Source organism: Eleutherodactylus coqui, chromosome 3, assembly GCF_035609145.1.
Source record: "Eleutherodactylus coqui strain aEleCoq1 chromosome 3, aEleCoq1.hap1, whole genome shotgun sequence".
NCBI lineage: Eukaryota > Metazoa > Chordata > Amphibia > Anura > Eleutherodactylidae > Eleutherodactylus > Eleutherodactylus coqui.
In genome coordinates, this window is record NC_089839.1 from 52,371,500 (window position 1) to 52,443,345 (window position 71,846).

The 71,846-nt window shown below is 46.5% G+C and overlaps 3 protein-coding genes across 4 annotated transcripts in view; 1 reads left to right on the forward strand and 2 right to left on the reverse strand.

The window, feature by feature from the left end:
* Nucleotides 1-37,595: 37,595 nt before the first annotated feature.
* On the forward strand, nt 37,596-49,329 carry LOC136620663 (splicing factor 3B subunit 4-like). Its single transcript, XM_066595581.1, has 6 exons — nt 37,596-37,658; nt 40,483-40,543; nt 42,569-42,682; nt 44,667-44,819; nt 44,905-45,030; nt 48,779-49,329. The coding sequence occupies exons 2-6, from the start codon at nt 40,497-40,499 to the stop codon at nt 48,783-48,785; spliced, it is 447 nt and encodes a 148-aa protein (XP_066451678.1). The 5' UTR covers nt 37,596-37,658; nt 40,483-40,496; the 3' UTR covers nt 48,786-49,329.
* Nucleotides 49,330-56,906: 7,577 nt separating this feature from the next.
* On the reverse strand, nt 56,907-60,986 carry MRPS10 (mitochondrial ribosomal protein S10). The gene is made up of 7 exons (XM_066595582.1): nt 60,849-60,986; nt 60,064-60,128; nt 59,166-59,241; nt 57,959-58,095; nt 57,364-57,472; nt 57,138-57,227; nt 56,907-57,054 (listed from the first exon to the last, which is right to left on the reverse strand). Exons 1-7 carry the CDS (start codon nt 60,909-60,911, stop codon nt 56,971-56,973), a joined length of 624 nt encoding a protein of 207 aa, XP_066451679.1. The 5' UTR covers nt 60,912-60,986; the 3' UTR covers nt 56,907-56,970.
* Nucleotides 60,987-70,052: 9,066 nt separating this feature from the next.
* Nucleotides 70,053-71,846, reverse strand: part of TRERF1 (transcriptional regulating factor 1) — a 138,672-nt gene continuing 136,878 nt past the window's right edge. For both annotated transcript variants that reach the window (XM_066595584.1, XM_066595583.1), the window contains exon 17: nt 70,053-71,846. This exon is cut by the window's right edge and continues 2,506 nt beyond it. The gene's annotated coding sequence lies outside the window, so the exon portion shown is untranslated.

The window sequence follows — 71,846 nt, forward strand, 5'->3', positions numbered from 1 at the left end:
ACGGATATTTATTTTTTACAGTTGCCATCTTGAGAGCTCTGTAATCAATATGGGAGCAAAGAGTCATCTTTGTTTTTAACAAAGAAGAACCATTTACTAGCCAGTGAAGTTTTTCGGATTAAAACCTTATTCAAGTTTTTGCTTGAGATACTCTGACATGGCTTGGGTCTCAGGCAAAGACAATGGGTAAACCTGGCCCCTGGAGGGTGATGGACCTGGAAGGAGGTCAATTGGACAATCATATGGTTTGTGTAGCTGTAGTGTTTCAGCTACTTTCTTACTGAATACATCAGCAAATTCTGCATATTCAGGAGTCAGATATGGAAGCTCAGTTTCATTACAGGAGCAACGGAGTGTAATCCATGAATATAGCAATTAGCACCCCAACGAGAGATCAGCCCAGTGTGCCAGTTGATGATTGGGAAATGCAGGTAAATCCTAGAAAGTCCCAACAATACTGAATTTTTAGACTTTGGTAGAACTACCCTGTTTCCCCCAAAATAATACCTACCCTGAAAATAAGCCCTGCCATTATTTTTCTGTATTTCTGTGGGTAAAAATGTGAAACTTTTTTCCACCCCCAAAAAATGTGAGCATTACTTTGGCCACATGAAAAACTACGCAACATGTCCTATATTTTTGCATACTGAAAGTATTCATTGAGGCAATGGAAATGCGCAAATACACAAGTAGTAAGAAATGTTCATGCATATACGCTGCATATAACAAAGCAGTGAGAAAACAAAAATAGGAAGCAGCTTACTGAAGTAGATATTTTGTGCAGATATAAAGACATCATGCCAAGAGAGGTGGACATGGCTGTGCTCATAAGTCTTGTGAAGCAGAAGCCCACATTGTGGGATACTAGCTGCGAAGATTACGAAGACAGGAATTTAAAGACACCTACTGGGAAGAGGTTGCCATAGGTATGTATGAAAATTGCTGGGACAATGGGAATCCACAGCAGAAGAGGAATTTTTGTATTTTTCGATGTTTCCATTACTTTCTTTTGGATGATATATCACAAAATGATCTTGAGCAAGTTATTATTCCGAGCAAGTACATTGTTTTACATGTATAGCATGGCTATGTGTTTTACACTTTTATGTTGGAGAGTGCTTTTATAATGACTTTAATGAACATTTAGAAGTTGTGTGGCTTTCTAATGTTATGGAATGCATCCACAAAGTACATGTATAGCAGAGTCAGGTATAGCAGAGTCCCTCACTTGCCACTGCATCACTGAACAACTCACAACCAAAATGATCAACCCTTAGCATTCTGGGAAGAGTGAAGATTGCTGGGTTTTGCCGCGTCGAGCTATAACGTCTTACCGGCGCTGGATAGGAGCCATGGGTGTAGTAGCCGTGTGGAACCAGAGAGTAATCAGGAGGAAGCTGGAGTTCGTCAGCAGATAGTCACATTTGCAGTACCAATAGATGAGACAGGAAGTGTAGTCGGATGGAAGCCAGGAGACATTATCGGGTAGTCACATTTGCAGTACAAATGTATGAGGTAGGGAGAGTAGTCAAATGGAAGCCAGGAGTCATTATCAGGTAGTCAAGTTTGCAGGAGGAGAGCAGGTTTAGAAGGTGATGCTTGATCAAGGCAAAGAGCACAATAATCACGCAATGCAGGAGTGTCAGGCCCAGGCTTTTATAGGAAGTTCTAATCAGGAACAGGCGGAGGTAGAACAAGGGCTGGATAGTGTGATCGGGAAAACAAGGTTAAAGTATGCAGAGGGATTTGTCCAAAGGCAAAGTCAATAAGAAAGGCTACTGCTTGGAATGCAGGATGTCCTGGGTTCGAGTTCCGAAACTAACTGCTTGGAGGACATCGCCAGACGGCGCACCTAACAACTAATGAAGTTGTACACTTAGTAGCATCATGTAGGTTATATATCTTCACTACAATTCTTGACTTTTAGAAGCTTGGAAGTGGACATCAACTGACGACATGGAAGAGGAGAGGGGCCATATGGTGAGCTGCAACATATGCTATATGTTTACAGATCACCAGAGGAAAAGCCAAATTTCACCTGCCAGAAATGCAAGCCTGTGTCTCACCTGGGGCAAAAGGTGCAAAGTCTTCAGGAGAGAATAGCTACATTGAAACTCATTAGGGAAGATGAGGATTTCCTGACAGAGCAGAAGAAAGTCTTCAAAATGTTGAAGGAGAAGAAATGTCCAGTGACATTACACAGAAATTACACTGCAAAAAAGGACCTTACAACTATCTTCAGAGACTTTGAAAATCTTGGAAAGAAGGTGAAGGAACTAGCAGCACAGGTAGTTTTCTCATCCATCCTCCCAGTGGATGGCCATGGAATAAGAAGATAGAACTGGATTCTAGAAATGAACAGCTGGCTATGTCGATTGTGCCGTCAGCAAAGATTTGGATTTCTAGACCATGGAGTGAATTACTTTTATGATGGACTGCTTGCTAGAGATGGGTTGCACCTTACAAAAACAGGTAAACATATATTTGGCAGGCGCCTTGCTTCACTCATCAGAAGAGCTTTAAACTTAAACAATATGGGAAAGGAAGGGAAATTCCAGGTGAAAATATACAGCTAATTACTACATTTGAGAACCTTGCTATTAAAAGTAGAAATAAATAACAAAGACGGAAAGTAGAGGAGCAAGACACACCGATCACAAACTAAAATGTTTTTACACAAATGCACAGAGCATGGGAAACAAACAAGGAGAATTGGAGCTCCTAACACAAGAAGAGAAATATGATGTCATAGGCATCACGGAAACTTGGGGAAATGATACACATGATTGGAATAGAAGGCTTGAAAGATACAACCTTTTTTTATAAGAAATAGACCTAATAAAAGGGGAGGAGGTATTGTGTCCTTTGTTAGGAAAGCATACATCTCCATAGAGATTTAAGTTTCAGGGCATGGAAGCTCTGTAGAAATTTTTTGGGTAAGAATACAGGGACAAAATAACAGAAAGGACGCCATTGTAGGCATTTACTATAAGCCACCTGGACAAGCAGAAGATATGAACTCTTTCTACATCACATGGTGAAGCTCTCAAAAAACATGACAAAGTGATCGTGGGAGATTTTAACCATCCAGACATTTATGGGATTCTCTCTCAGGCAAAAGTAATGGATCCAACAAATTTTCACCTGCTTTTGGTGACAACTTTATCTTCCAAAAGGTAGAAGAGAAAACAAGGAGATCTGCTATCTTGGACCTAATTCTTACCTATAGGGAGGAAATGGTTGAGGAAGTGAGGGTGACTGGGACCTTAAGAGGCAGGAATCATGCTATCATTGAATTTTGGATAACAAGGGGAGAAAGAGCTGAGAAGACCCAAACCTTAAGGTTGGATTTCAGAAAGGCTGGTTTTAATGCACACAGAAAGAGGGTAGGAAGGATTCAATGGCTGGATGTTCTTAAGGACAGAAATGTACAAGGAGGTTGGGAAATATTGCAAAATGAGATTCTCAAAGCACAATCGTTAACAATCCTTTAAAGAAGCATTTAAAGAGACCAGGATGGATGAACGCAGAATTTAAATACATGCTAAAAAAAGAAGAAAAATATGTTTATCAAATGGAAAGAGAAGGGAATATCTAAAAAAGAATATAATGTGATTTGCAGAAACTGTAGGGCAGGTGTCAGAAAAGCGAAAGCTAATAATGAATTGAGGCTTGCAAGAGAGGCTAAAAGCAATAAAAAAAGGTTTTAGGGGGTATGTCAAAAGCAAAAGAAAAGGCAAAGATGGATGCTATTTAGAGATGAGCGAACACCAAAATGTTCGGGTGTTCGTTATTCGGAACGAACTTCCCGCGATGTTCGAGGGTTCGTTTCGAACAACGAACCCCATTGAAGTCAATGGGCGACCAGAACATTTTTGTATTTCGCCGATGCTCGCTAAGGTTTTCATGTGTGAAAATCTGGGCAATTCAAGAAAGTGATGGGAACGACACAGCAACGGATAGGGCAGGCGAGGGGCTACATGTTGGGCTGCATCTCAAGTTCACAGGTCCCACTATTAAGCCACAATAGCGGCAAGAGTGGCCCCCCCCCTCCTAACAACTTTTACTTCTGAAAAGCCCTCATTAGCAATGCATACCTTAGCTAAGCACCACACTACCTCCAACAAAGCACAATCACTGCCTGCATGACACTCCACTGCCACTTCTCCTGGGTTACATGCTACCCAACCCCCCCACCACCACCACAGCGCACACCAAAGTGTCCCTGCGCAGCCTTCAGCTGCCCTCATGCCACACCACCCTCATGTCTATTTATAAGTGCGTCTGCCATGAGGAGGAACCGCAGGCACACACTGCAGAGGGTTGGCACGGCTAGGCAGCGACCCTCTTTAAAAGGGGCAGGGCGATAGCCCACAATGCTGTACAGAAGCAATGAGAAATAGAATCCTGTGCCACCGCCATCAGGAGCTGCACACGTGGGCATAGCAATGGGGAACCTATGTGCCACACACTATTCATTCTGTCAAGGTGTCTGCATGCCCCAGTTAGACCGGGCTTTTTAATTCATAGACACAGGCAGGTACAACTCCCTATTGTGAAGTCCCTGTCGACCGACAGCATGGGTGGCTCCCTGGAACCCACCGGCGGTACACAAAAATATCCCATTGCATTGCCCAACACAGCTGAGGTAGTAATGTCGTGCGTAATAGAGGTGGGCTTCGGCCCACACTGCATGCCCCAGTCTGACTGGGGTTCTTTAGAAGTGGACACATGTAGGTTACACTCCCTGTGGACCCACTGCCTGGGTGGGTGCCAGGAAGCCACCGGCGGTACATAGAAATATCCCATTGCATTGCCCAACACAGCTGAGGTAGTAATGTCGTGCGTAATACAGGTGGGCTTCGGCCCACACTGCATGCCCCAGTCAGACTGGGGTTCTTTACAAGTGGACACATGTAGGTTACACTCCGTGTGCACCTACAGCATGGGTGGCTCCCTGGAACCCACCGGCGGTACACAAAAATATCCCATTGCATTGCCCAACACAGCTGAGGTAGTAATGTCGTGCGTAATACAGGTGGGCTTCGGCCCACACTGCATGCCCCAGTCTGACTGGCGTTCTTTAGAAGTGGACACATGTAGGTTACACTCCCTGTGGACCCACTGCCTGGGTGGGTGCCAGGAAGCCACCGGCGGTACATAGAAATATCCCATTGCATTGCCCAACACAGCTGAGGTAGTAATGTCGTGCGTAATACAGGTGGGCTTCGGCCCACACTGCATGCCCCAGTCTGACTGGGGTTCTTTAGAAGTGGACACATGTAGGTTACACTCCGTGTGCACCTACAGCATGGGTGGCTCCCTGGAACCCACCGGCGGTACATAGAAATATCCCATTGCATTGCCCAACACAGCTGAGGTAGTAATGTCGTGCTTAATGCAGGTGGGCTAAAAATTTATTTGATTACACTGTAGGCGAGGGCCCACAAAAATTGCTGTATCAACAGTACTAATGTACATCCCAAAAATTGGCCATGGCCAGCCAAGAGGGCAGGTGAAACCCATTAATTGCTTTGGTTAATGTGGCTTAAGTGGTAACTAGGCCTGGAGGCAGCCCAGTGTAACGAAAAATTGGTTCAAGTTACAGTTCCAACGCTTTTAAGAGCATTGAAACTTTTAAAAATTGTTTAGAAAAATTATTTGAGTGAGCCTTGTGGCCCTAAGAAAAATTGCCCGTTCAGCGTGATTACGTGAGGTTTCAGGAGGAGTAGCAGGAGGAGGAGGAGGAGGAATATTAGACACAGATTGATGAAGCAGAAATGTCCCCGTTTTGGATGGTGAGAGAGAACGTAGCTTCCATCCGCGGGTGCAGCCTACGTATTGCTTACGTATCGCTGCTGTCCGCTGGTGGAGAACAGAAGTCTGGGGAAATCCAGCCTTTGTTCATCTTGATGAGTGTTAGCCTGTCGGCACTGTCGGTTGACAAGCGGCTACGCTTATCTGTGATGATTCCCCCAGCCGCACTAAACACCCTCTCCGACAAGACGCTAGCCGCAGGACAAGCAAGCACCTCCAGGGCATACAGCGCTAGTTCAGGCCACGTGTCCAGCTTCGACACCCAGTAGTTGTAGGGGGCAGAGGCGTCACCGAGGATGGTCGTGCGATCGGCTACGTACTCCCTCACCATCCTTTTACAGTGCTCCCGCCGACTCAGCCTTGACTGGGGAGCGGTGACACAGTCTTGGTGGGGAGCCATAAAGCTGGCCAGGCCCTTAAAGACTGTTGCACTGCCTGGGATGTACATGCTGCTCGATCTCCGCACCTCCCCTGCTACCTTGCCCTCGGTACTGCGCCTTCTGCCACTAGCGCTGTCGGATGGGAATTTTACCATCAGCTTGTCCGCAAGGGTCCTGTGGTATAGCAACACTCTCGAACCCCTTTCCTCTTCGGGAATGAGAGTGGGCAGGTTCTCCTTATAGCGTGGGTCGAGCAGTGTGTACACCCAGTAATCCGTTGTGGCCAGAATGCGTGCAACGCGAGGGTCACGAGAAAGGCATCCTAACATGAAGTCAGCCATGTGTGCCAGGGTACCAGTACGCAACACATGGCTGTCTTCACTAGGAAGATCACTTTCAGGATCCTCCTCCTCCTCCTCCTCCTCAGGCCATACACGCTGAAAGGATAACAGGCAATCACCCGGTGTACCGTCAGCAGCGGGCCAAGCTGTCTCTTCCCCCTCCTCCTCATCCTCCTCATGCTCCTCCTCCTCCTCCTGTACGCGCTGAGAAATAGACAGGAGGGTGCCCTGACTATCCAGCGGCATACTGTGTTCCCCCGCCCCCGTTTCCGAGCGCAAAGCAGCTGCCTTTATGGTTTGCAGGGAATTTCTCAAGATGCATAGCAGAGGAATGGTGACGCTAATGATTGTAGCATCGCCGCTCACCACCTGGGTAGACTCCTCAAAATTACCAAGGACATGGCAGATGTCTGCCAACCAGGCCCACTCTTCTGAAAGGAATTGAGGAGGCTGACTCCCACTGCGCCGCCCATGTTGGAGTTGGTATTCGACTATAGCTCTACGTTGTTCATAGAGCCTGGCCAACATGTGGAGCGTAGAGTTCCACCGTGTGGGCACGTCGCACAGCAGTCGGTGCACTGGCAGCTTAAAGTGATGTTGCAGGGTGCGCAGGGTGGCAGCGTCCGTGTGGGACTTGCGGAAATGTGCGCAGAGCCGGCGCGCCTTTACGAGCAGGTCTGACAAGCGTGGGTAGCTTTTCAGAAAGCGCTGAACCACCAAATTAAAGACGTGGGCCAGGCATGGCACGTGCGTGAGGCTGCCGAGCTGCAGAGCCGCCACCAGGTTACGGCCGTTGTCACACACGACCATGCCCGGTTGGAGGCTCAGCGGCGCAAGCCAGTGGTCGGTCTGCTGTGTCAGACCCTGCAGCAGTTCGTGGGCTGTGTGCCTCTTATCGCCTAAGCTGAGTAGTTTCAGCACGGCCTGCTGACGCTTGCCCACCGCTGTGCTGCCACACCGCGCGACACCGACTGCTGGCGACATGCTGCTGCTAACACATCTTGATTGCGAGACAGAGGAGGAGGAGGAGGAGGAGGAGGGTGCTTTAGTGGAGGAAGCATACACCTCCGCAGATACCAGCACCGAGCTGGGGCCCGCAATTCTGGGGGTGGGTAGGACGTGAGCGGTCCCAGGCTCTGACTCTGTCCCAGCCTCCACTAAATTCACCCAATGTGCCGTCAGGGAGATGTAGTGGCCCTGCCCGCCTGTGCTTGTCCACGTGTCCGTAGTTAAGTGGACCGTGGCAGTAACCGCGTTGGTGAGGGCGCGTACAATGTTGCGGGAGACGTGGTCGTGCAGGGCTGGGACGGCACATCGGGAAAAGTAGTGGCGACTGGGAACTGAGTAGCGCGGGGCCGCCGCCTCCATGATACTTTTGAAGGACTCAGTTTCCACAACCCTATACGGCAGCATCTCAAGGCTGATGAATTTTGCTATGCGGACGGTTAACGTTTGAGCGTGCGGGTGCGTGGCGGCGTACTTGCGCTTGCGCTCGAACACTTGCGCAAGCGACGGCTGGACGGTGCGCTGAACTACACTGCTGGATGGGGCCGAGGACAGCGGAGATGAGGGTGTGGGTGCAGGCCATGAGGCGGTAGTGCCTGTGTCCTGAGAGGGGGGTTGCATCTCAGTGGCAGGTTGGGGCACAGGGGGAGAGGCAGGGGTGCAAACCGGAGGCGCTGAACGGCCTTCGTCCCACCTTGTGGGGTGCTTGGCCATCATATGTCTGCGCATGGTGGTGGTGGTGAGGCTGTTGGTGTTGGCTCCCCGGCTGAGCTTTGCGCAACAAAGGTTGCACACCACTGTTCGTCGGTCGTCAGGCGTCTCTGTGAAAAACTGCCAGACCTTAGAGCACCTCGGCCTCTGCAGGGTGGCATGGCGCGAGGGGGCGCTTTGGGAAACACTTGGTGGATTATTCGGTCTGGCCCTGCCTCTACCCTTGGCCACCGCACTGCCTCTTGCAACCTGCCCTGCTGATGCCCTTGACTCCCCCTCTGAAGACCTGTCCTCCTGAGTAAGCGTTGCACACCAGGTGGGGTCAGTCACCTCATCGTCCTGCTGCTCTTCCTCCGAATCCTCTGTGCGCTGCTCCCTCGGACTTACTGCCCTTACTACTACCTCACTGCAAGACAACTGTGTCTGATCGTCATCGTCCTCCTCACCCACAGAAAGTTGTTGAGACAGTTGGCGGAAGTCCCCAGCCTCTTCCCCCGGACCCCGGGAACTTTCGAATGGTTGGGCATCAGTGACGATAAACTCCTCTGGTGGGAGAGGAACCGCTGCTGCCCAATCTAAGCAGGGGCCCGAGAACAGTTCCTGGGAGTGTTCCCGCTCCTGAGCAGGTGTCATTGTAGTGGAGTGAGGAGGCTGGGAGGAAGGAGGAGCAGCATACAGAGGATTCGGATTTGCAGCAGTGGACGGCGCAGAACTGCGTGTTGACGATAGGTTGCTCGAAGCACTTTCTGCCATCCAGGACAGGACCTGCTCACACTGCTCATTTTCTAATAACCGTCTCCCGCGTGGACCCATTAATTGGGCGATGAATGTGGGGACGCCAGAAACGTGCCTCTCTCCTAATCGCGCAGCAGACGGCTGCGACACACCGGGATCAGGAGCTCGGCCTGTGCCCACACCCTGACTTGGCCCTCCGCGTCCTCGGCCGCGTCCACGTCCTCTAGGCCTACCCCTACCCCTCAGCATGCTGTATTACCAGTGATTTGATTTCACAGGCAGGAAATAAATTGGCGCAAGACTGCAGGCCAAATATAATTTTTTCCCTTTTTGGAAAACGAAAGGCCCCACTGCCTCTAGTGAATGAATAATCTAAGTTTAATAACTGTGCTGTGTCCCTGCTAATGTGTCACAGAACGTGAGGGTAGCAGAGTTATTATAACTCTGGCAGAGCAGGTATTTTTTTCCCAATTAAGGAAAGCAAATGGCGAAGCCAGCAGTAAAGCGTAGCTGGGTGCGTCTGATTTTTCAACGTTGTTCACGCAGCTCACACGTGTCCACAGCCCTTAGGACGGACAGAGGCTGGACAAATAGATTTGTTTTCAGTTTTTTTCCACCAAAAGGCAGCACTGCGTATATTCAATGAACATGAGAAGTTTAATAACTGTGCTGTGTCCCTGCTAATGTGTCACAGAACGTGAGGGTAGCAGAGTTATTATAACTCTGGCAGAGCAGGTATTTTTTTCCCAATTAAGGAAAGCAAATGGCGAAGCCAGCAGTAAAGCGTAGCTGGGTGCGTCTGATTTTTTAACGTTGTACACGCAGCTCACACGTGTCCACAGCCCTTAGGACGGACAGAGGCTGGACAAATAGATTTGTTTTCAGTTTTTTTCCACCAAAAGGCAGCACTGCGTATATTCAATGAACATGAGAAGTTTAATAACTGTGCTGTGTCCCTGCTAATGTGTCACAGAACGTGAGGGTAGCAGAGTTATTATAACTCTGGCAGAGCAGGTATTTTTTTCCCAATTAAGGAAAGCAAATGGCGAAGCCAGCAGTAAAGCGTAGCTGGGTGCGTCTGATTTTTCAACGTTGTTCACGCAGCTCACACGTGTCCACAGCCCTTAGGACGGACAGAGGCTGGACAAATACAATTTTTTTCAGTTGTTTTACAAGCAAAAGGCCGCACTGCGTATATTCAATGAATAATAACTGTGTTGTGGCCCTGCCTATACAATTCTTTCCCTGCAGTATCAATGGAGGGTGCAATGCTCTGCAGAGGCGATTTTGAGAAGAAAAAAAATATGCAGCACAGCTAACAGCAGCCAGCACAGTACTGCACACGGTTAAATATGGCCCTAGAAAGGACCGTTGAGGTTCTTGAAGGCTACACTCACTCCTAACACTCTCCCTGCCTATCCAACACTTCTGTCCCTAATGCCGGGTGCAACGCTCTGCAGAGGCGATTTTGAGAAAAAAAAATAATTGCCACTGCTAACAGCAGCCAACACACAGCTATCAGTGGCCCTAATAAGGACCTGTGGGGGTCTTGAAGCCTACACTAACTACCAATTCTTTCCCTACAGCAGCTCAGGTACAAACAGCACTGTCCCTCATCTAACTCACCAGGCATCTGAGGCGAGCCGCGGGAGGGGCCGACTTTTATATTAGGCGGACACCTGATCTCCCCAGCCACTCACAGCAGGGGGGTGGTATAGGGCTTGAACGACGCAGGGGGAAGTTGTAATGCCTTCCCTGTCTTTCAATTGGCCAGAAAAGCGCGCAAACGTCTCAGGGAAGGAAGTGAAAGTAACCAGAACACCGCATGGTGTTCGTTACGAATAACGAACATCCCGAACACCCTAATATTCGCACGAATATCAAGCTCGGACGAACACGTTCGCTCATCTCTAATGCTATTGGATATTTACAGGATGAAAATGGTGAAATTCTTAAAAATGATGTTGAGAATGCCAAATGTCACGTCCATGTGGCTCACAAGAACCCCGCTTAGCACGGACACAGGGTGATGTTCACGACTATTAGCAGATAGACTTATGCCTTGAAGAGCAGTGTGCACCACAACTGAAAGACGTAGCCCAGATGTAGAGCCCGTGCGACACAAAAGTACTAGACTCAGCACGGCAACAGGGAATATACACACAGTTGGAAAAAGGCGCACACCATGCTATGTGGAACTGTACCACCACTCCAAGGAGAGGAAGGAGGCTTAGCCCTAGCCTAGCAGGGAGGTGACGAGTCCCTGCCTAAAGCAGGGTCATCGCCTTGATAAAAATTGACCCCACTGTCTTCTTTCTGGGCCCTGATTGTCCCAATAGGAACCCCTGGAGAGATGAACCCACGCTTAAAACAAAAACAGAAATGAAAAGCAACAATACAACCTAAAAAAGAACCTGCAGCAACTTATCTGCAAGCAGAAAAAACACCCAGCACAGCAGAGCTCCAAACTCCAACTTCTCCACTATGGAACGGAATAAGCAGCACTGATAACCAGGAGGGGTGAGAATATATAGCCACTCTGCACCTGAAAACTGGCAGAGTGAAAAGAAAATCCAGCATGCATCGTTGCAGCAAAAGCAGACAGCACCAGCAGACTCTGCACATGGTGCATTAACCTTTGACCTGCTTAATCAAGGCAACAGTTCTTTGCCTGTTTTGAATGCCATGATGTTGTCGCGACCGACAAGCCGCGACAGTACCTTCCCTCTGAGGAGGGGCCACTGGACCCTTAGGTCCTGGTTTACCAGGATTCCATTTGTGAAAATTCCTGACTAAATGGTCTGCATTGACCTCAGCCGTTGGAACCCATGTCCTCTCCTCAGGACCATACCCCCACCAATGCACCAGAAACGGCAGTGAGTTCCTGACTCAACGAGAGTCAATGATGCGGCTGACCTGAAACTGCAGATTCCCGTCAACCAACACTGACGGAGGAGGTGACAACCCAAGTCCGGGATTCACTACCTTCTTAAGTAACGACTTATGGAACACATCAGTGAGTTTTAGTGATCTGGGAATCTCCAATCTGAAGGACACTGGGTTAAGGCTCTCGGTAATCTTAACGGGACCAATAAACCGTGGACCTAGCTTAAAAAATGGTTGTTTAAGCTTGATGTTCTTTGTGGATAACCAGACCAAGTCACCCACCTGAAAGCTAACCCCCCTGGACCTATTGTTATCTGCCACCCTCTTATAGCTTCTGACCAATCTCTTCATATTTCGCTGTACCTCCTTCCAAACTGCTTCAAGGCTGGATGAAAATTCACTTTCTTGTGGTACCTCCGACGTGAATTTAGTAAAAGAACTAAAACACGGATGGAACCCATAATTGCAAAAGAACAGAGATGTGCCTGTAGACTCTAAAGATGTGTTGTTTAAGACAAATTCTGCCAGAGGTGAGTAACCAGACCAGCGATCCTGTTTCTCCAAAACAAAATATCACAGATACTGCCTGAGACTCTGGTAACTCCTCTCTGTCTGGCCATTTGTCTCAGGATGGTAAGCGGCCAAAAAGGACAGTTGTATGCCTAACTTGCAACACACAAAACGCCAAAACCCGGATACAAAGTGCGACCCCTGGGCCAGAGACAATGTTAGATGGTACCCTGTGTAACCTAATTACATGACCTACGAAGAGCTTAGCCAATTTCTTAGCATTGGGTAGGCTGGGCAGAGCTACAAAATAGCACATCTTACTGAAATGATCAACCACCACCCAAATTACTGTGTTTCCCTTGGAGGAAGGTAAGTCCATGAAAAAATCCATGGACAGATCAGTCCAGGGTCTCTCTGGCACCGGTAGGGGCCCCAACATCCCAGCAGGGAGATGCCGAGGTGATTTGGCTCTGCACAGACCTTGCATGCCGACACAAAACATCACGTCTTAAAGATGGCCACCAAAAAGCTCGACTTATTAATTATGCGAATTATTGATGCCAGGATGACCTGCCAGAGAGATATGCATGTCCTAAAGTACTTGAAACCTCAAATGTAGCGGAATAAATAGTTTGTCTTGAGGGCGGAGCTTGCCGGGCTCCCGCAGCACCTGCCGACAACCTCAGCTTACCGTGTTCCAGACGGCGCGGGGAGACTCCCGACAGCAATATGGGGAAGAGGAGAACCACGGGGAAGGCACAGGAGGCGGCGGAGGCCGAGCCGCAGAGAATCGAGCGCTTCTTCAGCGGCCGCGGGCCGCCGGTTCCTAACTCCAAAATGGCGCCGGACCACGTGCGCCCCAAGCCCCTGCAGCCCAGCGGAGGCAGCGGAGAGACAAGCGGAACAGAGGAGACAGGAGCGCTGGCACCACTAGCACCACCAGGGACAGCTAAGTACCGGGAAATACCGGAAGCGGGCTCTGGGACTGACAGGGGTGACGATAGAGCTCCCCTGGGGACTGCTCCTACAACTGAGGGGGACCCTGAGCACCCATCCCAGCATAACAAGGCACCGCAGGAGGCAGACAATGAGCCTCTAGAGGGACACACATGCTCCCAAGATAAGGGAATGCATGCAGCCCACACACCTAATGAGAGTCCTGAGTACACCAGGGGCCCTGCTCAGACACAGTTTCAAGCAGAGTGTTATAGCCAGCCACAAAGACGCAGGGGGGGCACAGGTGTAAAGCAGCCACTACAGCACCTAAGCACTCCAGTGGACACCCATACTTTGCCAGGTGGGAGTGGTAGTCGCCCACAACAAACACGCAGGAGCAGTGCCACGACAATTAAAAATACACCAGCCCGCCCGACGTCCCCATACGATTCCTCTACTGATGATGACTGGAACTGGAAGGAGCATTTGAGATCTCTCCCGACAAAAAGGGACTTCCAGAGGCTGGAGGCCTCACACAAAGAGGCGCTTTCCCTTTTACACCAAGAGCTTAAGCACGTGGGGAACCGCGTAAACGCAGTGGAAGAGACCCAGGAAAAAGTCCTCTCTACTCTAGAAACTCACAGCCAAGTAATTAATGCGCAGGCCCTGCAAATGGCAGACATATTGGCACATATCGATGATCTCGAGAACCGCCATAGGCGTAACAACCTACGGCTGAGGGGCTTATCCGAAGAGGTGACACCCTCCCAACTGGAGGACTGGGCCCGCAATTTCTTCAGCTCATTACTAAATCGTAGCCCTGATCAGCCAGTTGCAATTGACCGCATACACAGGACTCTAGGCCCTAAACCAGACGACCCCAATAGGCCGCGAGACGTTGTATGCCGCATTCACTATTTCAAAGAAAAAGAAGCCATCATGCAATGCGCCCGCGATAGAAAGGAAGCCCTAACTCACAACGGTGCTCCTATTGCAATCTACTCAGACCTAGCGAGACGCACCCTGCAACTTCGCAGAGCGGTGCGTCCCTTGCTAGATGCCCTAAAAGCTAACAAAATCCTGTACCGGTGGGGATACCCCTTTCAGCTCACGGTCTCCAGGAATGGCAAAACAGGAACTTTTAGATCCCCGGCTGACCTCCCCAAATTTCTAGGTACCCTGGAACTCCCAATGGTGGCATTGCCGGATTGGCCCCACCTACCATCACTGCCCATTTCTGGACCCAGGGACACCTGGCACGAGGTGGGCTCCCGAGGCCCTGGAGCCAGAAACCGCACCAGCAGACCACAACGCTGAGTATATTATATCCAAGGAAGCTGGACTTTTGCGACCTGCTGCGAACTGTCGGGTCCTGCTTTGCAGCGCCGTCTGGACACGCCTACAGCGCAGAATATGCACGATCATCGACCAGTAGATTGTAGCATTTACTGAATGCCTGATAACCGGTTACACACATTACTATGTTACTACTGTTATTATATTCTATTGTTATCAAAGTTGCTTAAGAATGCGAACCTTATGCCTGAACGAAAGGTTGGTTGGCGGGGGTGGCGGGAGGCCTGGACCATTTGGATATTGGTAACTTCCCCTCCCTACTGGGTTAACGTCACAACAGTGACGTCTATAGCTGACCGAAGGTTGGCTTCCCGCTAATTAGATTGGGAATGTCTGTCCCAGTCGACAGAATGTTTTTTTTCTGTCACCTCACTCTGTATTTCCCTGACCCTTCCCCTCTGATACTCTCTTCTCTGTTCTTTCCCTGCCCTTCACTCTGGTCCCGTTTTCCATGGACAACATTGGCGCCACTCTTAACAGACAATACACCACCATGACGAACCTATCCTTTTGCACATATAACGTCAGAAGTATGAACGCCCCGGCCAAGAGAGGCCAAATCCTGGCCCACATGAATAAAAAAAAGATCATGATAGCTATGCTACAGGAGACCCATTATAGAAAAGATCACACCCCTAAGAGTAACAATAAACACTACACGAGCTGGTACCACAGCACACATCCAGATAAGAAAATCTGCGGAACATCCATTGCAATCCATAAGAACCTACCCCATAGAGTCCTTACTTCCCGAGTGGATGCTGAAGGCAGATACATCTTTCTGAGACTTGACCTAGGAAGCCGTACAATAACGGTGGCTAACGTCTATTTTCCCAACACAGGTCAGATCGCCTACGGATGTCGGGTGCTGGGGGAACTGGACCAATTCGCAGCAGGTTCATACATAGTACTGGGCGCCGACTTCAATCTCGTCTGGGACCCGGCTCTGGATACATCTACGGGTAAGTCCGGTCTCTCCCTGGTAGCCCTGCGTAGGTTGCGGAGACGATTATCCGAGCTTAAGCTCGTTGATCTTTGGAGAACGCTCCACCCAGAGATCAGGGACTTTAGCCATCACTCCATCGCCCATAATAGTTATGGACGTTTGGATTACCTATTTGTTTCCCACGGTCTTCTGGACTGGAATCCCAGGTGCTCTATAGGCAATTTCATCTGGTCGGACCACGCGCCTGTCTATGGGGCCCTATTGGGGGGGTGAGACGATAAGGGGACTAAACACTTGGAGGCTAAATGATAACCTCCTGGCGGACCCTTGCTGCCTACAGGAGGTCAGGCAAACAATTGAATTTTTTATAGAAACCCATAAAACGGATACAACTTCCCCAACCATCCAATGGGAAGCCTTGAAATGTGTCCTGAGGGGAGTTTTTATCTCCCACGGGGCAAGGCTTAAGAAAGATAGGGTAGCCAAACTGGCGAACTTGATATCCCAGCTGGAAAAAGCAGAACAGGCCAACAAGTCTAGCGCCTCACCATCTTTAAAAGTGGAGATATCAACGCTACGCCAACAAATTCTGGGAATTATGGACCAGACCTATCTACATCTGAGAGAGAGTGAAAGGGGGATACTATGAGTTTAGCAACAAATGCAGTTCTTGGCTGGCTAAAGCGCTAAACCCACAGGAGAGTCAGGCACACATTTTCGCAATGAACTCGGCAAACAAGGGAAAGGTCCACGCAACAAGCGACATCCTGGAATGCTTCAGGGAATATTATGGCGAGTTATATAACATAGAGGGGACAACTGAAACAACCACGATAGACCACTACTTGCAAAAACACGCGCCAACAACGATCCCAGTAGAAAGTCAAGAACTACTAGAGGAAGACATGCTGGATCAAGAAATACTCGCAGAAATCCAAAATCTGAAAATAGGGAAGAGCCCGGGGCCGGATGGCTTCACGCCTAGGTTTTACAAGGCATGTGGGGATTTGGTAGTCCCACTCCTGGGCAGGGCCTTTAACGCAGTTTCTGAAAGGTGCCCCTTCCCGAACCAGGCCTTGCAAGCGATCATTACAGTTTTACCAAAACCGGGTAAAGATCCCATGTCCTGCGGGAACTACCGCCCAATTTCTTTATTAAACGTTGACACCAAAATATTCGCTAAAACGATAGCCGCGCGTCTGCGTCCTATTGTCCCCGGGCTAGTTCATAGAGATCAGGTGGGATTCGTGGCAGAACGAGAAGCTAGGGACAACACGATACGGACCCTGTCACTGTTGGGGAGAGCACAAGAGGAAAATATCCCTCTCTGCCTCCTCTCGGTAGACGCCGAAAAAGCTTTCGACCGCGTAAATTGGAGGTTCCTGGAAGCCACGTTAAGGAAGGTCGGGCTTGGCAATAGGATGATTAGATGGGTAATGGCCCTCTACAACAACCCCACAGCACAAATACGCGTCAATGGGAAGCTCTCCAACCCAATTAATATAAATAATGGAACGCGACAGGGATGTCCGCTGTCCCCGACATTATACGCCCTGGTTATGGAATCGCTGGCGAACGCCCTGAGGGAGAATAAGGAAATACAAGGCTACAAAACAGCCAAGCAAGAGCACAAAGTCGCCTTGTTTGCTGATGATCTATTAGTATACATCACCAATCCTAACCGGGCATTACCCGCCATCCTCCAGGAGTTTGATAGATACAGCCAGGTCAGCAATTTTAAGATTAATCTAAAAAAATCAGACATACTAAACATTACAATCCCGACGTCGGAAACCACGCGTCTTAAATGCTTGTTCCCCCTGAGTTGGCGAGAAGACAGTATTAAATACTTGGGAGTGACACTCCCTACGGACCCCGGAAAAATCTACGACCTAAATTATGAACCCATATACTCTGCCATGACAAAAGACTTCGAGAGATGGAGACCGAAGACGCTCTCATGGTCTAGCAGGATTAGCGCCATTAAAATGAACTCCCTCCCTAAACTCTTGTACTTATACCAAACATTACCCATTCAAGTTCCGCGGAACTTCTTTGTAAAACTACAAAAGGCTGTTACGCACTTCGTATGGGGGGGAACTAAACCACGCCTAAGCCGCAGACTACTGACCCAACCAAAGAAGAGAGGAGGAGCAGGATTACCGGACTTGCTCCTCTATTATAGAGCCGCCATCTGCAAGACTGTTCTGGACTTGGTGCGGGAGGGGACCACTAAAAGATGGGTTGAACTGGAACAAGAGGTATCGGGGGGTAGGACCCGAGGACTCTTCTGGCTACGGGACGGGTTAGGTAGGAGGGGTATCAGAGTCTCTCCTTTTATAAGCTCCCTACTGAAAACGTGGGATGGCTTTGCGCTGCGGCATGGCCTGGTGAGGGTCCCTGGACCATGGACACCGCTGAGGGGGAACCCGGACTTTCCCCAGGGGGATACAGGACTGCCTCTACTAAACGGGCTGGGCACAGAGTTTCCCAGGGTTAAAGACGTGGTGAGCGGAGAGGGTCTCCTGTCATTGGACGCTCTACTGGGGGGTACGGGACAGGTGACAGGCGCGTGGTTCCAACACTACCAGATTGGCCATTATGTACGAGCCCTGGGCCCGATCACAGAACTGACAGCACCTGACACACCCTTTGAAAGGATGTGCGGGGGGCCTCAGATGACAGGGGGTGGGATCTCCGCGGCCTATGGCTTGTTGGTGGCCCGGGAGGGACCGGACCCTGGGGTAGCTTTAAAAGGGCATGGGAAAAAGAGTTGGGAAGGGAAATGGCCGAGGAGGAATGGACCAAGGCTATTTGTCTGACCCACAAGATGACAATCTCGAGCAGCCACCAGGAACTCAATTACAAGCTATTAACGAGATGGTATCGTACCCCTGTGCGTCTTGCCAGATACTATCCTGGGGTGTCTGACCTGTGTTGGAGGTGCCAGAGAGAGGTTGGCACTCTCTCACATATATGGTGGTCCTGCCCGCCGGTCAGGGCAGTCTGGAAGGAAATTGAAACCCTATATAACGTCCTGAACAGGGACTCGCTGGTGCTGTCACCTGAGATAGCCCTCCTGTCGATCCTTCCGGGATCACTAAGAGTAAGCAGGAATAGCTCCCTAAGATTTTACCTTTTGGCTATGAGAACAGTGATACCGAGGTTATGGAGATCCCAAGAACCTCCCACAAGGGTGAACTGGGTGACCGCCTTGGACGAAATAGGCCGTATGGAAGAGTTGAGAGCGCAAGACGCCGAGAAATATTCTGCATACCACGTCACATGGGAGCCCTGGTTAACATTCCGCAGCACCCCAAGGTTTGGACAATGGCTGGTGAGTGGAGTTGTGCCTAACTAATCCCATGCTTTAAGGGCTGAGCCATGGAAGGGGGACCAAAAATCATTCCCCCCCCCCCCCTCTCTCCCCTCCCCTCTATTTTCTCCTTACTTCTCCTCTATCCAGCTAAGCCCTCCTGCCCCCCCCTATTTTCTTTTTTCTTCTCCCCCTTTTTTTTTTTTTTTCTCTTATGTTTTCCTTCTCTCATCTTCTTTTTTCTCTTATACTTAAACCTTACAATGTTACAAGAGCTACAAGTTATAGCACCATTCATAGTTTATATTAAACGTTTATCTATAGTAAGTGATGGAAATGGGTGGGCGGGAGGGTTTTACGGGTTAAATGTTTTACTTTAAGCAAAGGTTACTGGCAAGGGGTATGTCGCGATACAGCAAACAGCCATAAGGGATAGGCCTGGCGATTCCCCCAGGCCTAAGTAAGGAGTTAACTGCGACTTTGTTAAAAATGAAAAAGTTTTGCTTAACGTTTGTACTGCAAAAAACCACAATAAAATATATTTTGAAATAAATAGTTTGTCTTTAGGCAAGCCAGCAGGCGCCAAATCTTGTGCCTTATGGATGTGCTCCTCAAGATCCAGGGATACCGCGGACACCACCACCCCCTCCGACAGAATGGGTGCAGGGAGTTCATCAGAGACCACTGGAACAAAACTCCTAGAGAGAGCATCCGCCCTGATATTACGACTCCCAAGTTGGTATGTGACGACAAAATCAAACCGAGTGAAAAACAATGACCACTGGGCTTGTCTAGGGTTAAGTCTTTTCGCTGATTCTAAATAAATCAAATTCTTGTGATTGGTGATGACTGTCACCTTATGTTGAGCTCCTTCCAAAAGATGTTGCCATTTTTCAAACGCCCACTTAATGGCTAACAACTCTCTGTCCCCAATGTCATAGTTCTGTTTTGTAGAGGTAAACTTTCGTGAGAAAAATGCACAAGGACGAAGATTCTTTAACTCACCAGTGCTTTGAGACAGAACAGCCCCCACCCCCACCTCTGAAGCATGCACCTCAACAACAAACAGCCTAGACAAGTCTGACTGTACAAGAATGGGGTCAGATGCAAAACACTTCTTCAAAGTCTCAAATGCATGAATTGCTTTTGGCGACCATTCAAAAGTAAAATACCCTTTTTTCATCATAACGGTCAAAGGTTTGACCCTCTCCGAAAACCCGCAAATGAACTTACGATAGCAATTCGTAAACCCCAAGAATCTTTGCAGGGCCTTCAAATTCTTATGTTGAACCCAGTCCAGAACAGCTCGGACCTTCCCCGGGTCCATCTTAAATCCCTCTGGGGTTATAATATGCCCTAGAAAAAAAATCTCCTGTACTGCAAAAGTACACTTTTCTCTCTTGGCAAATGGGTCATTTTCACGGAGAGAAACACCTGTTTCTGCAACACCTGTTGAACGTGCAGAATATGACAATCATAATCAGGGGAGAAAATAAGGATGTCATCCACATAAATCAGCACAAAATGTCCAATGAACTTCAGAAGAACCTCATTTATGAAAGCCTGAAATACTGCGAGGACATTGGTCAAACCGAAGGGCATCACAAGATTTTTATGTTTAATATGTTTTATTGGGATTTTGCATATAAACACATGTACAGAACATAGTACAAATAGAGAAGATAAGGCAATAAGGCAATTATTTGTATCACGCCGCTCAGGGCTAAGGCAATGAGATTGGCAGACAGAGATTAGTGTAACAGAATTCAACAAACCAAATCAATATCAGCTTTTCTCTGTTGTGGCACTCTAGGTGTGGTCCACTTTTGACAACGTGTCATTGTGTCTAATATGATCACATGCCTTGTTTGAATAACTCAATTCCAAGCTAATTGTGCTTATCATTGCGATAATGCCCAATTTTGAATATTCGAAAAGAAACAGAGTATAACTAAGGGGGTTATACTAGGAGACATAGGGAAAAGAAGAGAGGTAGGGGGAGGAAAGATTTTAGGAAGGTAGGGTTGTGTGAGGACAGGAAGGGGGGGTGCACCCGCCAAGACTCACCTCGAGTAACCCCAGCTGGCTCCAGACGTATCCCTCAGGACCTTACGTCTCGCTTCCCGGGTCGTGCCCTATCACTATCCTACCGCTAATTGAAACTGTGGTGAGTCACGGTACGCATTCCATACTGCCCAAGCTTGGATGCCATGTGTCAGTCCAGGATGGGGGGGGTAACGTACTACGCCAATGGCGTGGGATAACCGCTCTTGCTGCAGTGAGGAAGTGACGCAACAGACCTTTTTTGATAGGAGAGAATGGACCGGGGATGATTGACAGTAGCGCCATCTGCGGGGTGGCCTCCACAGTGGAGTGCGATGCATCTTCGTAGAGTTCAAACACTTTGTTCCAAAAGGGTTTAACAAGTGAGCAGCCCCACCAGATGTGTAGCATAGTATCACGCCCGGACCCACATCTCCAGCATTTCTCGGGGACCGAGGGAAAGATGCGATGAACCGTGTCTGGGCATCTGTACCACCTTGAGAGGAGCTTGAAATTTTTCTCCTGCGCTGCGCAGGCTAGGGGTAATTTATGTGCGAATGTAAAGGCCTTTTCCCAATCGGAGTCCCGCAAGCTTTCGGACAGCTTCCTCTCCCAACTTCCCGTATAGTTCGGCAGACCTGGTGTGAGCCTATCCAGGATGATTTTGTAAAGTCGGGAAAGGACCCGAGCCGGAGGCTCGGATCTCAGAAATAGCTCTTCAATAGGCTCAGGGGGGCTCCCGTATGTGCGCGAGTCTAGTTGTGTTCTCCAAAACGAGGCCAACTGTAAATATTCCATCCAAAGTAGTTTCTGGTCGGGATGGGATGTCTGAAGGTCATTGAAGGACGGGAGGCCTCCAGTCCCCATGATCTGACAGCACCTGGTGTCCTCCTCTGCTCTCCACCACTGGAAGCTCCGTCTCTCGCACCCCGGTGGGAATGCGGGGTTGTGGAATATTGGGGTCAAAGCTCCTTTGCGGAGTGTCACGTCCCCTTTAACCGTTCGTCTATCCCATGTTTCTCTACAGTTCAAAGTCATAGGGGTGTATGGCAGGGTCGTGGGCCTGACTTCCTTTTTTATCCAGGGTAGCAACCACAGGTGGGGCCAGATCAGTGCCGCTTCCATATCAACCCACAATTTTGAGGCTGTGTGGTGATGCCAGTCTATCAGCCTGGTAAGGACCGCTGCTGAATGGTATACTTTGAGGTCTGGAAGACCCACTCCTCCCCTGGATTTAGGGCGCGACATAGTTCTGTAACTAATACGGTTACATCTCGTTCCCCACACGAATCTGCGGAATGTTTGATGTATCTGTTTGAAGTACTGGGACGGTAGATTAATTGGCAGCGTCTGGAATAAGTATAGGAATTTGGGGGTCACGTCCATTTTCAAAACGTTTATTTGCCCGAACCAGCTTAGTTGTTTAGTGGCATATCCCTTTAGGTCTTTTGTCACTTTTTCCAGTAGGGGGACGTAGTTAAGATTATATAGCGCCGAGGTATCTGCTGTTAGTTGGACCCCTAGGTATCGGATAGAGGTTGAGCGCCATTTAAAGTTAAACTGGTCCGCTAAATGATCTACTTCGCTGTGGGGGGGGCGATATGTTCATGGCTTTGGACTTATGTAGATTGACCTTAAAATTGTTTAAATGGCCGAATTGGGCAAATTCTTGTAGGATTGCTGGAAATGTGATGCGTTGCTGCGATACGAATAGGAGGAGGTCGTCTGCATAAAGGGCCGTCTTACAGACCTGATTCCCGACCTGCAGTCCGCGCACGTCTGGGTTATTCCGCAGTGTCACCGCCTACTGTTCCATTACAATGGCGTACAAGAGGGGGGACAGGGGGCATCCCTGTCTCGTCCCATTTCTGATATGAACTGGGTCAGACAGTAGGCCGTTTACTCGGACCTGCGCTGATGGATTACCATATAGTGCCAGGATCCAGTTTAAGAATTTCGATCCCAAGCCCAAGTGTGACAGCGAGGCACTTAAGAATTTCCAATCGACGTGATCGAAGGCCTTCTCCGCATCTATTGAAAGAAGGCAGAATGGTTGTGGTATGCGATGGACCTGACTTATCAGGAGGAGGGTCTTATTGGTGTTATCCCTCGCCTCCCGCCCTTTTATGAATCCCACTTGGTCATTGTGTATTTGAGCAGGGGAGTAAGGGGGCCAATCTACCCGCTAGCACTTTGGAAAATAATTTAATGTCAATATTGAGTGAAATTGGGCGATAGCTGGAGCACGCTCCAATGTCTTTACCTGGTTTGGGAAGCACTGTGATGTGTGCCATGAGTGATTGGGAGGGGAAAGGGGCTGAAGGGGAAACCTGGTTGAACGCCTCGAGTAGTATTGGGGTGAGGGTCTCCTGAATTGCTTAAAGAATCGGGGAGTAAACTCGTCAGGGCCTGGGGCATTCCCGGACGGAGAGGCCTTAATGGCGTCACTAATTTCTTCTGCCGTAGTTTCGGCATCCAGGGCTTCCTCTGCTTCCACTAAAAATGCCCGGCAGGGCCGTTTTTTGTATATAGGCTTCTATTTTCAATTTTCGACCGGCAGGGGTCATGTCAGCCAGCTGTCCCTGTATATTATAAAGGTCTTGATAATAGGATCTGAAGGCTTTTGTGATTTCCCTGGGATCGTGTTTCTTTTGGCCTGTGCCAACTATTATATAGGGAACATGTGTGGAGTTCGTTTGATTACGGAGGAAGTGCGCCAACGATCGACCGCATTTATTGGCGTGTTCGTAAGAGTAGCGTTTCAGTCTATCTCTAAATCGCAGGTATTTCTGGTCCAGAAGGAACCTCAACTCTTCTCTTGTGTTCATTAATTCTTTTTGAGTAGATGGGTTTCTAAAGCGACGGAACTCACTCTCCAAGTTCGCTATTTTATCTAGTAGAGAAATGACTTTCGCTGATTTTTCCCGTTTTAAACGCGTCCCATGCTTGATAATGACCCCCCTCAGCACGCACTTAAGCACTTCCCATTGTACAGGTTTAGAGGTTGCGTCGGCAGCATGGTCGGTGAGAAAATTCTCAGTAGATTTGCGTATGTCATCGCAGCACAGCGGGTCTTTTAAGAGGTTGTCATTTAGCCTCCAAGACCATGGTCTTTCCATGGTGCCTGGGACCGTTAGAAAGAGGAGGACTGGGGCATGGTCCGACCTAATTGCCGATCCAATGGAGGCCTCAGGGTTCCATGTCAACGTGTGCTGGCTTACAACTATGAGGTCGATATGGCTATGGGATTGGTGAGCTGGGGAGAAATATGAGTAGTCTTGGTCCGTGGGGTGTGTCACCTGCCAAACGCCTACTAATTGGAGTTGTCTAAGTGTCATGTGGAATCTGCAGAGCTGAGAAGTCGAGACCGAGGCACAGTTAGAAGAGCAGTCGCGTTTAGGTTCCAGGGGGAAATTAAAGTCACCCCTAGTATTATCATCCCCTCTGCAAAGTCTGCTAGTCTATTTAGTATGGTTCTCCCCGCCTGGGTGGGACTCCGATTGGGAAGGTACCATGTCACTAGGGTGAAAAGCTTACCCCACATACGGACCTTTAAGAAGGCGAAAAGTCCCTCTGGGTCTAGGTCAGAGTCCAGGATTTCATGGGGAACCGCTCTGTGTATTGCTATTGATACTCCCCTCGATTTTAGTAGTGGGGTTCGTGCAGTGGTACCATGCTACGAAGCGTCTGTCTTTCAAAGGTGGAACATGCCCGGCGCGGAAATGCGTCTCCTGCAAAAATAGAACATGTGATTTTAGTTTGTACATTTTGTATAGGATTTGACTTCTTTTTTGTGCAGCATTAAGCCCTCTGACGTTTAGAGAGCAAAAGTTTAATTTGGTCATGGTTGTAGGTACCGTATGGCGCGCCCGGTACGGAGGCGACACGGTCCAGTAGTATACTCAAGGGTCGTGTCTGATTAAATGTTAATCAGCCCTGGGAGATCTCAAAGCTTAGGAAGTGGAGGGTTGGTGGGCGGGTGGGAGCGGGGAAGAGGAGTAGGAGTAAAAGAGGGAAGAAAGGAGGAGAGAAAGGAGGGGGGGGGTGGAGATGAGAGATAAAGGTAGGTAACAAAAAAATTACGGCGTTGGGAGATGAATCTCCCTAGAATTTAGGGTCGGTAGTTCCTTCTGAGGTGTTTAACCTACCGAACTGTTAGAGCGCACCTGTCTCGCCCCACGAGTGGAGGAGACACCTGCGTCCTCAAGGTATTAACAAATGCTGAAAAAATGAAGAAAACAATGTGGTGCAAAAACAATGGGGGAGGAAAAATCAGAAACTGCCCTTATGACTACCGAAGGTCAGTCTAGGACCGTTCCGGAAAGCACCTCCAGCCTGCTACGCGGCAACATTAATCAGTATGCATCTTTTTAAAACCATTAGATAAATTTGCAATGTAATCAAACTTGTTCGCAGCTTATCAGTTCTGTAGGATATGTATATGGGCAGGTTCTCTGAAGGCAAGATCAGCCACGTGGAGAGTCAGGTGGTGAATGCGCTCTGTCTCATCTTTCTCGGCGCCTTCTCCTCCTCCTGGGGCCCCTGTATGGTTGTTGGTATTGTTCGTTTCTAGGCAACGAAGGAAGGGTTGGCCACCCCATGATGTCAGGTATCGGAATGTTAAGTGTCTCACAGAAGGCTGGTATCTCTTCCGGGTGTCTTAGCTCTCTTAAACCCCCTCTATATCTGACCTGGAGACAAAAGGGGAATCCCCAGCTATAGGCAAGGTCCTGGTTACGTAGTTCCTCCAGTAGAGGGCGTAGGGCCCGTCATTTAGCCAGCGTGAATCTGGATAGGTCCGGTAATATCTGGAGCCGAGTCCCTTCGAACTGTATGTCTCATTTTTCGCGTGCCCCTTTCATTATGGCTTCTTTTAGTTGGAACTTGTGTTCCCTACAGACCATGTCGCGCGGTCTGTCAGGATCTGTAGGTTGGGGACCTAGGGCTCTATGACATCTGTCCATTTCCAGTATGGCGTCGGGAAGGGCTTCCCATAAGTTGTTAAAGATGAGACACACAGTCCTTTCTAGATTAGCTGGCTCGATCTCCTCGGGGAGACCTCTGACGCGTATATTATTTCTGCGGCCTCTATTCTCGATGTCATCAAGAGAGTCCATAAGGAAATGTAGTTGATGGGAGAACGTAGCTAGGGCGTCATCATGATTTTCCACTCTATCGGTAAAGGTAGCTATGTCACCTTCGATTGCTGAGACCCTCTCTCCCAGGTGGTGAACGTCGGTGGACGGCGCAGATTTCGGTTGTTGGGAGCCATCCTCTAAGGCCCACACTAAATTGTGCCTCTAGCTGAGGTTGCTGGACAACTTTTCCGCTGCTACCCTCAGTATTTATGGTCCCCTGTTCGGGCCCTGGGCCTCTCACGCTGTTGGGAGATCTATTACTGTCTGCCGACTCACTGCCTGACAAATTGCAGTCAGACCCTTGTGAGAGGGGCCGCTGCGAGGTGAAGCTGCCATTTTGCGTGTCCACATGTGCCCGTAAGGGCTGCTGCATCATGCTGATGATAGAATGCGGGGGGGACTGCAGCGGGGTATGATTGCCATCCTGTGTGGTCACATGTGCCAGCGGGGGCTGTTGCATTGTGGAGGTGATGGTTTGTGAGGGGGGCCGCTGCGGGGTATGGCCGCCATTTTGTAAAGCTACATGTGTCTGTGGGGACTGCTGCATTGTGGGGGTGGTAGTCGGTGCCCCAGCCTGGTGTTCGGATGTACCCTCTGTGTCCAGGGATAGCAGTCACCCCCCCCCCTGTCTCCTTTACCATACCTCCATTGCCGCGTTGATCCTCGGAGCCTGCTGTGTCCCCTTTTAAAATGGCCACCGCTTGCCACGTGTGCTTGCTGGCGCCGAGACTGGGAGAGCTGTCACTGGTCCCTTGGTCCATTTTTGTGTCCCGGTTGCTGCTGTGAGGGTGCATAGACTCTGTGGAGGAGAGGGGGGAAGCCCCTTTTTCCGTCGGCTGCTGTGTGGGTTCGCGCCGCTCCTGCGGCTCCTCCTCTGCTCTGCTGCCGGCGCCATCTTGAGGCTCCCTCCGCTGCCCTCCGCGCATGAAAGCTTTCAAACCCCCGCTCGTGGGAGTCCGGGAGTGGGAGATCGGGCACCGCTGGGGTTTGCCTTTCTTGCTGCTGCCCATTCTGGCTTCTTTTGTGAGGTATGTAGCCACGCTGCAGGCTACCGGCGCCCCCGGTGTCAGGAGCACTCAGTGTCTGCTGCTGCTCTCCGCCATGGCCAGGCCACGCCCCTCATCACAAGATTTTTAAAATGACCTTCAGGAGTATTGAAAGCTGTCTTCCATTCATATTAAGTTGTATGCCCCCCGCAAGTCCAGCTTGGAACCAGAGGGCACCCACTAAGTGGCTAAACAATTCAGGAATGAGCAGTAACGGGTAAGGGTTGGGCTTAGTGATCTTGTTGAGTTCCCTAAAATCCAGACATGGTCGCAGACCCCCATCTTTCTTCTTAAAAGAAAGAAGCTGGCAGCTACTAGCGAATTAGATGGGCATATGTGTCTTTTTTTAAACTGTCTGTGATATACTCCTTGAGAGCCTGCCTTTCTGGACCTGACACATTACACATGCGACTCTTGGATAGCTTGCAACCTGGAATGAGGTCAATAGTGCAATCCCCCCCCCCCCCCCCGCCCCCCGCCTATGAGGCAGTAACTTATCCGCTCCTTCTTCAGAAAAAACGTCAGGAAAGTCCTTGTAAATCATTAGACCAACGGCAAAACTTACAAAAATCTTCAACAGGTGATTTTTCCTGACGTAGACCTCTGATCTTACCCTCCGCCAGGAACACCCTATCGGGGTCATCGTAGATCAGACCCCAAGCTGAAAAAAATGAGTCCACCGACGAAAAAGCCTCAGAGGTGGGAGGCAATGAAAATGCCCAGGCCTGGGGATCTTCCTGCAACCTGGAGATTACCAGCTCTACCCTCTGAGACTCATCACCAGAAGAAGCAGGGCGCAGTTTAAAGTACAATTTACAGGATTCTTTGAAAACAATAAAACTCCTGCCTCTTAGACAAAAAAAAAACCAAAACACAAAAAGTGGCCACATACTTACTGGTTTACTGATACAAGAGGAAAGGTATATACACCATTACTCCCTCAACATGCAGACAGGCAGAGTATATACCTGCCGCCTTGTGTCAGTATATCAGTATATAGCCACTTTCTGTTTTTTTTTGGGGGGGGGGGGGGTTGTCTGTTTATATTTCCCTTTCTGTGATTTTAATTTTTTTTCTTCAAAACCCTTACATCTATCTATATATATAAAAATGAATGTATGTCTGTGTGCGTGTCTGTCTGCGTGTCTGTTTGTCCTTTATGCGCTACTACACCATTCATCCGATCGCCGTGAAACTTTGGGAAGTTGTTGAGTACACTCCTGGGAAGATTATAGGCATAGTACAACTATCCTACGATAAATGGCGCGCGCGCGAGCGTCGTCGGAAGTTACGACCCCCCCCCCACGTAGATCGAATAAGTAAGCCACCTGCTATTGTGATGTCATCACTGATGTCATCAACATCGGACGCCCTTGAACATGCCCCAACATGTTCTATAAAGCTGCATTGTGAGACCTCCTGCTCATATCTATATATATAAAATTGAATGTATGTCTGTCTGCGTGCGTGTCTGCGTGTCTGCGTGTCTGCGTGTCTGCGTGTCTGCGTGTCTGTTTGTCCTTTATGCGCTACTACACCATTCATCCGATCGCCATGAAACTTTGGGAAGTTGTTAAGTACACTCCTGGGAAGATTATAGGCATAGTACAAATATCCTACGATAAATGGCGCGCGAGCGTCGTCGAAAGTTACGCCCCCCCCCCCCACGTAGATCGAATAAGTAAGCCACCTGCTATTGTGATGTCATCACTGATGTCATCAACATCGGACGCCCTTGAACATGCCCCAACATGTTCTATAAAGCTGCACTGTGATGTCATTAAGGCTCTATTATGACACGTACAGCTTGGAACCACTAGAGCACGCCAGCCAATTACCATTGGAGTTGGAAGTGGGTAAACAAGTACTAGGATATCTTCCTAAGAAGCCACAGCAGCCGGATAAATTGTATGTTCCACCCAACGGCTATTTTATTCAGCCCGCAAGGGGGAAGCAGCGGCCTACAAAATCTAATTCTCTCATTTCCTGATGTCATAGATAGATAGATAAATAGATAGACTGTATGCAATAACCCTGATAGATAGATAGATAGATAGACTGTATGCAATAACCCTGATAGATAGATAGATAGATAGATAGATAGATAGATAGATAGATAGATAGATAGATAGACTGTATGCAATGACACGTACAGCTTGAAACCATAAATACTAGAGCACGCCAGCCATTTACAGTCAGTCTCCATTGGAGTTGGAAGTGGGCAAACATGTACTAGGCCAGTGATGGCGAACCTTTTAGGGACCGAGTGCCCAAACTACAACCCAAAACCCACTTATGTATCGCACCAACACGTCAGGGGGCGGGGCTTATCACAACGTATGATTTTACCCCCGTCGTTCTAAAAAGGACAAGGCTGTTTCAGAATAGACCGGGTGCAGATTCTGACTGCTTTTTGGACGCGGAAATACTGCAGAATGTCCTCAGCGGAGATTTCTTTGGAAAATTCTGCAGCATTTCCGCATCTAAAAAGCAGTCAAAATCTGCACCCGGTCTATTCTGAAAGAGCCCTGCCCATTTCTGCCACATGTACACATACCCCAGCGGTAATAGTGACACCTTCACCCCAGCGATAATAGTGACATCCCACAGCAGTAATAATAGTGACACTCCCCCCATTAGTAATAAGAGTGACATACCCCAGCGGTCCCCCAGCAGTAAAAATGCCCGCCCCCCCCCCCCCCAGCGGTTCCCCCAGCAGTCATAATACCCCCCCCCCCAGTGGTCCACCAGCAGTCACAATGCCACCCCCAGCTGTCCGCCAGCAATAATAATGCCCCCCTCCCCCCAAGTGGTTCCCCCAGCAGTCATAATGGCTCCCCCCCAGCGGTTCTCCTGGCAGTCATCATGCCCCTCTTCCCCCACAGAGATTTTCTTGGCAGTCACCATGCCCCCCCTCCCCCCAACGATTCTCCCAGCAGTCATGCCTCCGCTCCCCCGCCAGCGATTCTCCCAGCAGTCAGAATGTCTCCCACCCCCCCCCCAGCGATTCTCCCAGCAGTCAGAATGTCTCCCATCCCCCCCCAGTGATTCTCCCAGCAGTCAGAATGTCTCCGATCCCCCCCCAGCGATTCTCCCAGCAGTCAGAATGTCTCCCATCCCCCCCCAGCAATTCTCCCAGCAGTAAGAATGTCTCCCCCTCCCCCCCCAGCAATTCTCCCAGCAGTAAGAATGTCTCCCCCTCCCCCCCCAGCAATTCTCCCAGCAGTAAGAATGTCTCCCCCCCTCCCCCAGCGATTCTCACACAACGGCTATTTTATTCAGCCTGCAAGGGGGAAGCAGCGGCCTACAAAACCTCAGTGGTCACTGCTGCCGTCATCTAGATATATAAAAACGAAGTATGTATGTATGTCTGTCTTCGCAGCAACGCGCGACGGGTACGCTAGTTAGTAATAAGAGTGACATACCCCAGCGGTCCCCCAGCAGTAAAAATGCCCGCCCCCCCCCCCCCAGCGGTTCCCCCAGCAGTCATAATACCCCCCCCCCAGTGGTCCACCAGCAGTCACAATGCCACCCCCAGCTGTCCGCCAGCAATAATAATGCCCCCCTCCCCCCAAGTGGTTCCCCCAGCAGTCATAATGGCTCCCCCCCAGCGGTTCTCCTGGCAGTCATCATGCCCCTCTTCCCCCACAGAGATTTTCTTGGCAGTCACCATGCCCCCCCTCCCCCCAACGATTCTCCCAGCAGTCATGCCTCCGCTCCCCCGCCAGCGATTCTCCCAGCAGTCAGAATGTCTCCCACCCCCCCCCCCCAGCGATTCTCCCAGCAGTCAGAATGTCTCCCATCCCCCCCAGTGATTCTCCCAGCAGTCAGAATGTCTCCCATCCCCCCCCAGCGATTCTCCCAGCAGTCAGAATGTCTCCCATCCCCCCCCAGCAATTCTCCCAGCAGTAAGAATGTCTCCCCCTCCCCCCCCAGCAATTCTCCCAGCAGTAAGAATGTCTCCCCCTCCCCCCCCAGCAATTCTCCCAGCAGTAAGAATGTCTCCCCCCCTCCCCCAGCGATTCTCACACAACGGCTATTTTATTCAGCCTGCAAGGGGGAAGCAGCGGCCTACAAAACCTCAGTGGTCACTGCTGCCGTCATCTAGATATATAAAAACGAAGTATGTATGTATGTCTGTCTTCGCAGCAACGCGCGACGGGTACGCTAGTACTAATATATTAAACAGACGACCTCCTCCTCATATACTAATATATTACACAGACGACCGCCTCCTCATATACTAATATATTACACAAGACGACCTCCTCCTCATATACTAATTCTATGCGCAAAAGAATTAGCGTCCAAATTTTACGTACGGAATCTAATTTTCTCACATAGAAACTTGAAATTTGGCACGGGCATTGAATATGTCATAAATAGGCAAAGGTAATAGGTCCCAACTCGATTATTCAATTCTATGCGCCAAAGAATTAGCGTCCAAATTTTACGTACGGAATCGAATTCTCTCGCTTCTTAATGTAATAGAAATGTGAAATTTGGCACGAGCATTGATTATGTCATAAATAGGAAAAGTTAATGGGTCCCAACTCGATTATTCAATTTTATGCGCAAAAGAATTAGCGTCCAAATTTTACGTACGGAATCTAATTTTCTCACTTTCCGGTGTCATAGAAACTTGAAATTTGGCACGAGCATTGATTATGTCATAAATAGGAAAAGCTAATGGGTCCCAACTCGATTATTCAATACTATGCGCAAAAGAGTTAGCGTCCAAATTTTGCGTACGGAATGTAATTTTCTCACATAGAAACTTGAAATTTGGCACGGGCATTGAATATGTCACAAATAGGAAGCTCTTATGGGTCCCAACTCGATTATTCAATTCTATGCGCAAAAGAATTAGCGTCCAAATTTTACGTACGGAATCTAATTTTCTCGCTTCCCAATGTCATAGAAACTTGAAATTTGGCACGAGCATTGATTATGTCATATATAGGAAAAGTTAATGGGAAGTTGTTGAGTACACTCCTGGGAAGATTTCTGGCATAGTACATCTATCCTAGGATAGGTGGCGTGCGTGCGAGCGTCATCGACATGAAAGCTGCTGTGCTGTGATTGTTTGTTATATATTATACGGCTGAGGTAACTTGAAAGCTGCGCTGTGATTGGTTGTTATCTAGATATATAAAAACTATTGTATGTATGTATGTCTGTCTTCGCAGCAACGCGCGACGGGTACGCTAGTATATATATAAAGACGAAGGCCCTCACTGACTCACTAACTGACTGACTCACTGACTGACTGACTGACTCGCCAAAAGTTCTCCAACGTCCCGATGTCGTAGAAACATGAATTTTGGCGCAAGCATAGATTATCTCTAAGATAGGAAAAGTAATTGGGTCCCAACTCGATTATTCAATTCTAGCGCAAAAGAATTGGCGTCGAAATTTAACGTACATAATCTAAATCTCTCAGTTCCCAATGTCATAAAACTTCAAATTTGGCACGAGCATTGATTATGTCATAAATAGTAAAAGCTAATGGGTCCCAACATGATTATTCAATTCTATGCGCAAAAGAATTAGCGTCGAAATTTTACGTGCGGAATCTAATTTTCTCACTTTCCGGTGTCATAGAAACGGGAAATTTGGCACGAGCATTGATTATGTCATAAATAGGAAAAGCTAATGGATCCCAACTCGATTATTCAATTCTAGCGCAAAAGAATTGGCGTCGAAATTTTACGTGCGGAATGAAATTTGTTCACTTTCTGGTGTCATAGAAACGGGAAATTTGGCACGAGCATTGATTATGTCATAAATAGGAAAAGCTAATGGGTCCCAACTCCATTATTCAATTCTATGCGCAAAAGAATTAGCGTCCAAATTTTACGTGCGGAATGTAATTTTCTCACTTTCCAGTGTCATAGAAACGGGAAATTTGGCACGAGCATTGATTATGTCATAAATAGGAAAAGCTAATGGGTCCCAACTCCATTATTCAATTCTATGCGCAAAAGAATTAGCGTCCAAATTTTACGTGCGGAATGTAATTTTCTCACTTTCCAGTGTCATAGAAACGTGAAATTTGGCACGAGCATTGATTATGTCAGAAATAGGAAAAGTTCATAGGTCCCAACTCCATTATTCAATTCTAGCACAAAAGAATTGGCGTCGAAATTATACGTGCGGAATGTAATTTCTTCACTTTCCGGTGTCATAGAAACAGGAAATTTGGCACGAGCATTGATTATGTCATAAATAGGAAAAGCTAATAGGTCCCAACTCAATTATTCAATTCTATGCGCAAAAGAATTAGCGTCCAAATTTTACGTGCGGAATGTAATTTCTTCACTTTCCGGTGTCATAGAAACAGGAAATTTGGCACGAGCATTGATTATGTCATAAATAGGAAAAGTTCATAGGTCCCAACTCGATTATTCAATTCTAGCGCAAAAGCATTGGCATCGAAATTTTACGTGCGGAATGTAATTTTTTCACTTTCCGGTGTCATAGAAACGTGAAATTTGGCACGAGCATTGATTATGTCATAAATAGGAAAAGCTAATGGGTCCCAACTCCTTTATTCAATTCTATGCGCAAAAGAATCAGCGTCCAAATTTTACGTGCGGAATGTAATTTCTTCACTTTCCGGTGTCATAGAAACGGGAAATTTGGCACGACCATTGATTATGTCATAAATAGGAAAAGCTAATGGGTCCCAACTCCATTATTCAATTCTATGTGCAAAAGAATTAGCGTCAAAATTTTACGTGCGGAATATAATTTTCTCACTTTCCGGTGTCATAGAAACGGAAAATTTGGCATGAGCATTGATTATGTCATAAATAGGAAAAGCTAATGGGTCCCAACTCCATTATTCAATTCTATGCGCAAAAGAATTAGCGTCCAAATTTTACGTACGGAATGTAATTTTCTCACTTTCCGGTGTCATAGAAACGGGAAATTTGGCACGAGCATTGATTATGTCATAAATAGGAAAAGCTAATGGGTCCCAACTCCATTATTCAATTCTATGCGCAAAAGAATTAGCGTCCAAATTTTACATACATAATCTAAATCTCTCACTTCCCAATGTCATAGAAACATGAAATTTGGCACAAGCATTGATTGTGTCATAAATATGAAAAGTTAATGGGTCCCAACTCGATTATTCAATTCTAAGCGCAAAAAAATTAGTGTCCAAATTTTATGTATGTAATCTAATTCTCTCACTTCCTGATGTCATTTTATATAAAGGAAGCGTCGCATGGTTACCTCCACATGGTGTTTTCTGTGTAACGCAGAGAACTATGCAAAATGGTGAACATATCTTTTTCCTCAGTATCTCTAAAGTAACCACGACTTCATAAGATTTTCCATGTGAACACCACATAAACACCAGTACCAAATTAACTCGGGCGAAGCCGGGTATATCAGCTAGTATATATATATAAAGACGAAGGCCCTCACTGACTCACTAACTGACTCGCCACTAATTCCTTAACTTCCCGATGTCGTAGAAACATGACATTTGGCACGAGCATAGCTTATGTCCAAAATAGGAAAAGTAAAGGGGTTCTAACTCGATTATTCAATTCTAGCACAAAAGAACTAGTGTCCAAATTTTACGTACAGAATCTAATTCTCTAACTTCCCAATGTCGTAGAAACATAAAATTTGGCACAAGCACTGATTATGTCATAAATAGGAAAAGTTAATGGGTCCCAACTCAATTATTCAATTCTAAGCGCAAAAGAATTAGCGTCCAAATTTAACACACGTAATCTAATTCTCTAATTCAGCTACAAAGAACAGGCCCCCATGACGGATCTCAGTGCTGGAGAGCTAGCCGCCCACTTCAAAGAAAAAATTGAAAACATCCACAAAGAAATCTCAGAACATTACACGGCTAGCCCTGATCCAGGTCTCTTCAGCACTGCATCCATTGCTCATTCGCTATCTATACTAGAACCAATGACAGAGGAAGGAGTCTCCAGACTGTCCCTCAGCACTGTAGTTAAGCAGGGAGTGCGCAGCATACTCCGCCAACTCCTACTCTGAGAACTGATGCTCACTTCAAGTCCCCTGGGGGGATGCATCTCAAAGCTGAATGAGACGCGTCTGGCCCTAACCCAGATGGAAGCATCAGAGCCTCAGCCTCCTACTCATACGTCCTTCTTCTGTGACTACATCTCTCCTTCCCTCTTCTCACCAACTGAACTCAGCCCCAACCGCTCTACCAAACACATCACACACAGCGGGTTTGGGAGAAAGTCATGTGGACACCACCAAGATTGGTGACACCAACACAAGACATTAACCCCGAAAGGGCACCTCCAATGACACAAAAACCAACAACCACATAGACACAAACACACACGAATGCACAAGGACAAATTCATATGGGGTAGACAAACACAGAACTAGAGGGTCCCTAACTCTAGGCCACTACAATTCCCCCCTACTTAAAAGAAGGCCGATCTCAATACCCTCCGAAAATAGAGGTTAAGCCCGAGACAGGAATTCCTCAGAGTACTAACCCATTACCTAGACTCCTAACTATCCAGTAAAGAGAGCATTTTCACCATCTACAATAAAAGGCATGTTGAAGACTATAAAAATCACCAACCCAGACTAGTGAAGGCATGGCAGAACCATGACACTTCGTCCCCTTTGGTTTTATGTTATAACATATAACCCATCCCAGCATGACTTTCCGGAATCTCACTTCTAGTGTCAGACTTGAATTAATGACAGTGTGCATTAATATGAGGACTGGCGAGTACCGATTTCCTAAACACTGCTAAGTCGAGCAGAAAACCCAGGATACATCAGGATATGCTATGGGGCCCTTACATAATTCATCTTCCCAAAGCCTGAGACACAGTATCACGCTGTTACTAGCACTTAGATAGAAAAGGGTGTCTGATTAGACAACTGATATGTGGGTGGAAGTAGAATGACCTTTAATTTCCCTACTCAGCTGGGCGGTAAGACTAGCAGTTACTGTCGCTCCTAGTCGAGACTGTAATTACTAGACTGTAGACAGAAATCTCCAAATCAGCGAGATGGCAATCAGATGAAAAGCACATCATCTTCATCAGAAGTCATGTCTGGCCGCTCATGTGACCTTTTTATGGGTGTTTCTTGTGGGCAGCAAAAGTTTTGACATCATTTGGACATGTTTGCGTTCTTTTTTTATGCGTGCAAATGCGCAGTGCATGCGTGCAGCAAAAGACCGTGCATGAAGCAGATATGCAGCAAAAAACGCAACACCGAGCACCTTAATAATTGCGTAAATACGCATACGCCCGTGTGGACAAGGCCTGAGTCGCTAGTCAAATCTTCTCAAAGAAAGAATTTCTGCAAACGCAAAAATGTACTTGTGTCATACTGCTTAAGCCGGGCTCATACAGGTGAATCTGTATTGCGGATTCTGCAATTGCATCTGCATGGGAGATCCGCAGTAAAATATGGGCATTGAAAGTCATGCTTTTTCGTTCACACTCGCGGGTACAAATTGTATATTCTGTGAGAGGAAGAAAGATCGCGGGATGCTTTATTTTGCTGTGGAATCCACGCTGACGACCTCCATTAATGTGAATGGAGGCCGTCCGACCCCCAACCCATACGCAATTAAAATCGCTAGGCAAGGGTGTAGAAAATACAAATAAACAAAAAAAAACTAGTACTGCGCATGATCAGCTGAGAGCCTCCGCCGTCATCCGCAGTACAGTTAGGCCGGCGGCACACGGATGGGTCGGATTCCACATGCAGGAGCCCGCAGCAGAATCAGAGTCCGTCCTGGTTGGCGACCGTGCATACCTGGACCATACAAGACTGTCAACGCACACCGTTGGTCATGCGCAGTACAGATTTCTTTTTTTTAATCTTTAGATGGCAATGACATGGGTACCTGTGACCAATCTGCAATGTCGAGCCGCGGGTTGGACGGCTTTCATTGACTTCAATGGAAGCCGTCCTTGCGGAGCCCTACAAAAATAAAACACGCTGCGATTTTATTTCCGCTTGTGGAAATCGCAATCGTTGTCCGCTCATGTGACGATTGCGGATCCTGTAATTCAAATCCGGTCGTGTGCCGCCGGCCTTATGGAAGGGTAAGCAGGCGATCCGCTTGTTTGAGCCTAGCTAACTGAGTCCCATAAATAGTTGATGATAAATAATTTCAATGTCATAAATATCTACATTTTTATCAATTGTCAAAAGTACAAAAAATAAAATGATGTACTTTATAAAAAAAAAAGCACTTTCTCTTTAATTAGTGTACGGAATATTTCAAACATGGCGCCCCGCTAACTCCAGGCTCCTCCCCCTCATCAAACAGACGTTTCCCGCCCTCCTGCTGGGCCTCGAGCAGGTCAGCCAATCAGCGCTTCGGATTCATTCGACAACTTAGCCAATGTGCGCCGCCGTTCTTCCCCGCCTGTAGTGACGTCACCGGCGCCCTGTCAGTCAGGAATTCTGCGCCATTTTGGTTTCGTTCTCTGTGAGGCGGCAGCCGGTAAGTGACGCTCCGGTGGTCGTTATTGTCTGGTGGCAGCCCGCGTAGAGCTACCTGAGGGGAAGGGGCGGCTGGTTATATCCCACCCGGAGGCTGACGGGGCTTCTGGTCAGCCGTGAACGGTAATGAATGGAGCTGTGAGGGGAGTAGCGGTGCTGGTCTTGTGAGGGGGAGACATGGCTACCGTGTATGCCGTCTAGTAACGGACGGCGGGGTGTATCGTGTGCGACTACAAGTCCCAGCATCTTCGCTCCCTCTGTTCCAAGTATTTTGCGCCATTCTTGGTAGCTCTATGTTTGTGTGAGGGAGGCGGCTGCTCACATCTGTTGGTGGAGACTTGCACAAGAATTTGCGCTATTTCCACCTCTAGGCCGGCTCACAGCTGCGGATTGGAATTGCGTATTACGTGGGTGTAAATCACGGCCATTCACACGCTCTGATATCCGCTGTTCCATCACACGTTGGATATAAAAAGTGTTCTGTAGTATTTGTACCGCGTATTACGAGCGGCGGAGCTCTCTACGGGCGCGAACGGAAACAGCACGAACGGAAACATCACGAATGTGCAGCGCTCATGTAACACTGGTAAGAGGCGGTATAGGGGCTGATTCACACGGGCGGACATCTGTGGCGTTGCCCGCAGCTATGTTTCTATTGAACCTAATTGCGCAATGCTCAGTGTGGCCTTCCGCCCCGTGAATTCACCCGTCCTCACCCGATGTCCTATTTGCCGCGGTCGTACGCACAGACGGCTTCCATTGCAGTCAATGGAAGCCGTCCATCACGCTATTTTCCCATGTAGCACAGCGGAAGATGGCGTGAAAACGCTTCCCCCGCCTTCTGCCGACGTGTCATGTGATGCTGTGGGCGTGTCATATGACACACCGGTCGCGTCATGCGCTCTATTGTGAATGTGCGCCGGGGCGGCGGATCCATAGGTAAGTATGGGGTCTCTGGGCCGTGGGCACTAGGCCTAAGGCAAGTGCATATATTTGTATGTTTTATTAGGGTTTTTTGTTGTGTTTTTTTTTTTTTAAATATTACGCTATATTTCATATAATTTTTTTTTTTTTTAAAGCGTGTGAAATTGCGCAGGCACACACAATCAAAAACGCGGTGCTGCGCAGCTCCACACACCAAGGGAACGCTGCGGCCTCTGCTGGAGTTACCCGGCCGTGTTTGCACATATGAAGTTAGCGCCTGCAGTAATGGGTTTGTTCACTTGTGCGCAACTCTGTCACACGAAAAAAATACTCCTGGAATTTAAAGATGTGGAACTAATCGGCCATTTCAACATCTGGGACCCAAGTTGCGCACTTTTTTTTTTTTTTGCGCGCACAATAGTACAGTACAGACCGCAGAGGCGCGTGCAAAAAAATTAAAAAAGCAACACAATGTGAAAATGTGCGCAGAAACGGACACATGCAGCTTACTCTTCAGCTGTTCTATTTTTCCGCACGGACAGCCGGCGTATGACGGCGTATCATCCGCACGGAAGGATAAACGCAAACAGGGGGTGACCTCAGAAAGTAGCTCAACCCACTGGAAAGGCGACATTCCCAGGCTGTTGTAGTGAGCGCTGCGCTGAGGGCCTTCAGAACAGGATGCTGCGCTCTAGGATTAGCTGACGTAGTATAAACCATTTTTAACCCTTTGCAATCCAATTTGTATCCTGGTTTTCCTAGGGGGCTTACTATTTTTCTGCCGTTATACAACAGCGCTATATGCTGGCTAAAGCCAGTACTGCATGAGGTGACACATTGGATAGGCTCCAACAGCAGAGAGGCTGGCAATATACAGTAAGAGAACCCCGACAAACATCCTCCAACATCGGAGCTGTACAGCCTTAAATCATAATGTCTTCAGAGGTCAGACAGTGGATTGGAAAGGGTTAAAAAAAACACTTCTTGTGGCAGAAGAGCCCAGAAGGATAAGCGGAGGTTGCAGCCAGCAGTCTGGATGGGATCTTGCTCCCCATACCGTTCTATCTGGTCTCCTAGCCACTCGCGTAAGAAACGGCATCCATACTCAATGTTAATTGCGCATGCACTGGGGATTGAACACATCCATAGAGATCAGCGGGGCCCATACGCATGCTGAGATTATTCTCCCGCTCGTGGAATCCACAATTCATACTGGCAAGTGTGAGCGAACCAGCGAAAGTCTGACCATATATCATATGCACGGACGGCGATCGCAGTATCCGCAATACAAATCTGCTGGTGTGAGACCTGCTGAAAGCTCTGATGGGGGACTTTTCTTGGTTTAAAAGTAATGCAATTATTAAAGGGAGAAAAAAAATTCTGTCTTCACCGTTTCAGTCACCTGCCAATCCAGATGATTTGGTGGTCCCCTGCCTCAGCAGCCATGTAACTGCTAAGGCCAGCTGCAGCAGTCATGTTTTGGATCGCTGGCAGCTTGCATGCAAACAGCCTTAGCACTGGATTAGCAGGGGATTGATGACAGCCCTGTAAATCACATACCTGCATGCAGCTTTGTACCTGCAGTCTTATGAGGTTTAACCTTTTCCAATCCACTGTCTGACCTCTGAAGACATGATTTAAGGCTGTACAGCTCCGACGTTGGAAGACGTCCATCGGGGTTCTCTTACTGTATATTGCCAGCCTCTCTGTTGTCGGAGCCTATCCAATGTGTCACCTCATGCAGTACTGGATTTAGCCAGCATATAGCGCCGTTGTATAACGGCAGAGAAAGAGTAAGCCGCTGGGAAAACCAGGATACTAATTGGATTGGAAAGGGTTAATAGTTGTTGGGAAAACTACTGCACAATATAAACTGTTTCTTTATGTATTTTGAAATCTAGAGACTGACCTGAAGATGCCAATGGACCGTATTGAATTTGGCAACGAGCCTAGGAAATTTAGGTATGGTCTCCACTGAAGAGCTCAATTTAGTATCTTATAGTGCAAAAATGTACCTTCTGCTTTAACGGGACTTGTTGTAAATGAGGGCTGTATTTACACAGGAGAGGGCGATATTTGAGAAAATTGGACTGATAACGCACTCGTGAACATGCAGTTTTTCTGCAATTGTGATGCGTTTTGTGTAAAACGCATTGCTGTACATGCAAATTTTTTTCCACTTCTAATGGAAAAAAGCATCACACATGTGAGTTTCCTGCAAGTGCAATGTGACTTTTTTTTTTTTTTTTTTTTTACACCCATAGGAAATAATGGCATATGCGGTAATTTTCCTTGTGTTAATTACCCCACTGAAAATGTTTGGGTTTTTTTCACGTGCGATTTCTGTGCATTTCACAACGCACAGAAATTGTGTCTAATAATCACCCATACAATTTGTTCCCATTTTCTGATTTTTGTGTAGTTATGTTAGTGATTGCAGGGGCTTTACAAATATAATTGGCAGCCCTGCTCACCTCTACCTGATTGGCTTTGCACAGGTCTTTCCAATGAGGACCTCACAATTCACTACAGTGTTTCCCCAGAAATAAGAGACTGTCACATATTAATTTTTTTGCCCCAAAAGAGGCACTAGGTCTTATTTTCAGGGAGTGGCTTATTTTACTTTTCTAGCAGCCGTGGTCCGGGTCTCTCATGCTGGGCTCCGAGGTTCTGAAGCGCCGCTGCATGTTCTGTACTCCTTGGCCGCCAGCAGAAGATCGCTTCCTATGCGATATGCTCTGTACAGTTGCGATTAGCGTTTTTGAAAACATTTTTTTTATAGTCCATGTTTTCCTATGAAGCCTTCCTTTTTGTTGCATCGCACAAAAATGCAACGCAACCTTTACTGTAAGGAATCCTATGAAAGCACTCAACTAAGCCTTAGCTGTTCTTGATTAACCAATCACAATCCTTCAATGAACACAGATGTGATATTTCTCACGGCGATATCCTTCTCGCCTGTCTGGAAGCTGCCTTATTTTTACAATGCTATAAAAACTGGTTTTAGAATTGATGTACTCCATATATTACATAATGTGGCTACACTTAATTGCCATGTCAACGACCGCGATTAGTCAAGTGTTTTAACACTTTAATTTCAAGTGTTATCAGATAGATTGATGCTCCATTTGTAGCCACTTTAATTATATTAAAGGGGAATTTTGGAACTTTAGCCCATTGTAAAATGTATGATCAATAAGTGATTGGGGATTGGCTGCTCAGTAGCCTCAGTGATTAGCTGATTTCAGCTTTACAATAATTGTAGCCCTGAGCTGGATGTTGACCGCTCTGTTCTCATTGCTGTTAGAGCTGGAAGTGTAATAGAAGGCATAGCTCTTACTTCACTCTAGCTCCAACCACACTGCAGGCGGAGCTGTCCGCATTCAGCTCAGACACAGTAAGTGTGGGGGCAGAGCTGAGCTGATCACTGGAGGTCCCAAGAAGTGGACTTCTGCCGATCACCTTTTGATCTATTAATAGTACAAGTTTAAAGTCACAAAACACCCATTTTAAGGAAATGTAAGGGTGATTTCACATCTGCATTGGAAACTCCGTTCGGTGGTTCGTTGTTCGCAGATGTAACACAAAATGCCAGAAGAAAAGGCTCTGCATACAACGCATTCTCTTCTGGCAAAAAGCTGGGCAGCTGAGTGGAAACCGAATGAACTAATTATAGTCAATGAGATCTGTTCGGTTCTGTCATAAGATGGAGCGTTTGGCAAGGGGATTCCACGTTCCTGCTCCCCAAAGGGATTGGAAACCAAAACCCCCTGAATGCAGGCATGAAACTGCCCAAAGAATGCCAAATGACTGGTGTAACTCTGGGGAAACATGGCTGGCTTTGTCAGTATTGCTTTAACAGAATATGGATTGCCATAAACTGCTGTTGTAGTCTGAGATCCCTGCAGGAAAGCTGGAGAGAATTAGAAATTCTTATCCATATATTTGAACCTGCTTTGCAACTTTTTAATTCATTTTTTTTCATAGGGGCCGAGGAAACTGGGGCCGGGGAAATTTCATAAATAGAGGAATGAAAGGACAAGCACCGTTTGGAAGGGAGAAGTTTATCAATAAACCAATGAATGGCATCGTACCAATGAGGTAATAATTTTTTTTTTTCCAGTTGCTGCATAAGGCTTCATGTCCACTTGCACACAAAGATTCCTTCTGCTGAATCCCGCAGCGGAATCCAGCCGTGCCTGCAGACATGGACAAAAAGACATTTTCCTACCTGTCCAGATCCAGCGCGGGTCTCCTCCGAGCCAGCTGGATCTTTTTTCTTCAGTATGGCATGTGCATCTGAGTGTGCCGGACGCATGCCCAGTGCAATTTAAAACAAAAAAATTAAAACTCACGCTTTCCCGCAGCACGTCCAGAGTGACAGCTGTGGCTGTGCCACAGATTCGACTGCTTTGATTGACTTCAATGAAAGCCGTCTCTGCGGGATCCGCAGAAAAATGGAGCATGCTGCGATTTCTTCTGGCATGTGTGATCCGTGGGGAGGGGGTGGAGCCTAGCTGTGCTCCTTGTCCATAGCCAGCAATGAGAGGAGGCAGGACAGGGTGGGCACTTAACTCTACCCCTCCTATTGCAAAGAAAGAGCAGATAGGAGAGCAGAGATGAGCCTGCGAGGGTAAGGGAAAGGGGCGACGGCATGGTGACCACGTACATACGCCAGGTTAACATCTTCATCAGCACTTCTGCCCTATTCAGCAATTCCAGCAACCTGATTGGTTCTGATTCACAATTCCAGCAACCTGATTGGTGATTAGGGCAGAAGTGCAGATGAAGATGCTAATATGCCGTGTGAACGGGCGCACAACGGTAGATTTGTGCGCCAGTTCACGAGCTTCTACGCCCCCAAATGGTAGCGTATATCGGCTGGCTGGGCAAACGCTGGCTGATATATGCTCGTGGTAATAAGCCCATAGGCTGCTCCCTGAATGTTTTTTTTTTATTTTGCTCCACATTAGTCTGAGCGGGCTGTAATACGGAGCTAATATAAATCTACAGGGCTAAACCGCATGGCTGCATTTTTTTACGGCAGTTTTTGAAAACTGAGCATACATAAAAAAATAAAATTGTTGGAGCAAATAATTAAAAATTGATGAAACGTGGATGCAATTTCTTTTCAAACACGTACCTAATATGGATCCATATTACGGACCGGGTTTTATATGGTCATCTGAATCTAGCCTAAATCATGTGATTCGGAGGAATCGCATGAATTGTGATTAAATGCTACAAAAACAGAAGGTCTTTTTAAATGGGACACTACAAAAATTCAGTAAAAGCTATAACGCTAATTTCACATGGGCGAGCGCGATATCGGGCCGTGAAACTCCACCCGTTTTTGTGCTTGGAAACGGCAGATTACCCTGCGGATGTAAGTCGTTTTTATGTCAAACACCTTGCATCACTTTGGGAAATGGCGATCATTGTTTTTGTTTTCGGTGGGAAATCTTGGTGTGTGTGTGTGTGTGTGTTTGTTTCTCCTTCTTTCTGGCCCCATTGAAAACAATCGGTGAGGTGTTCGAGGGAACACTCAAAGATGGGACAGGCCACGATGTGGGGGGAAAAATTGCCCATGTATATAACCCCATTCAAAAGAATGAGTTTCATATTAATGCATTTTGCAGTGCACAAATCTTGCATAATTTTCTTGATTGTTTGAAAGCGAATGTCTTGTGAATTCTGTCAGGATTTAGGTGTGTTTTTTTTTTTGTTTTGTTTACCACCTCCTAAATCCTGGCAGAAACTGCTAGCATTCCACAGCTGGTGGAATTTATGCCCCCCATGCTTGCTTCAGAAAAATAAAATCGACATGCACACACTGCAGTTTATTCACTATTGGTGCAGATTCTGCACTCAAGCCATGAATGAGCTCCATAGAATTACATTGGAGATGATCTGCATGTGAAATAGCTTGCTTGTCTGCACCAGAATTAAGGTTCGGCTGTGGATTTATACTGCAGATTTCAAACTCCATGGTGGATTCAGTCATTGCAAATCTGCATTGTGAGTTTACTCTTAGAAAGTATTCATTTTTTTGCGTGTGCCTCATGCTGTATTTATCATCTTATAGACGTGGCATGGGGAGAATGCATCCATACATGGACCCTCGAGGACGTGGCGGTATGAGAGGACGGCCTCCAGGATTTTTGCCGCCACCACCACTTCCTCCAAGAGAAATGGGAGACCCCTTTCCACCTCCACCACCTCCCCTCGCTCCTCTAAGGTTCTGTGGCATAATTCAGTATTTTATTGCTTAAAACGCACAATAACTTCAATTTATAATGTAGTGCTTTTTGTTTGACATAAAGGCGTGGACCCCCTCCTCCACCACCCCCACCTGGACTAATGGGGTTTAGAGGAATGCCCCCTCCTCCCCGTGGTAGAGGTATGTTACCACCGCCACCACCAAGAGGGAACTTTCATACACCTAGAGGGTAAGATCACTTATTTTTCCAATTTTTTTAAATTCTTCTGATACATATTAAGATTTTTACTAATAATATATTGGCTTTTTATTGTAGATGCATAGCTTTAGATAACATGTAGGTGCAATGTTACTCTTGCATGCAGTACTTATATAGTTATGTGTATATATAAATACACATTTTTAAAATCCTATTAGCTTTTGTTTAATTTTAACTTATTTAAATCAGTTTCCCAAATAGCAAACACTTGTGATTTTATCCTCCCACACAGCTTTCCCAATGGACGCGGTGCTGCAGCACATCCTCCGCCACCTGGCCGGGGCCAGAGATGGCCCGCACCGCCAGGTGGCAGACGCTTTTAAAGAGACACACTGTTTACAATCCATAGCAGTTTTTTTTATGTGGCTGGAGAGTGAAACCCTTTTATTTTTTTGCTCCTTTTTATTGCCAAATGAGTATTTAGTTGAGTCTTTGAAAGAGCTTTTTCCAGCAACCCTCATGCATTAAGCGGCATAGAAAAAAAAAATACCAACCGCATTACATAAGACAAACTTATCTTTTTCTCTTTTGGACGTTTAATCAAACACATATCCTGTAATAAAATGCGTGGACATTTGACTGTTGCACAGCGGGACAGAACTTACAAGATGGGTCAAGCGTTAACCCTTAATTATAATATCGGACTTGTGTGCAACGTTTTTAAAGACGGCTCTCAGTCGGGGGGCAGGGGGTGTTTGTGTATTATAAGCACTATATATCAAACTAACATTATACTGTCATACAATTTTGTAATGCTAAGTGTTGGTTAAAAAAAAATTGTGAACACTAAAAGCTGAAATGTTGTGAGTACTATTAGTTATAGAACAAAAAGCCGACCTAGTCGTGTATAAGACAGCTTGACCTGGTGTGAAGGTTGCATAGTTGGCGTAATTGTAATCTGTACCATTTTTTTGAAGTGGTTCCGTAATGCACATGTCTATTTCTCTGCATTACTTGCAACATTTGGAAAAGTGAAACTTGTCTGCTTGTAAAACCTCAATACTGTATACTGCTTCGAAAAGTGTCTTATAATGTGAGCAAAACCTCATTTACCAAGTGTTTTTATAAATGTAACTTATTTTAGCATTACTGTAAAAACGTAGCTACAATGGGAAACTGTTCACTTTGCATTGGGGAGTCCCGCCCCCCTCTTCTCTATACTATCCTGCTGAGGGCTGAATTAAAATAAGGGGGGATGTTCAAGATAAGACCTTGTAGTTTAAATATTCAAAAGCCAACATGCAAAACCTTGATCCATTAATAAGTTTAAGTTATAACTTTGTTACTTACACACCAGAAAATTGTTGTAATTTTTTTTATATATTAACAGAAATGTTGCATTTTCTTAGTTTTGAAGTTTTAAGATGTTTGCATTGTAACACTAAGCTAAATGTATACTCCTGCCTCAACAGTATTTATTCTAAATGTTTAATACATTTTTTTTTTTTTCTTTTACGTATCTTTTTTTTTTTTTTTTTTTTTTTTCATCCAAATACAAATGTACATTTTTTTAAAACTTGTGTTTTTATTTTTTTTGCGGTATTAGGCTAATGTTTTTAGAAGTGTAGATTTTTGCTGATGGAAGGTGTGTCTATAAACTGTGTTGCAAATTTGTTCCCTACACCGCTAAAGAAAACCTTATATACCTGTCCATATATGCTAGCATCTTCTTTACTGTGCAAACATATATGATCTGGTATGTTACACCTACTATAGAATGTAAAACATGGACATGTACGCTGAATTATTCAAACCTCACTGTGTAATCCCTGGTGATGCAGAGCAGGAAGTCAATGTCTTATGCAAAATATGAACAGTGTATAGGCTCAAGGCAATGGCAGAGAGAATGTAGTTGGATGGGTTGTACTGAGATATAAAGTTATCCTTCACACGGGCGACAAAGTTGCGCGATTTTGGAGCATTGCTACAAATCGCATTTATGTGAAGCTCATGGTTTCTTATGGGTTCCTTCACACATGAGATCTTTTGTAGCATGCAACAAAACGACACACAAACCTCACAGGTCCGGTGATATACACGCGAGATTTTATAGCCCAGGTTTCCCTATGGAGCCTTCCCCTCTGTTGCATCGCATTGCACGGAAACGCGGTTTGCTTGCGATGCAACTTTGACAGTAGCAAATCCTACTGTCAAAGCTATAATCTAAGCCCTAACTGCCTGAAAAAACAAAAACACACATACATCACCTTAGACGAGCTGTCAGCCCGGCCGCAGCTTCTCCCCAGGTCTCGGCACTGATCATCTTCTCTTTTGGCCGGGGACCAGCAACACACGCTAGGCTGCAGTTTCATTAATTCTAGGATATCTAGGGCCCCATGATCAGGAAAGTATCCTTTAGGCCCCCTTCACACGGGCGACACCGCATCGCTGCGATTTTGTAGTGCTACAAAGTCGCATGTGATGCTACAAAATTATGCGAATTTGTAGCATCACGTACGAGGATTTCAGGGGGGGGGGGGGGTTCTTGAAATAAACCCCTACCCCGAAAATAAGCTGTAACTAAAAGGAGGGGGGGAAAAGAAGTATACATCACCTCTTCCGCGCTGTCCGGGCCGCCGCTTCTCCCCAGATCCCGGCCCTGATGATCTTTGTCCCTGGCTTCTGGAAGCACTGGCTGATTGGCTGACACTTAGCCAATCACAGCCAGTGCTCGAAGAATGGCTATGATTGGTTCAATCACTGCCATTCACAAGCACTTGGGAGAAGCTGCGGTGGCGGCCCGGACAGCGCGGAAGAGGTGATGTATACTTTTTAAATTTATTTATTTTCTTCTTTAAGTTACAGCTTATTTTCGGGGTAGGGCTTTATTTCAAGAACCCCTCCCCCCCAAATCCTCGTACGTGATGCTACAAATTCGCACAATTTTGTAGCATCACATGCGACTTTGTAGCGCTACAAAATCGCTACGATGCGATGTCGCCCGTGTGAAGGGGGCCTAAAGGATACTTTCCTGATCATGGGGCCCTAGATATCCTAGAATTATTGAAACTGCAGCCTAGCATGTGTTGCTGCTCAATTTCAGTGGGGCTGCCAGAGATGGCTTGGCGCTTGAACTCTGCATCTGACGTCCCATTGAAATGAATGACTGCATGCAGCGTATATGCCTTGATTTTAATTTTTTTTATATAAAGTAAAACCGTATGCAGGTATTGCAACTCCCCATAGTGGTGGTTGAAGACAGTATTTTATGGATCTCTTTGTAAAGTATTTAGAACTCTGTAGTAGAAAAATAAGTTTGGCTGCTACAAAGATATATATTGAGAAATCAGTTTGCACAGAATGTCTGCTGAGAAGTAGACCTTCGCTTTAGTAACCAATGTCCAACTGCATATGTGTTTCAGCGGGGATCTTAAGTTGCGCAAATCATGTGCAGAACAGAGGATTGTACCATGAAGGAAGCCGAGTGGAAGATTTTAGCAAAACTGTTGCAAAGAAAAAGTAAAGCAGTTGCCCATAGGAACTGATCAGTCCACTTCAGGAGGCTGGTAAAATGAAAGCATCAACCAAATAGGTTGCAACAGGCAATAGTTCTGCTCCTTCCTTGTGCCAGTTTTGATAAATCCTCCCTCCATAGTGTGAGAATGGGTTCTCCATAACCTCTCTTATACCAACGTAGAAGCTTGTGAGACCATAAATGTTACTGAATTGTCAGACTGAAAGAATGATGCTATTGTTACTATTATGTCACCCTTTGAAGCAAATAGAAGATGGCTGCAGACCATTGAAGGATGAACTTCATTTTTTCTTTTTTTTTTCCTCCCCTTATATAAAGGTGAGTGATTCTAATTTGTGTCCTTTCCTCTGAGGTTTCTTTAGCAGGTGAGGCTTCAAGTGCAAAGCCATGCTGCCATCTGGAAATAAACTGCCTCTAAGCTGTCGCTTTGTCTGCTTATAACTTCTGAGCTCCAGTTGTAATGTTGGGTCAATTCCTTTAAGATGAACACTTTCACTTTCCAAGTGAAGGGAAAGGTATATCTCCAGAATATCTAATCACTTCCTGACTGGCAAGGGTCTTCCTTTTCGGACTACCATCGATCCTTTAAAAAGAATTAGTGCTGTTTAACCTTTTTGAAGATCCTATTTTTAGGTGTTTATTTTGGGTACTTTTTTCTTTCTTCATTGTTCAGAGCCTCTTTCATCTACCCACTATACAGGAAGCTGAGACAGTCACAATCATCTAAGGCCAACCTCACATGAGTGAGTGTGATATTGCACTCGCCAACATGCGTTTTTTGTTCTCTCTCCCACCTCCCCCCCCCCCCCCCCCCCCCCCCCAACAGTGAGACCCTACATCGCACGTAGCACGCAGTGTGATGCCGCTGCCAACCCCATTGAAAACAATGGATGATGCAATGTAAGGGCATACTTAAAGACAGGACATGCTGTGATTTGTTTCCTGCATCGCAGTGCAATGCAGGATAAAATCGCTCGTGTATGATCTCATTCAAAAGAAGGGATTCATATTTGTGCATTTCGCAACGCACAAATCTAGCATGATTTTCTTGGCCGTGTGAAAACTGCCTTGAGAGGTTTTCCATGGAGGAAATTTTTCTTACAAGACCGGAGTGGCAGAGAAGCTTAAAAGGAAGCCATACTCTTTCGCTGGCAGCTAGTTTACCGCTCATCTTCTCTTCCAGCAATGACGTTACATTTGGCACATGTGACCACCTGCAGCCAATCACCAGCTCACTTCAGCCAGTAGTCTCATATCCCTGTGTCAGGACATCATTGCTTTGCAACCAGAAGTAAAAAGCAGCATTAAAGCTATTCTAAGGCTTCCTTTGTCCAACTACTTTGGGCCGCTTCTAGAAAAAACTTCCTCCCTGGATACCCCTGTAAATGTATCTGTGTTGCTGTTCCTGACATAGCAGTTGGGTCCTGAATCACTGTGCATCGAACATCCAAATGAGGTGTAGCTCCCTTTTAGAATTAGTGGTAGTTTTTGGCAGGAAGACCTTTTTCCAGACAGGAGGTGTTTGCATATCCTAGTAGTATACCTTCACTTCTAATAGCCGGAAACGGTTTCTTTTTTTTCTTAAATATGTGAATGGGTTTCTGTAAAGTCCCCTTTTAAAATGTTGGGCAGTCAGTGCTTGGCAATAAGATCATGTTGTGACCTTATTTAACAATATTTGCAAAATTAAACTGGTCTACTACAACTGAGAGACTTCTCTGTCCAAAAAATCACAAACTTTATAGAATAGCTAAACTTTTAATTAGCATGTACATCATGGCCATTGGACAAGCTCCTGTGGTAAAGTAGTTGATGGACATTTTTTTTTTTTCTTTTTGTTGTTTTGGCATGTTAAACCAGTTTATATACACGCCCTTACTATTGGACAATCCTGGGATTAGCCATCAAAGTGGAAAAGATTTGCAAAAATCTCGTCCCCACACTCTGGGCAAGCCACGCTGAAATTGACATGCCGTGCAGAATTCAAAGACCCCACATGTCAGTTCTTTACCCGTTTCTGAGGTGGCCTCTCTTTGGGGAGAGATGGCCACAGCGGAATGCAGGCGGCTTCGCCGCTCCAAAATATGCAGCGAAAGGCTGTGGTTTGTGAAGCTGCATTTCTCCCGCGGAGATCTTGCGGAATCTTCGTGCGCTCATTCTGTGGAATTTCGTTCCCGTGTGACCCCAGCCTAATAATAGTTGAAATTCACTTTTATTTTCTATAAAGAGTAAAAACCAAAACAGGTTTTCTAGTACTTTCCTCAGCATGCATGCAAGGGTGGGCTGTGGTACTTTAGCTAGTGTTCTGCTAACCAATGGGTGCCCCAGGGTGAAATGCCCACCAAGCCAAACATGGTTATCCTTAGCAGGAGCTACATTGAATCGTGTTTGCCTGTGTGAATGTAGCTTAACTCTTACATCCCTGGACTCAGTGCTTCACCTACTATTGGCCTGTAAGCTCAACTTAAAGGGCTACATGTTGGTGACCATCTTTGTTTAAATTTTTTTTAATATTGCCTTACTGAGTATTTTCAATAGTTCTTCCTGGATGCTACTGCAAAGTTTAAAATGTTACTGCAAACTATCCCATTCTTGCCTTTGTCAAACCCCATCCCCTTCAAAACCAATATCCCTTGCTCGTTGTTGGGTCTAGGAGGTTTCTGTTCAGTTGGACACACTTTTTTTTTTTTTTTTCCTAACTTGGTTTTTCGAACATTTTGTTTTGGCATTTTTTGATAACTGTTTTGAACACACATTCGGCCCTCTGGCTCCACATAGTCTCTCTCGCATAGTTCATAGGTGAGCTGCCCAACTTACAACAACCATTTTGTTACCCACTCTTCTCCTTTTGCTATAGATGCAGCAGTTGGGGTTTTATACAAATTTAAATGTATTGTCTGGTTGCTAGCAGCCTGCGAATAGATGGCTAGAAAAATTGGGTAAAACGTTGGTAGATTAGACTGAGATGGCACGAAGGACTAAATCACTGTTTGTAGAGCTCTATCATCTGAGAAATGCTAAAATCTTTTCCATCCTTCTCAAGATTCCTGTTGTCTGTATCTCCTGCTGCTACAGAGTCTCCGGTTTGGGTTGCTCGCTCTGCTTATTTCTAGTATTACATGTTCACACTTTTCTTGCTGCCTTTAAATGATGCATCTGCACAGATTGTACTTTCTTACATGTGGTGGATGTGAAGCTTGTTTGCTAGAAGTAACTTGTCCCATTTATTCTCTTCACTTCATAGAACTCTTTACATATAGTTGCAGTTTATTTTACTGTCAATGGACACATAGCTTCTCAGAGCCCCTTGTTTTCTGTTGCATCACCTGAGAATTGTACAATTGTCTGGACTTCTACTAGCGTGTTCTAAATCTTCAGAAAACACTGCAGAGATCATATAGAAAAGGAATAATAGTTTTAGAATATACTGGGGTTCTCACATTCTGCCCTTGTCCCAGCAATGTTTATGTTGAAGTTCCACCTCCTTAGTTATGTCACCTTAGGACTCTCTCAAACAGGCGTTTTTGTACAGCATTTTGTGCTGCGCTAAACGCTGTACAAGGCTCCCATTCATTTCAATGGGGTTGCTCACACAAGGCTGAAAACTGCGTTTTGAAAGCGTTGCATGCTCTATTCTTGGGCCTTTTCAGCTGTGTCTCCCATTGAAATGAATGGGCTGCTTTCAACTGTGCTGAAAACGCTGTAAACGCAGCGTTGAAAAACAGTCTTTGCAAACGCCCTGTGTGAGAGACAGGAGCCAAGCTGCTGCATGTGGTGACCTTTTTGTCCACCAGTCATGTGATGCCAAATTGGCATTAATTTTCTATGGGGAAAAAACAGATTTGGGCCATATGGAAAATTTGTACCCTCTCCTACATGTAGATCTAGTTGTGCCATAACTGGTTAAATGCTAGAACTGTAGTGTTTAATTGATGATTTGTGCTACCAGCTTTGCCTAAGGATCCTTTCACACAGGTGATCATCAGGTGTTGAAGCGTCCAACGGTCCCACAGTGATAATGGCCCCTGTGCTTTCATGATGATTGCTCACTGACTGGAGATGGAGTGGGCCAGAGCTTACGTCTGCCTGCCCTCATTCACAGTGAACAGGTAGTCGTTCATAGGTGAATAATTCCCACTTCTAGGCGTGACTATTTTTGTGGATGTACAGCCCTGGCTGCTCTGCTATTGAAGATCTAGCCTGTGGATAGGTCATTAATAGTAAAAAGTGGCAAAACCCCTTTAGTTATACAATTTCTGTTCTACTGTGTAATGGAATAAACGTCCCTACTGATTTTAGGCCTCTTCCTACAGCACTAATTGCTGACTGGCATTTTGGCCTCTTTCACACAGGCTACAAAATCATTACTAACAACATGTAGGTGAAGCCCATGGTTTGCAATGGGATCTTTCACATTAGATGTTTTGTAGCCTGAAACCCATTGGAAACCATGAGCTTCACATATATACTGTTTGTAGCCCATGTGCATAAGGCCTTATGCTCAGCTTGTTCATCGTTGCTCAAGGGGGAGCACACACTCCAAAGTAGTGCAACACTATGAAATGCCTGTGTCTCATGAGGCTTGGCCTAGCTGCAAAGATCCTACCACCATCTGCAAAGTTGTGATCCTCATTTTATATTGAAAGGCAACCACCCCTCCCCTATAAGTGCATTGCAGAAGTGGTGGCACATCAGCTCAGTATTGCTAAGGATGTGACTTAGTCTGCCTCATTGCTTTAGAAGGGGACGAGCAGAGCCAAGGAAGCAGTTTAGAATAGATCGCTCCTGATTTTGTTTTTAAATGTTCAATTTGTAATCTAATTAAAACCAAAATGATCAAAACAAAGTAAAGCTGATACTATTTTTTTTTTGTCTGTATAATTCACACACTTTATCCTAAGATTGTACCATAATAGGGGTTGTACCAGAATATCACATTATCCCCTGCCCACTGCATAGGGAATAACTTGATATTCTGATAAACCCCTTTTAAGGATGCCTGATCACCTGCGCTACAGACCACCGTGCACCAGAGTTTACTAATTCCTGTGAAAAGGACAAGTAGATGACATGGGAGGAGAGTGCGATCAGTCAGCTGCTTTCTTCCAACCAGCAGGGGGCAGAGACACGTTTTAAAATTATAAGTGTATATGTGGCATGAGGGGCATCTCTACAATAACCCATGTCACGGGTTTTTCTTGAACTATAGGAAATTGTAGCTTGAGCGGTACAATGAGGCCCCATACAGAACTAACATAGCCGTGTGCCTGAGCCCTAAGGCCTCATGTCCACGGGGAAAATCAGATCCGCTACGGATTCTCCATGTAGAATCCGTAGCGGGTCCCTCCTGCCCCGTGGACATGAGCGCTGAAAATAACAATAAATCAGAATAAACTCACCTCCCATCCGCTCCGTTTCTTCTCTTCGCGGCGGCGTCATCTTCTCACGTCGCGGCCGGATCTTCATTCTTCGGCTCGGCGGATGTGCATGATGACGTCGGTGACGTGCCCCGCGCATGCGCCGGGCCGAAGCAAAATGATCCGGCCGCGACTGAGAAAAGATGGCGCCGCTGCGAAGAGAAGAACCGGAGCGTGTGAGTAAACTCTGATTTTTGTGTCCCGCGGATCCGGACGGCTTCCATAGGCTTCAATAGAAGCCCGCGGGAGCCGTCCTCGCGGGAGACCCGCATGAAAATGGAGCATGGTCCATTTTTTTTAAAATCACTTTTATTGACGATCTGCGGGTATTTATCTACCCGCGGGTGGTCAATGCATCCCTATGGGGTGCGGATCCGCGCGTGGGAGAAGAGTTAAAATCCGCTGCGGATTTTAATTCTTATTTTCCCCGTGGACATGAGGCCTAAGGCTACATTTCTACAAGCCAGGAACTGACATCTAACTAATTCTCCAATAACCATATATAAAGCCTGTTGGATAAACCATAAGTGATGGGAGACCCTTTAAAATGGATCCCAACACAATCTAATATGAGGTTAGCTTGTGTTTGCAGAAACAAGGATCAGACCTCTTGATTTTAAACACTGGAGGGTTTTTTTTTTGCCTTCCCCTTGGAAAATGAGCACAGCCTGCAGTGATGTGTGATAGAAGTATAGGAGCCATCTTCCTCTATACTAGTCTTTCCAAAACCTAAGTCCTTGACATGATTTGATGTTATCCTATAGAGAACACCTGTGGTAATGGCTGAGGTACTGACAATAATTACATCACCTGTGCAGTACTATAGAAATCCTGATCTGTTGGGGGGTTGTGAAGACTAGTTTGGTAAACACTGCTCTCATAATATAAGCCTGTGATCAAGGTAGCAGGCACTGGAAAATACAGGATTTAAACCATTGGCTTGCAGCTGGTTTAGCTACCTTCCCTAAGGCCCAATGGCCATGGGCAGATTTTAATTATGAAATCCATCTGAGAGCCACCCCCCTCGGGATGCATTTGCATCCACAAGGCAAGCGAAAACATGCAGATGTGATTTCTTTTTTTTTTTTTTTCTTCTTCTTCCTGGAGTGCAGATCGCATGCACAGGAAGAAATCGCAGCATGCTGCCTTTGTCTGCAGATCCCACAGTATGGCTTCCATTGAAGCTGTCGCTGATCTGCGGGAAAGCAGGGGAGACAAAAAAAAAAATTATTGCACTGCACATAACATCCTGACGTATGTGCCGTACTGAAGAAAGGAAATCTGTCCATCTGCTGAGCATACAGAGCAGTCACTCTTGGTATAGTGACATGCAGATTTGTTGCAGAATGTTCTGCAAAGGTCTTCCATCTTACAGAAATTTCTTAAGTAGCTCTAGTGCCTGTGAATGTACCCATAGAGAGCTGCAGTGCAAAGTATAGTGAAAACCGTATCCTGAAGTTGAATTCACACAGGTGTGCCCTTATGATACCTACAGAATTGGACATAAAGTGGGTCCACCAAGCATGGCTAGGGGAGCACTGTCTCTAATGATTGGCATCTATATATGGAAGCAAGCCCAACCTGTAAGCGACAATAAAAAAAAAAAGTTCTAATCTACAATATTGTAGTATTTAATACAAGCAATCATACAAGTAAAAGTTTAAGTCCCCTGTGGGGGCCAAAAAAAAAAAGTAAAAAAATTTTTTTTTTTCTCCGCATTCCTCAGAACGCACTACCAATTTTTTGATAAAGACAGTAAAACACATTGCACAGTCTGTGATATGCATGCGGCCAATCCTCTGATGCGGATAAAAGCCGCCCTGACGGATCACTACTTTACTGAAGGGCTGGGACATTAAAACACCTTGCATGTTGGCGAGCGAAATCTCACACTCGCTGGTGTGGAGGTAGACTAAGAAAAAAAGTTCAAGCCCTTTTCCCCCATCAAATAACCAATTAAAATAAACCTATTTGGTATTGCTATGTATGTAAAAGGGAGCTATTAAAAGATCAATATTTATCCTGCATGGCTTTAAGAAAAAGCAGCACAGAATTGCTTTTGTTTATTGTAGCTGCCAAAAAGTTTGAATTAAAAAAAAAAAAAACGTAATACATTTTTCAAATTGATACTAATACACACTTCAGTTCGCCCCACAGAAAACCAATCCCTCACATCGCCTGATCAAGGGGGAAAAAGTCATTCTAAAAAGAAAATAAACTAAATTTGGTCCAACTGTCAGTCGTCGTGAGCTGTAGAACAAAGTTCATATGTCACTTTTACTACACTGAATGCTCTAACCCCCCCCCCCACCACCCCCCCTCAAAAAAAAAGCACAATTGCATTCTTTTTTCCATTCAGTATTTGGTACCAATTAAAACAAAACAAGTCCTCATGCAGCCATGTCAATGACACCTAGCTGGAAGTCAAGAACAAGAGGGGGGGGGAAAAAAGTTAAAAATCTGGTTCTGAACAGCAGTCTCGCTCCACATTGGGCCCTAAGCGAGGGGACTGTTAGCCAATGAAGTAAAAAGGGAGGTAAGCTCTACCTGAAGTGATAATGAGGGCACCCGGCCAGCCTGTATCTCCAGTAGATGAAGAGGGACTATGGCCGCACCTCCATGTGAGTATACCCTTTTCTCCCAGATAATCTCTCCTGTATTCCGAGCGTTGGTGACCGCAGATTATACTGTTTTCACAGAATCTCATTGGCGCTGCTGCCCTGGAACATGTGAAGCCTCACTACACGTGTATGTGCAGCCTTGTTCCTGCAACACAGAGGTATCTATCCTGGTACTGACTGAGAACTGTGTGTAATGTAAGCCATACTAAGTGATGTACCACGCTGCCGGTCCCTGCATATCCTGATACAGCGCAGGGACTAGGACGCACTTGCTACCTGCAGTTACGATAGTCTGCATGGGTCTTACCATAGCAAGAAGAGAATGCAGGAAACCACATTATAAAACATTTTATTATACAAGAGGTTTACTAGAGTCTCACATAGGCAATGGCACAAGTCATGAATGTTCCTTCTCTTCCTCGTGGCCCAGTGTTTCCCATACCGGCTTCTTTATATGTTCTGGTAATTTCTCAAGTTGGGTCTGAGAACAGAATAAAATAAACAGGTTACTTCATTCCGCAGTAAGCCTGGTGCTCGGATAATGGAGGTTTGGTTGGCACTTACCTTTGTGATCTCCAAGGCTACACCTTCAGGCACGTTGCGCTGGATGTATTCTAAGAACACGTTGGCTGTGCTCCCCGTCAGATGTGGCAACTGCAGAGAAGGTGGAGAAAGGGTTAAGAAACAAAAAGGTATTCTACTAGTCAGTACACTGCGTAAGTTGGAGGACAAGCCCCCCTGCATGGAGGATGTAACTTCTGCAGATATAAACAGTCCCAGCTGCCCTTACCGTAAACTGCTTGTAATGGGTCCTCATCTCATACTGCACTCGGTGCTTCTTAAAAATATGGACCGATTTTAGGAGGGTGAGGCGTTCAATCTTCTTCTTTGGTGTACGCCTGGCAATGAGGATCACAGTATAAAGTCAAGCAAGGACAGCAGAAGTGGTGCCACTGAGGACCGTTCCTGGAAGTAAGCTGCCACCAGAGCCGTCTGCCTGTGGCTTCCTCTGCTGTCCTTGTGGAAAATACGAGTACTCCACCCAAACAAGCATTCTTGTGTTTGTGGGAGAAAGATGTCAGCTGAACGAGTGTTCATCCAACAGAAGATGTATGGGCACCTTGGGTGTAGTCACCGGCAGCATGTACATCTACATTTCAACCAGCAGAGGTCACTGCAGTGGAAATGGATGCCACTTCCACTCTGAAAGTCAGATTCCTGGGGATCAACTGATTAAGGCAGCCATAGGGTTGTCATGTTAGGGATATTAATTACTCTGTTGAAATAATTACCGCAACGGATTATGTTCACAAACTGGAAGGACAGACGAACAGCCATGGGTAGGAAGGCCATTAATACGTACACAGTGATTAGTCCATACTTACACCGCTACAGAGAGGCCAAGCTCCTCAGCTGCCAGCACTGTAAAGTATTCATAACTCTTCAGCACAGCTTGGTCATGGCCCTTCGCTAACACTTCTATCTCCTTGTACAGGACGTCCGGCTCATCAATAGTGCTTATCTGCACGAATGACAATAAATTACTTAAACCAGTTACAGCGTCTCCTGCTTATTATTACCCCTCCCCCTTCATACTGGATGAACTATGAATAATCCACTTCTACGCATACAGAGAGTTCATTGCAAATCCAGTGTTTGTGAGCTCCACTCCCCATGTAAAGGTCAGGTGATACATTACACGTAGGGCTGTTCACACGTGACAGACATGTTACAGACGGCAGATCTCTTCCATAGACTGGAACAAGGTTGTTTTTGCAGCCAGGAATGTTTTTTTCCCCACTTACAAACCCCAATCCAATCTATGGAACAAGATCCCATCTTGGCACGTGTGAGCATAAAGAGACCTTATGTATAACACACGCTAAATAACATGGAAGACAGAACAGTCATTTGTTATCTATGTATGCAGAGATATGACATGATTAGGTACCCTGATCCGAACATGCCCATAGTTAGCGGATCAGTGCGGGAGACCCATGTAGATCAGTGGAAAACACTTTGTAGTTGCTCCACTGGAATGGGACTGGGCTGCGGCACCAACTACAGCCGGTGGCTTGTTAGATGCTGCAGCGCTCCCGACTCTTATTTCTGTTCACACGGATACTCTGTGTTTAAAGGTCCGTTCGCAGGGTGCAGCACAGCCAAAACCACAAGCACTTTTATGGCAGCTGGCACAGGCGGAGTGTAGTAAAACCGGTGTGAGGCAGCAACCGCACTGTGTGAGCAGACCCTTAAGCCTCCCTCACACAGACTGTTTTTACCACGATTAGCATGGCGCTTTCAGCACCGTACTAATCGCGGTATAACGCTCTCATTGTTTTCACTTAGACCGCTTAGACAGCCACTCAATTGCAGCGCTTTTCAGTGCCATGATTTTCGAGCGCTGTCTGTTCTATTTTTGAGCATATAGCGCTTCTTATCAATGATGAGGAATGCTAAATACCGTCCGCAGAATACGAAAGTAAGACGCAGCAAAGCGCCGTGATTTAAATCATGGTGCTTACCACGACGCCTGTGCGAGGGAGGCCTTACACACATCACCACCCATGTAATAAACATTTTCAGGCTTACCAGCTTCTGCACTCTGGACTGCAGGTCATGTGGAGGAGTTCCTGCTGGTGCTGAAACTACAGCAGGGCTGCCATTTCTAGAACAACAGGACAGTCAGACAATGGGATTTATGTGTTTTTTTTTGTTTTTGTTTGTTTTTTTAATAGAGTAGTTGTCAGGACTTTACTACTGATGAGAGGTCAGCAGGGTCCGCTGATATAGGGCCCACTGTTATGGTGGGCAGTGGAAGCAACAGACAGTTATATCTGTAGTGCAACATTAGTTTGGTAATGCAGACACAGCTGCCACCTGCAATACCAACCACGGCCACTGCACTGCGGACAAAGCTGTCTGCTTCCAGTTCTGTCCACTATAAGAGCGGGCTCTATATCAATCCAGTCGCAGACCCCTGCTGATCAACTACTGAGGACAGATCATCAGTGGTAAAGTCCCAGACATCCCCTTTAATTCTAAGGGTTATACTTTTAACGGATATCTGTTCTTTGCAGTCAGGGGCTGTAAGGTTCCTTAATGTGACTGGCAGAGTCCAGAAATATCCCTGCTCACGGCAAAATCTGCAGATGTCTGTGGGTGGAACTTTCCGTATTATAAAGGAATGCTCCCTCTAGTGGTAATTAACAGATATGTCCACATTTGCAACTGTTTTTTTTTTCCATTACCCCAATTCATCCCAAAAATTTCAGTCATTGGAATCTGCAACTGATCCGCATCCCATCAGTAGAGGTGCAGGGCGGCCGCAGTGCAGAGACCCATCACTACATTACTGGTTTTCTTTCGGACAGTCGTCCAAAACAACGGCCTTCACAGACCAAAACGACAAGGAGTCATTCAGGAATGTCCGCCTGAAATCCCTAATGTCCGGCCAGCCTAAGAGGCGTGACCTCAGCGCTGTACTCACGTTACGTGTCTGGACGGCTGGGTAATGGCGCAGGCCCAGGAGGGGAGCGGCCGGGTCTGGAGCACCTGCAACACAAGAAGGGAGTTTGATGACATGGGTGAAGAGAGCGGCTCAGGATGGCGGCGGTCAGCGGGGATCGTCCAGGGAGTTCACTAGAACCGCTTCAGCCAAAGAAGCTGAAACACTCAGACATTTGGCAGTAACAACAGAAGGCTGCTGGTAAAGGGGGCACATTTATGTTCGGTGGGACCCTCACTGATCCCACATGAATGGAGGTCACCATATGCACTGGAAATCACCAAGTACCCAGAACCCTCTGGTGCAGCGATGTGCATGCAGGGACCCCTGTTCTCAGGATCAGTGGGGGTCCCAGCGGTCAGATCCCTACTGACCATTATAACAGGAGATACCTTTATAACTTGGCATAAGATCCCGCTATACACAATCTATGGACACGGGGCGGATGCAACTGCTGTCACTGAGGCTGCCGGGTCACTGCGCCCATCTGCAAGGCATCAACATAGGACCCGCAGCAAGCTTACAAACCATTCAGCTTGGCCCTCCTGCACAGGACCCCCAACCTCGGTGAGACCCCCAGTACGTTATCCCCCACCCTAAGGTTGCTGGATTTGCTGAATAGTGCTGAAGTGGGGCTGAAAATAAATATATGCCTCCCGGCCGTACTATCACCCCATCACAACCATTTCAGCTACAAAGGGCACGCTGAGCCTTGAATTTCCACATTCCTAATAAGTGTCCCCCATCTCCATGGTAACGGCGATTACCTGGCAGTAGGACGCGGCACGCACCCCGCGGGAGAGAAGGGCGAACCCGCTGCAGGCGCTCATCTTCTATCGGGCGAGCCGCGGTGACGTCCGAACCGGCGCCTCCTGATGACGTAACTAAGAATCGTAGAGTTGAGCATGGAGAAAAAGTGTAGCGTCTCTTCTGTACGTCACATACCAGTGAGAAGCTTGAAGGGCGGAAGTTGTGGGCGAGCGGCCATCTTTGATTTGGGCACTGCATGTAATTTTTTAATTTTTTTTTTTACAATTATCTTACTTTTTTTATTTTTATTGATTTTATGTGAGGCTTTATAGGTTATTTAACTAGTAAGTAGCGGCCTATAATTATTTTGATGACAGTTCCAAGAAGTTATTTATACACAGACGCAGCCCATCAGGTGTTACTCCATCATTTAGGATAAACATCATTTAGTGTTTCATTTTAATTACAAGGGAAATTCAGCGATCACCATTAAGTATTATATATCGGATAAAGGCATTTTCGGATTATTTGGCGACTGTCCCATAGCTCACATTCACTATTGTTGGTTATGATTCAGCATTGCAATCTCAATGTCGCAAAATGTGGCCAAAGTCGCTGTACGGTGTGAGCCTACAGGGGCATCAATAGGCAGAAAGAGTTAAAGGTGTCCCAAGATTTATCTTATCCCCCAGAGACGGGCTGATCAATGGGGGTCTCGATTGCTGAGACGCTCATAGAGCATGTCCGCCGCCTATGAATAAAACAACAGCAAACCGCGCCACAGCCAATCACGTCATCTGTACGGGACTGCTGGATGTCGCCAAGCGCCGCACTCCGTTTTTCTTCTGTAGGGATGAGCGGAATGGCAGCACAAATGTTTACAAGACGTTAGAGTAGCGCCACCTGCTGTTTACATCCCCAGATATTGCAGGACTAATTTTAAATTAGCGCCACTTGCCATTTACAGGGGTTGGACAGAAATATGGAGAACACCACACAAAATGCATGGGATTTTAACCATTACTGAGCTACCCTTTTGAACCCTGCTGGGCTGAGAGTTTTCCCGTCAAATTTGTGTTTACTTTACCTCTTGCCCTGCTCTGGGTGGTTTTGAGAGTCGTCCGATAACGGCAGCTGATTGGCTCAGACCTGATTGGCTCAGACCCCCCCGCCAATGCAACCTTGTTGTTCAGGCAGATGTTCACTTTGGCCTGGCAGCATCTGTGCAATATTACCTCCAATTAAAATCGGTCTCTACATGTCTTATTGAAATATGATTTATAATCCCATGTAATTTAAAGGGGTTGTCCCGCGCCGAAACGGGTTTTTTTTTTTTTCAACCCCCCCCCCGTTCGGCGCGAGACAACCCCGATGCAGGGAAGTAAAGAAAGTTTACCGGAGCGCTTACCTTAATCCCCGCGCTCCGGTGACTTCAATACTTACCGCTGAAGATGGCCGCCGGGATCCTCTGTCTCCGTGGACCGCAGCTCTTCTGTGCGGTCCATTGCCGATTCCAGCCTCCTGATTGGCTGGAATCGGCACGTGACGGGGCGGAGCTACACGGAGCCGCTCTCTGGCACGAGCGGCTCCATAGAAGACTGCAGAAGACCCGGACTGCGCAAGCGCGGCTAATTTGGCCATCGGAGGGCGAAAATTAGTCGGCTCCATGGGAACGAGGACGCTAGCAACGGAGCAGGTAAGTAAAAAACTTTTTATAACTTCTGTATGGCTCATAATTAATGCACAATGTACATTACAAAGTGCATTAATATGGCCATACAGAAGTGTATAGACCCACTTGCTGCCGCGGGACAACCCCTTTAAGGCATGCATTTCATATGGTGTTTCCATATTTTTGTCCACCCCTGTATATTCCCAGATATTCCAGGACTGATGTTAGAATAGCGGCACCTGCTGTTTCTATCCCCGGATATTCCAGGACTGGTGTTAGAATAACGCCACCTGCTGTTTCTATGCCCAGATATTCCAGACTGATGTTAGAATAGCACCACCTGCTGTTTATATCTCCAGATATTCCAGAACTGATGTTAGAATAGCGCTACCTGCTGTTTCTATCCCTAGGTATTCCAGGACTAATATTAGAATAGCGGTACCTGCTGTTTCTATCCCCGGATATTCCAGGACTGACATTAGAATAGAGCCACCTGCTGTTTCTATCCCTGGATATTCCGGGACTGATGTTAGAATAGCGCCACCTGCTGCTTCTATCCCTGAATATTCCAGGACTGATGTTAGAATATCGCCACCTGCTGTTTCTATCCCTAGATATTCCAGGACTGAGGTTAGAATAGCGCCATCTGCTGCTTATATCTCCAGATATTTCGTTACTGATGTTAGAATAGCGCCACCTGCTGTTTCTATTCCTGGATATTCCAGGACTGATGTTAGGACAGCGCCACCTGCTGTTTCTATCCCTGGATATTCCAGGACTGATGTTAGAATAGTGCCACCTGCTGTTTCTATCCCCAGATATTCCAGGACCAATTATAGAATATCGCCACCAGCTGTTTCTATTCCCAGATATTCCAGGACCAATGTTAGAATAGCGCAACCTGCTGTTTCTATTCCCGGATATTCCAGGACCAATGTTAGAATAGCATCACCTGTTTCTATCCCTAGATATTTCAGGACTGATGATAGAATAGCGCCACCTGCTACGTATATCTCCAGATATTTCGTAACTGATGTTAGAATAGCGCCACCTACTGTTTCTATCCCGGATATTCCAGGACTGATATTAATATAGCGCCACCTGCTGTTTCTATACTCGGATATTCCAGGAATGATGTTAGAATAGCGCCACCTGCTGTTTTTATCCCCAGATAATCCAGGACCAATATTAGAATAGCGCCACCCACTATTTCTGTCCCCGGATATTCCAGGACTCATGTTAGAATAGCGCCACCTGCTATTTCTACCCCTGGATATTCCAGGACTGATGTTAGAATAGCGCCACCTGCTGTTTCTATCCCTGGATATTCCAGGACTGATGTTAGAATAGCGCCACCTGCTGTTTTTATCCCCAAATATTCCAGGACCAATGTTGTAAAAGCACCACTGCAGTGTCTATCCCAGATATTCCAGGACCAATGTTAAAAAAGCACCACTGCAGTTTCTATCCCCGAATATTCCAGGACCAATGTTAGAATAGCGCCACCTGCTGTTTCTATCCCTGGATATTCCAGGACTGATGTTAGAATAGCATCACCTGTTTCTATCCCTAGATATTCCAGGACTGATGTTGGAATAGCGCCACCTGCTACTTATATCTCCGGATATTTCGTGACTGGTGTTAGAATAGCGCCACCTGCTGTTTCTATCCCAGATATTCCAGGACTGATATTAGAATAGCACCACGTGCTGTTTCTATACTTGGATATTCAAGGACTTATGTTATAAAACCACCACCGCAGTTTCTCTCCCAGATATTCCAGGACCAATGTTAGAATAGAGCCACCTGCTGTTTCTATCCCCAGATATTCCTCGACTGTTGTTAGAATAGCACCACCTGCTCTGTCTATCTCAGGATATTCCAGGACTAATGTTAGAATAGCGCCACCTGCTGTTTCTATCCCCAGATATTCCAGGACCAATATTAGAATAGCGCCACCTGCTGTTTCTATCCCCGGATATTCCAGTACTGATGTTAGCAGGTGGCGCTATTCTAACATCAGTCATGAAATATCTGGAGATATAAGTAGCAGGTGGTGCTATTCTAACATCAGTCCTGGAACATCTAGGGATAGAAACCGCAGGTGGCGCTATTCTAACATCAGTCATGAAATATCTGGAGATATAAGTAGCAGGTGGTGCTATTCTAACATCAGTCCTGGAAAATCTAGGGATAGAAACCACAGGTGGTGCTATTCTAACATCATTCCTGAAATATCCAGGGATAGAAACAGCAGGTGGCGCTATTCTAACATCGGTCCTTGAATATCTGGGTGTAGAAACAGCAGGTGGCGCTATTCTGTTTCTATCACCAGATATTCCATGACCGATGTTAGAATAGCGCCACCTGCGGTTTCTATCCCTGGATATTCCAGGAATGATGTTAGAATAGCACCACCTGCGGTTTCTATTTTAGGTATTCCAGGAATGATGTTAGAATAGCGGCACCTGCTTGTATCTATTTATCTATTTGCTAATTACATCTCCAGATATTTCGTGACTGATGTTAGAATAGCGCCACCTGCTGTTTCTATTCCAGATATTCCAGGACCAATGTTAGGATAGCGCCACCTGCTGTTTCTATCACCAGATATTCCAGGGCCAATGTTAGGATAGCGCCACCTGCTGTTTCTAGCCCTGCATATTCCAGGAGTGATGTTAGAATAGCGGCACCTGCTTGTATCTCCAGAGATATTTTGTGACTGATGTTAGAAAAGTGCCACCTGCTGTTTCTATCCCGGATATTCCAGGACTGATGTTAGAATAGCGTCACCTGCTGTTTCTATTACCGGATATTCCAAGACTGAGGTTTGAATAGCGCCACCTGGTGTTTTTATCCCTAGATATTTCAGGACCAATGTTAGAATAGCGCCACCTGCTGTTTTTATTCCCAGATTTTCCAGGACTAATGTTAGAATAGCGCCACCTTCTGTTTCTATCCCTAGATATTCCAGGAACAATGTTAGAATAGCGCCATCTGCTGTTTCTATCCCGGATATTCCAGGACTGATGTTAGAATAGCATCACCTGCTGTTTCTATTACCGGATATTCCAAGACTGAGGTTTGAATAGCGCCACCTGGTGTTTTTATCCCTAGATATTTCAGGACCAATGTTAGAATAGCGCCACCTGCTGTTTTTATTCCCAGATTTTCCAGGACTAATGTTAGAATAGCGCCACCTTCTGTTTCTATCCCTAGATATTCCAGGAACAATGTTAGAATAGCGCCATCTGCTGTTTCTATCCCCGGATATTCCAGGACTGATGTTAGAATAGCGCCACCTGCTGTTTCTATCCCCAGATATTCCAGGACCAATGTTAGGATAGCGCGACCTGCTGTTTCTATCCCCAGATATTCCAGGACTGATGTTAGAATAGTGCCATCTGCTGTCTCTATCACTGGATATTCCAGGACCAATGTTAGGATAGTTCCACCTGGTGTTTTTATCCCCAGATATTCCAGGACTGATGTTAGAATAGCGCCACCTGCTGTCTCTATCACTGGATATTCCAGGACCAATGTTAGGATAGCGCCACCTGCTGTTTTTATCCCTAGATATTCCAGGGCTAATGTTAGGACAGCACCACCTGCTGTTTCTATCCCCGGATATTCAAGGACTGATGTTAGAATAGCGCCACCTGCTGTTTCTATCCCCGGATATTCCAGGACTGATGTTAGAATAGCGCCACCTGCTGTTTCTATCCCCGGATATTTCAGGACTGATGTTAGAATAGCTCCACCTGCTGTTTCTATCCCCGGATATTCCAGGACTGATGTTAGAATAGCGCCACCTGCTTTTTCTATCTTCGGATATTCCAGGACTGATGTTAGAATAGCGGCACCTGCTTGTATCTCCAGAGATATTTCGTGACTGATGTTAGAAATAGCAGGTGGCGCTATTCTATCTCCGGATATTTCAGGACTGATGTTAGAATAGCGCCACCTGCTGTTTTTATCTCCGGATAATCCAGGACTGATGTTAGAATAGTGCCACCTGCTGTTTCTATCCCTGGATATTGCAGGACTGATGTTAGAATAATAGCGTTACCTGCCGTTTTTATCCCCAGATATTCCAGGACCAATGTTTGAATTGCGCCACCTGCTGTTTCTATCCCCGGATATTGCATGACTGATGTTAGAATAATAGCGCCACCTGCTGTTTCTGTCCCCGGATATTCCAGGACCAGTGTTAGGATAGCGCCACCTGCTGTTTCTATCCCCAGATATTCCAGGACTGATGTTAGAATAGCGCCACCTGCTGTCTCTATCTCCGGATATTCCAGGACCAATGTTAGAATAGCGCCACCTGGTGTTTCAATCCCCGGATATTGCAGGACTGATGTTAGAATAGCACCACCTGCTGTTTCTATCCCCAGAAATTCCAGGACCAATGTTAGTATAGTGGCACCTGCTGTTTTTATCCCTAGATATTCCAGGACTGATGTTAGAATAGCGCCACCTGCTGTTTCTATCCCCAGATATTCCAGGACCAATGTTAGGATAGCGCGACCTGCTGTTTCTATCCCCAGATATTCCAGGACTGATGTTAGAATAGTGCCATCTGCTGTCTCTATCACTGGATATTCCAGGACCAATGTTAGGATAGCTCCACCTGCTGTTTTTATCCCCAGATATTCCAGGACTGATGTTAGAATAGCGCCACCTGCTGTCTCTATCACTGGATATTCCAGGACCAATGTTAGGATAGCGCCACCTGCTGTTTTTATCCCTAGATATTCCAGGGCCAATGTTAGGACAGCACCACCTGCTGTTTCTATCCCCGGATATTCAAGGACTGATGTTAGAATAGCGCCACCTGCTGTTTCTATCCCCGGATATTCCAGGACTGATGTTAGAATAGCGCCACCTGCTGTTTCTATCCCCGGATATTTCAGGACTGATGTTAGAATAGCGCCACCTGCTGTTTCTATCCCCGGATATTCCAGGACTGATGTTAGAATAGCGCCACCTGCTTTTTCTATCTTCGGATATTCCAGGACTGATGTTAGAATAGCGGCACCTGCTTGTATCTCCAGAGATATTTCGTGACTGATGTTAGAAATAGCAGGTGGCGCTATTCTATCTCCGGATATTCCAGGACTGATGTTAGAATAGCGCCACCTGCTGTTTTTATCTCCGGATAATCCAGGACTGATGTTAGAATAGTGTCACCTGCTGTTTCTATCCCTGGATATTGCAGGACTGATGTTAGAATAATAGCGCCACCTGCTGTTTCTATCCCCGGATATTCCAGGACCAGTGTTAGGATAGCGCCACCTGCTGTTTCTGTCCCCAGATATTCCAGGACTGATGTTAGAATAGCGCCACCTGCTGTCTCTATCTCCGGATATTCCAGGACCAATGTTAGAATAGGGCCACCTGCTGTTTCTATCCCCGGATATTCCAGGACTGATGTTAGAATAGCGCCACCTGCTCTTTCTATCCCCAGATATTCCAGGACCAATGTTAGAATAGCACCACCTGGTGTTTCTATCCCCGGATATTGCAGGACCAATGTTAGGATAGCGCCACCTGCTGTTTTTATCCCTAGATATTCCAGGACTGATGTTAGAATAGCGCCATCTGCTGTTTCTATCCCCAGATATTCCAGGACTGATGTTAGAATAGCGCCACCTGCTGTTTCTATCCCCAGATATTCCAGGACCAATGTTAGGATAGCGCCACCTGGTGTTTCTATCCCCGGATATTGCAGGACCAATGTTGGGATAGCGGCACCTGCTGTTTCTATCCCCAGATATTCCAGGACTGATGTTAGAATAGCACCGCCTGCTGTTTCTATCCCCAGATATTCCAGGACCAATGTTAGGATAGCGCGACCTGCTGTTTCTATCCCTAGATATTCCAGGACTGATGTTAGAATAGCACCGCCTGCTGTTTCTATCCCCAGATATTCCAGGACCAATGTTAGGATAGCGGCACCTGCTGTTTCTATCCCCAGATATTCCAGGACTGATGTTAGAATAGCACCGCCTGCTGTTTCTATCCCCAGATATTCCAGGACCAATGTTAGGATAGCACGACCTGCTGTTTCTATCCCTAGATATTCCAGGACTGATGTTAGAATAGCGCCACCTGCTGTCTCTATCACTGCATATTCCAGGACCAATGTTACAATAGCGCCACCTGCTATTTCTATCCCCGGATATTTCAGGACTGATGTTAGAATAGCGGCACCTGCTTGTATCTCCAGAGATATTCCAAGACCAATGTTAGAATAGCGCCAGCTGCTGTTTTTATCCCTAGATATTCCAGGACCAATGTTAAAATAGCACCACCTGCTGTTTATATCTCCAGATATACTAGGACTTATGTTAGAAACAGCAGGTCGCGCTGTTCTATCTCTGGATATTCCAGCACTGATGTTAGAAGCAGCAGGTGGCGCTATTTTATCTCTGGATATTCTAGGACTGATGTTAGAATAGCGCCACCCGCTGTTTTTATCCCTAGATATTCCAGGACCAATGTAAGAATAGCGCCAACTGCTGTTTCTATCCCCAGATATTCAAGGACTGATGTTAGAATAGCGGCACCTGCTGTTTCTATCCCCGAATATTCCAGGACTGATGTTAGAATAGCGTCACCTGCTTTTTCTATCCCCGGATATTCCAGGACTGATGTTAGAATAGCGCCACCTGCTGTTTCTATCTTCCGATATTCCAGGACTAATGTTACAAGCAGGTGACGCTATTCTATCTCCAGAGATATTCCAGGACCGATGTTAGGATAGTGCCACCTGCTGTTTCTATCCTCCGATATTCCAGGACTAATGTTACAATATCTGGGGATATAAACAGTAGGTGGCGCTGGTTGAACATCAGTCCTGACATATAAAAATTAGTAGAGTACAGTACAGTTTTGTTAATGGGAAACCTACTTTCATGTAACCGTCGGCCTCAATGCAACTGACGAAGAGTGGATGATTTGTCCTGTGAGGTGGAGTAGAGGACTGCGCTACTAATCATGGACTGCTTGGTAAGACCTTATTTTCTCTTGGACTTTTGCTTTCAGTTGTTCGCTTCATCATAGGGGGCAAACAACAGAAATGACAGAAATACTGGATCTAGATCAAGCTGGGCATGAACAGCACAGAATGGCCGCTACTGACTAAGGTCTGTTGGATTCCAATCCTGCTGCCCAACATTCTCCCCAGTAGATCAGCGGAGCATGCTGGGACTTCTAGTGGTGGAGGTGTCTCAGAGCTGCCGCTGTAGAAGGGAACAAAGCCGTGGTAGAGGGAAATCCTGATGATCTGGCGCTGAGATGTGACGTTACTAGGTGGCGCCAACCACTGGACGCCTACAGAAACGCATCTACATTTATGTACGTCACCCTCCTGAAGATTACAATGAAGTGAATGAAAACTTCATTGTGACTTCCAGGATCCGCTGACCATCTGCGATCGCCGTCCACGCCGGATTATCAGATGAAAGAACTTCCACTGTATTTTGGTGCCTCTGTCTCCCCTTTAATAGATCGACAACTATTATTCCAGAAAATAAGACAAATCCTCAATAATACTCCTTTTTATTGTGAAATTAGTACAAACCCAACAAGAATTACTGCCCTCTTGTGGCGAAGAACGGTAATAAGGCAACGGTTTGTACAAAGTGCAGCTCTCCAGTCCTACAGCGGTTCCGGGCAGAAATTCAGCTTTAAATGTACAGTAAAAAACCCAAACTCTAACGGTTTTATATTTGTAACTCACAAATCATCAGCAGCGACAGGAAGGCACAGGGATGTGAGGAAGCGCTGCAGCCCACCAGACTGTACATATGGCTATCATCTCTGCTTTATACAATTTACAGTCATAATCCAGAAAAATATTTACATCTCCTTACCGAAAAAGTCTAAACAGTAGTTAAAGGTTTGCATAAAACGTGTCGTAAAAGACAGGCGACATTCCGTAATGCGCTCTCGGGTACCGAGGCTGATAGGGTCTCCATATAATGCAAGATGCGCAAAATAGGTTTTCTTACAGAAACAGCGCCGCATCTGTCCACAGGATGTGTCTGGTAATGCAGTTCAGTTTAAACTGAAGTGGATGAGACTGAGCTGCAATACCAGACACAAACTGTGAGCAGATGGGGCGCTATTCCTGGAAAAAAAATAACAGCTAAGTTTTTCTAATCCTGGCTAACCTCTTGGGTTAAAAAGTTCCTCCCCTCCTAATGTTCCATATACATATAGGGGTCCTCCGTACAGCATGGGCAGTGGGCTCCATGCGAGTCATGAACACTAGCAGCAATGCTGAGAGTCTGACCGAAATGGTGATCCAACAAAAGGAGAACTAGCAGAAGCAATGTATAAAAGATCCTTTTGATGTCTGATGCGAGTTACGCCTGGGAATCTCAGATGCAACTTTACATTCATCTGTCTGCAAGTAGCGCTCGATTGTATTCATGGGGGCAGGTTTGTTGTGTTGCAATAAAAAGGAGGCTCCATAGGGAACCATGGGAGAGAGAGGGAAAAAAAAAAAATCGCAGATCGCAGAAAGATGGAGCACGCTGTGATTTTTTGTTCACTCCACATCACATGAGTGAAAACATCGCAGATGGGAAGGAAACCGTTGTAAATCATTGCTTTCATCATCTGCACAATTCTCTCGTCCGTGTGAAACCACCCTGAATCACAGGCCTGAAGCCCGGAGCTCCGCCGCTATTATGACAGCACTTCCTGACTGCGCTTTTGCCTTATTCTGCCTTGCCGTACAGACAATGGGGCAGATTTCTGAATGTGATGCAGGCCGTTCAATAGAAACGTCTTTACTTCTTGTCTTTCATACAATTCTGTTAGTTCTCCTTTACGGGAATCTTTCATAACGGCCTTTTTTGTTTCTTTAAAGGAGTTTTCCAGACATTTATTATAGATGACCTGGTTGATGGGTTGGGGGGTGCGTCACTCTGGACCTCCACCGATCAGCGAATCCTCTAGCCGCCGTCAGTGCAGCGGGGCCAGACATCCGCATCAGTGGTCAGAGCTGGAAGTGTACGCGTAGGATCACACGGCGGAAAAACTCCATGTGAACTCCGGCTCTAAAATCAGCGTGAAAATCTGTCTCTTTCTGCCGCAGAATTTGGTGGGTGTCCACATGCTGCATCTGCCCTGTCGAAAATCCAGTTTCTCTGCACTTTCGCATCAACCTTAGCTTTCGCATTAGCTTCCATTTCGAAATTTCGAATGTGGATTTTACTCATCGGAAGAGCAAATTCCGTATGGGGAGCCGCGTGAGACACTGCGTCAAAAAGCCGCGCATTTTATAGGTAGAATTCATGTGGAATTTTTCCACGGTGAGTTCCGCCAT

What these genes read in the sequence shown, in the direction of transcription:
- LOC136620663 (XM_066595581.1), top strand. Translation starts at nt 40,497, where the DNA reads ATGCCAATGGACCGTATTGAATTTGGCAACGAGCCTAGGAAATTTAG. An exon ending in AACGAGCCTAGGAAATTTAG is followed by an intron (nt 40,544 to 42,568) that starts GTATGGTCTCCA and finishes TTTTTTTCATAG; the next exon opens with GGGCCGAGGAAACTGGGGCC. An exon ending in CCTCCCCTCGCTCCTCTAAG is followed by an intron (nt 44,820 to 44,904) that starts GTTCTGTGGCAT and finishes TTTGACATAAAG; the next exon opens with GCGTGGACCCCCTCCTCCAC.
- MRPS10 (XM_066595582.1), bottom strand. Translation starts at nt 60,911, where the DNA reads ATGAGCGCCTGCAGCGGGTTCGCCCTTCTCTCCCGCGGGGTGCGTGCC. An exon ending in CAGCCGTCCAGACACGTAAC is followed by an intron (nt 59,242 to 60,063) that starts GTGAGTACAGCG and finishes CTGTTGTTCTAG; the next exon opens with AAATGGCAGCCCTGCTGTAG. An exon ending in TAGCCTTGGAGATCACAAAG is followed by an intron (nt 57,055 to 57,137) that starts GTAAGTGCCAAC and finishes TTCTGTTCTCAG; the next exon opens with ACCCAACTTGAGAAATTACC.